Here is a 72089-nt window from a genome sequence, read left to right on the forward strand (position 1 = left end):
GTCTCGTTGTTGGATGTCGCGAACTCGAAGCGTAGCGCGTACTCCAGTTTCGTGCCACTTGGACCGTGGAGAACTACACCGGCTCCACTGCCCTGCTGATTTGAGGAGCCGTCTACGTGAAGGATCCAGGGCTCTTCATCCCTGTTCACGCTCAGCCTAACCAGGAGAGATACCGAACTGGGTGCGATCTCACGGGTCTCGGACTCAACCGGCATGGGAGCACCGAACTCACCCGAACTGGGGGTTTCGTGCTCAACCGGGCTGAGGACCTGAGCTGAACGTGCATTCTGCAACAAAATCTGCCAAGGCTTGAGCTTTGATAGCGGTTTGTGGCTTGTATTGGAGGTCGTACTCACTGAGTTCGATGGCCCACTTCGTTAATCGACCAAAGACCTCGGGCCTGAGTAATACTTGCCTCAAGGGTTTGTCGGTGAGGACGATGATGGTATGGGCTTGGAAATACAGACGGAGTTTGCGGGCCGCAATGACCAGCGCATAGGCTAGCTTTTCTATCTCCGGATATCTTGTTTCTGCTCCCTGCAATATTTTACTAACATAGTAGATGGGTCGTTGGACCCGATCTGCTTCCTTTATTAGTACCGAACTAACCATTTTGTCGCTTGCCGAGAGGTATAGTTCTAAAACATCGCCCCCTTCGGGCCGGATCAACACTGGGATACTGGCGAGGTATTTCTTGAGCTCATCAAATGCGAGCTAGCATTTCAGGTTCCACTCGAACCCTTTGCCTTTTATTGCCTTGAAGAAGGGCAGGCAAAGGTCTGCTGAGTTAGACATGAAACGACTCAGAGCGGCTATCCTGTCGTTTAGCCTCTGAATCTCTTTTACTTTTCGGGGTGGTCTCATATCTAGGATGGCTTTTATCTTGTCCGGGTTGGCCTCAATACCGCGTCGGTTGACGATATATCCTAGGAACTTACCCATGGTGACACCACACTTATTTGGGTTTAGTTTCATGCTAAATTGACGCAGAATTTGAAAGACAGAACGCAGATCTTGTATCAATTTATGCGAAAACTGTGTCTTGACGAGCATGTCGTCTACATAACATTCTATATTTGTGCCAATTAAGGGTTGAAACAACTTATTCACAAGCCTTTGAAAGGTTTCCCCAACATTTTTCAGTCCGAAGGGCATAACCTTGTAGCAGTACAGGCCGAACTCGGTTACGAAGGCAGTTTTTTCCTCGTCGGCTGGGTCCATCCTGATTTGGTTGTAACTCGAGTAGGCATCCAGGAAGCTTAGCAGCTCGTGTCCCGAGGTCGCGTCCACTAGGCAGTCAATCCTGGGGAGGGGGAAGCAGTCTTTTTGGCAAGCTCGGTTCAGGTCGGTGTAGTCGACGCACATGCGCCACTTGTCGTTTGCCTTTTTTACCAGAATGGGGTTGGCTACCCAGCTCAGGTAATGAACTTCCCTTATGAAGTCTGCTGCGAGGAGCTTCTCGACCTCCTCATCGACCGCCCTCCAGCGTTCTGGGGCTAAGTTGCGTTTCTTCTGTCTAATGGGTCTAACTACAGGGTCAGTATTGAGCTTGTGAGTTATGAGCTTAGGGTCTATGCTGGGCATTTCTGTCGCGAACCAAGCAAAAACATCTAAGTTACTGAGTAAGAAGCTTCCAGTTCTGATCGTAAGGGCTCCTCCAGGGAAGCACCGACCTGAAGCGATCTGGCTGGGTCCTCTGCCGAGACAAGGATAGGAACAGTTTCCTCTGTGGGTGCAGCTCACTCCTCATTCTGTTCCACCGATCACTCCAGTTCGAGGTCGCTGGTTACCTTGGCCTTTCCCTTGAGGGTGGCAACGTAGCACCTGTGGGACTCGAGCTGGTTGCCCCGCACTACCACAATGCCGAAGTTCGTGGGGAACTTCATAGCTAAATAGTAAGTGGACACCACAGCCTTTAAGGCGTGGGTGATCGGCCGACCTACTATGGCATTGTAGGGGAGGGGGTTACAACCACAAAGAAGTTGTGCCTGAGTCTTACCGTGGTAGGCCACGCGCTGACTTCCATAGGTACTGTGACCTTTCCCAGGGGTTTGACCTCCTCTCCGCTGAAGCCGACCAGCGGGGTGTTCGCAGGCTTCAAATCACTGTCTCGGAATTGGAGTTTGTCGAAGGCCGCTTTAAAAAGGATGTTTGCCGAACTGCCGGAGTCAACGAGTATGTGTCGGACTTCGAAGTCGTTGATCTTCACCTTTATGACAAGTGCGTCGTCGTGGGGGTAGTGGACCCCGTGCGCATTGTCTTTGGTGATGAATATGGGGTCTTCCATCCTAGGCCGCTTTGGGGGATTTTGTTCTTCTCTAGTGGCTTCCCGGGTTGATGCTCGAGCTGCTGCCGAGGTGCATCCTGCTACGATCAATCCTCCAACAATCACGTTGATTGTTCCCCGAACTGGTCTTTCCTCCAGGGGCTGCTTCTGCGGTTCGGCTGGCCGACTGCTGGACTCGGGAGCATCTTTGCTGTTCTCTCCTTGCCGACCTGTCTTATTACTATTGTTGTTATTATTATTATGCTATACAAAATTTCTTAGGTACCCGCAACGGATAAGTTCTTCTTTCTCATCGTGGAGATTATTATAATGTTCGGTGCAATGACCATGGTCTCTATGGAAACTGCAGTACAAGTTTTTATTCCTCTCGTTTGGGTTTCCCTTTAGACGAGGTGGCCATTTCACGTACAGGGCGTCTTTGATCGTCATTAAGATCTCGGCCCGCTTCGCGTTTAAGGGCGTGTAGTCTGTCCGACCTGCTAAGGGAGCTTGGAACGGCAGGCTTGGCTTCGTCCCCCGAGATGGGTCTTTCTTCCTCCTGTCATCTGGGTTGGAGGGTTCGCCTTCCCTCTTCCTTTTTTTGTTTCCGCTTTCAATCCTTTGGTTGATCTCCTCCTCTATTCTTATGAATTTGTCCGCGAGCTTGAGGAATTCAGCTACGGTCGCGGGCTGGTTGACTACCATGTGCCACCTGAACTCCTTGTGTGCACACCCCTCTTGGCTGCCGCGAGCTATACCGCGGGGTCTAGGCGCGGTATCAGCAAGCACGCGTCATTGAACCGTTTGATATAGCCCCGAATGGACTCTCCTTCCCTCTAGACTATTCCGATGAGGCTCTCCTCGGTTCGGGGGCACCGCTTGCTAGTAATGAAGTGCGCGGTGAAGGTTTGCACGAACTGGGTCCAGCTTCTTATCGACTCGAGGGCCAGGTTCCTGTACTAGGTGCGGGCCACTCCCCTGAAGGTGGTAGTGAAGGCCACACACATGCAGGACTCGCTGGCCCTCGACAGGTGCATTTGGGACTAGAAAGCATCGACGTGGTCATGGGGGTCAAAGGACCCATCATACTTGTCTAGGGAAGGGAGTTTGAAATCTTTGGGCATGGGAATCGCAAGGAGTTCTGATGACAGGGGGGAAGGAACTGAAAAAATAGGGGCAACTTTACCTTGTCCGAGCTTGTTTCTTCTTTACGTCGGAGCTCGGGCAGGATGCGGGTGGTAGTTCGGCGACTTCGCCGGCGTCTTCGTTGCTGCTTAGAACGCCTGGTATTGGCGCTACTTGCCTCGGTGTTGCCGAGCTCGATCAGCCCAGACTGTTGGTAGTCCGCGGCCAGGACGCCGAATTGGTTCTCTATGAGTGGGAGCTCGAACTTAGAGTGCCAAGGTGCTGACTTGATCGGCAAGGAGGTTCCTGATCCGCCGGCGAGCTGCGAGGCGGGGGCAGTTAGTCTTTCCCTCCTGCCCGGGGATGAGGCCTGGCTCCTGGAGGGGTTCTGAAGTTGGGAGGCTTCCCCTCTGTGAAGGCGCCTGCCCTGAGGGGAGGGCTTGACCGACTTCGGAGCAGGGTGCCAAGGTGGGAGCTATGGTTGGTTCAGAGGCAGTTGGGGGAACTGTTGTTGGTAGTGATGCTGGGAAATGTGGTCTAGTACTTGCTGCTGGTAGAGCTGATGTTGCTGGAACTGCTGCATTTGGGCTTGCATTGCCCGCATGCACTGCAGCAAGTCATCAAGCTAGTTCTGGCTGGTCGCCAGAGGGACAACAGTTGGTTCGGCGAAAGTTGTCTCGATAGGGGGGGAAGGGGAACATTCACAGGTGCCACCGCACTCGGTGCATTGAGGCTAGAGATTCCGTCCGTCGAGAGGGGGATGGTGAACTGTTCGATACATACAGTGGCAGGTTGAGGGTGTTCCCTTACAACATTCAAGTCGGCGTTGTGTCTGTTGCTGCTGGAGGAAGCCATGGAAGCTAAGGTTTCTTTGAGAGAGAGAGAGAGAGTTAAAGGTTAGGGGAGGCTTTTTGAAGTCTTCCCACAGACGACACCAAATGATGATGCGCAATCCGGTCGGTCTTAGCTGCCAATCACCTTGCCTTTGACAGAGCCGAAGATGCCTGAAACAAGGAAGAAATTGGAGACTTCCGGGGAGGAACCCAGTTGGAACACTCCGAAGCTCAAGTTAGTCCTCTTGAGAAGGCAAGGGAAATGAGGGACTTCAAGATCAGAAAGCACAAGAATCACATATCTCCTTCTTTGGGAGATGGGGGCCTTTTATAATCACCCTGTACACTCACTCCCATACCTCTGTCAAATTGGACATCATCACCTCCGCCAGATCGGGTGTCATCATCCCTGCCAGATGCCGGTTCGGGTGTCATAACCTCTGTCAGTTGCCTTGTCAGGGCTGTCTCTGCCACATCTGAGATGGCAGTGGCAGGTGGCCGTTGGAGGGCGACTGTCATGTGTAGGACCCCTAATCATTCAGGCGCGCCGCCTCCGTGTACGGGCTTCCTGAGCGTCAGGTACGGTTGTTCAGTTAGGTGACTTGGAGCCAAAGTGGTGTGCCAGGTGAAGTCTTGAGTTCGGATAGAAGTGTGGCCCGAACTGCCCCGTGGTGGGTCAGCTCAGGTTTTTGCCCTTTGCGCTCCTTGTAAGGCTCAGGACCTCTAAGGGAGAGCTCGGGTTCTTCCTTGGGGAGCTCGGGTCGTGGGTTCCTTTTTTGGGGAGCTCGGGACTCCTTTCCTCGGAGCTCGGGTTGTGGGCCCGCTGCCGTGCCGAACTGGCGCTTCTGCCATGTCACTCTCGGTTGCTTCCACGTGTCGCATGGCCAAGGGGTCGGGCCAAATCTCCCTCCATCAATAACTAAATCCTAAATCTTGCACAACTACTATCATGCTTTTTAAATATTTGTCACTAAAGAATAAAACATGGAAAAAAAGTTTCTTTATATTCTTTCTTCCTAATATTACCCTATTATGAATAAAATTTCACTTTTAAGAATCATGTTGTCCAAAATAAAATCTATAAATTTTTTTTATACCATGTCTTTCTAGCACCATCATAAACCCATTTGCCTTAAAAATGATAAATCATATTTTTGACATTTAAAAATACAAAAGTAAAAGAAAAATAAAGAAGAAAACCACTCCATTTTTTGGGTGAGGCTCTCATAAACAATAATAGCAACCAGTAGAAAAAACAATTAAGATGTCTAAAAGTCATTAATAGTTGTATAGCATAGGTTGAATATAAAGATAACCTGCCATAGCAAAGTTAGTCCTTTTATTGATACTAGTAAACACATACATGCATTTGCACGTGATAGTATCTCTAAGACAAAATTATTTATAATTCATGAGTAGTTTTGAACGATAATTTCTGAACAGCTATTAGTGGACAGTTTATGAAGTGAGAGTAAATGACATATATGCTCGCTGTGTGCTTAGACAAGAGGGATAGAAAATTGATGGCTCATATCATGAGCCATTTTCATGGCAAAACGCTGAAAGCAAAGAACAACATTCTGGCAAAGTGAACTGTAGAAAACTGAACTTATAATCTAAATGGTATCTCAGGAAAGATTGAGGTATCAAAATTGAAATAGCAAGAGAAATAACAAAAACCAATATTTTACAAACCCAATGTTGAGCAATTAGTCAAAAAGAAAATTCAAATCAGTAGTTTTCTAATAAAACCCAGTTATAAAAATGCAGTGAAAATTCAGTCATATTGTCGTGGTGATAGATGGTAGATACCCAAACCACTGTAATTTGTACCAGGAGTGAAGGAAATTTTCTCAAATGTCTGTTTCAAGGAATAATGCTATCAAACAGGAAGATAGAGGTAGGAAATCCAAAAATGGGAGGGGATTTACCAAAAAGTTTCATGATCAAAATCCCTAAAGTTGATAAAGAAAAGGGAAGAAAAAAAAAAGCTGATATAGATGAAACGGATTCTGAAAAAAAATAAAATAAAAGTACCCACATTCAGATTTGTACACAAAGAATAAATAAAACGATATGAACAAGGGAATGATGTTACACACCTGAATTGATGACAAGTGTCGAGCATAAAACTGTTCAACCGTGTTGGTGGCATCACTAAGGCTATTGCAGACGTAACTATTCATCAAACAACTCTTGGTCTTGTTCCAAGTTTTGTTGTTGTTAGCCCTCTTGTGCAACCAATTTGAATAGTCCCCTAATTTATACTCCTTATACCCTTTATACGACAGAACCTCTCCTGCACTCTTGTTAGTCACCACGAAAGCAAGGATCATGAAGCATAAAAGAAGAACAATGAGGAGGAACATCACATAGAGGTAAATCCAGAGAAGCCATGAGACCTGTATCACGCACCTATGAGTCTGGCGAGAGACATCAACAAGAGAAACACCCCAGAGCGATAATGGATTTCTCGAGGAACTTTTCACAGTCAGTGCTCGCTCTGTTTTCCGGCCATATTCCACCTCCCAAGATCAGAATCGAGAACAAAAAGACTGCGAACTTCATAATTCAGATTAAGTTGTTACTCACTCGGAACAACTTCCCTCATTCTCGAAATATCAATCAATCTACTACAATAGCAGCTAAGATTAAGAAAAATATATATAGAGAGAGAGACGATGGATTGAAAGGAATACATATAGTTACTGTTCGGGACTTGAGACTTTTGACGATTCAACGCTTATTCATACAGTGATTTCATTGAAGGATGTGGAATACCTTCGGTGTGTCTGCTACAACGGTCGTTGGCGTCGGACAGGTGATTTGAACCTCATAAGTGCGCGGTTAACACAGCTTCTGATTAAAGTGGGTCACTTTTTATAACGCGCATACCCACTATCATGTTCTTGAAACTGGGTTGACAGGTGTCCAAATGGTGGGAAGAAATGTTTTGAAATTGGAATGATAAATACTATTGAGCTTTTTCTTTCCTAAAATTGAGGAACCTGGCTAACCCATATATAACAAACTAGACATAACTAAATTTGAACTTTACATGCAATTGAAATTCTTTTTCATGCATGATTAGAATGCCACGTGTCTGATTGGAATGACAAATATAACCTCAATATTGTTCATCGAATGCTAGACAAATGGGGGTAGAATTAGTCCAATGAAAAGTCCAGAAAAAAAAATGGATTTATGCTTTTATTAATAGTATAGATATAGATTTTGACGATATATCCGAATCCCCTATAGGGGTGTTTTAAAGGTGACTGGATTTGCTCCTCACACATGGTGCCTCACACCGACTTCACATGCACATTCTGTCGTGCATAAGGAACATCTTCCGTACTTATGTATTATTATTTACGAGAAATGTTCCCAATGCACGGTGGGATGTGCCTGTAAGATTGTTGTGAGACACCCTATGTGAGGAGCAGATCCCAATTTGTTTTAAATACGCAACAACACACTAATAATCTCTCTCCCCAAAGCTAGTGGTTATGGCTTGTGGGAATCGAATCCCACTGAAACAAGTCAACTAACGTATCGATTGAGGCGGTGTTCGACATAGTGTTCATCTTGTGGATGGAACCGTTTTGGGACCATCCACGGGATGAATAGCCGTTCGATTGGTCCACACCCCAATTTCTCATCCACGGCGAAAACTCGTGGTTAGTGCCCGCCCACACTATTTTTGATCCCTTGCTTCACACTCTCCCTTAAAGGCTAAAACCCTATTGTCTATTTCACATTTTAATATTTGTATCAAAAAATATTAATTATTTTAATTTTTAATGTTTTTATCAATAAAATAATATTTTTAAATATTTAAAATATATTTTTTAAAATTTTAGTTATTTTACTATTGTTTTTATAAAAAATTAATATTTATTGGTTAATATAAATTCATTGATGCATTTTCAATATATTTATCATATAAAATAAAAAAATTAGATATTTATGATTAACTGTGTAAATCAAGGTTTTCGAACCGCCGTTGACTTGGACGGTCAGACTATTCGGCCAGGGAACCGTACGGGCAAGTGGTTTTGTTTTACCCCAAATCCAGTTTTTGGGCAAAAACTGTTGAAAAAGTCAACAACCGATTGACCCAAGCGCTCAAACCATCGACTCGTTCAACTATTTTTGACCATTTTTTTATTTGTAATTTGTTTGTTAGAATGGGCCGTCCGTTCGAACCGGAAGGTCAGGTCGTCAACCTGGAAACTGGTGGCTAGAATGATTCCGTTTATGAGTCATTTTTTAAAACATTGGTGTAGATAATTCATGAATGTATATAAGATACATGGAATCAAAAAGTGTGGTGTGGGTTCGTCCACACAACACTTACAGAACAACACTATGGGTGTGGACTAGTCCAGTCCACATAGTTTGTCCATAGTTTATAACAGTTATGGACTCTAATGTGGTGTTGATTGATCCTTATTACAGAGTGTAGTGTGAACCAGTCTATACCCATCAATTTCTCATCCACACCATAGAACATCCCTTAACTATGTGAGCCACCGTTACTTGGCATTGGAGAAAAGTATTTGCAAAGAAGTGAAGATTTACAAATACCCATGCAAAGAAGTGAGTATTTGAAAAACTTCTATGGGTTTGGGCTTAGGTTAGTATGCAAGCCCATTGAACAAATGCTTAAATGCTCAACCCAACCCAAGTTGAGAGAGAGAGAGGGATTAAACTTCAAAGAAAAAGCTTAGGTCTAAGGCTAAAACTTAAACGAACAAGATTGATAAAAGAAAATGATTCACAGATTCACCATTGCGCATCTTCATGTTTTTGCTTCCTATATTTGTATAATTGTATTCTCCACTAGCCATGTTTGGATTAGTGTAGAAGCAAAATTACTTAATTCTCCCGGTAAAAGAAATGCTCAACGGGGGTTTGAATTTTGAAAACCGAGAGAGGTCCATTTCTCAAGTTTCAACGTACCTTCACTTTTCAAGAATTAAACGATTTTAACCCTATAGGCTATTTCTACTCACGAGCGCGGGATCAAAATGGGCGGTAGGTCCTCCTTCACCGACTTTTGCCACGTGGCAAGTTAAAATTTCCAACAGCCTCAGGTTGCAACCATTCGTCACGAAAGAAGAAACCAAGGTGTGAATGGCCTGACCGTGCCACCGGACCCAACCACCTAGAGAAGTTGAGAGTTGAATTTGAGACTTGAGGGTCCACCCCTAATTAGGGACATGTCAGACAGTTCACACTAAACCAAGGACATCAGAGTCAATTCAGGAAGAAGAAAAAAATTTCCGATATTGTAAATTTATACATGAATTAATAGTTCCACCGGTCATTTTTAAGGCAGTATATCCAGTCATACCGTATTCTTTGGCACATCTACAGCCCATTTCTCTTCTAATTTTTTCATTATCTCTGGTCCTGGTAAGAGAGAAATTCCTTGGACTTTCAGAGTTCAGAGCCCTCCCCCCCCAGTTCCACACTTCCACCCGGTTTCCCCCTCTTTCTTTGTATCTTCTTGTTGTTGTTGATCTCTGGAATTAAGGGGGATTTGATTTCTCTGACTAGGAACTCAAGTGGGTTTCCATGATTCATTCAGCAGCCCTGCATCTCTGCTAGGGCTGCAGGATTGTCTAAAAAAGGGGAGGAGGCAAAAATGGTTTTCAAGGGGAGATTTTTCTCCTCTAAGAAATCAGATTCTTCAAGCCCCGATGGATCGAACAGTCCCAAAACCCTAAGTTCAGATTCGCCCAACAGATCCGAGAAGAAGAAGGTCAAATCCACGAAGGATGATCAGCAGATCGGTCCCAGTGGCGGGAACTTTGGTGTTGGGTGTCGTCAAACGCATGTCAAAGATGGCAGGAAGCAGCCGCAGCCGCAGCCGGAGCAGCAGCAGCAGAAGAAGAAGGAGATCAAGGGGAAGGAAGTTCAAGCTCCATTGAAGTCGACTTCGGCGGCAGTTTCTAGTAATGCTTCCAGTTCGGTTTCGAAATTGCGGAAAATGCCTGAGGTGAAAGAGGGGCCTTCGGCGGTCGCGCCACTTCTGGCATCGTCACTTGGGTTGAATAGGATAAAGACGAGATCAGGGCCGTTGCCACTGGAGAGCTTCTTTGGGTTCCGCGGGGACAAGGGGTTGAATGGTGCGAGCAATTTATCGAGGCCTGCTACCGATGGGTCTTCGCCTTCGACTTCCTCATCGGCAGCTTCCGGGAAGAACATTGGCAAGAAGAAAGATGTTCAGAAACTTAATAAGGACAATGCTTCACCTGGTAGTTGGATTGGCAATGGCAGCAATTGCGATAGCATGTCGACTGGGAGTACACTATCAAGGGATCAGAGTCCGAGTGTCCAGGTCAGGTCCTGTCTACAGAATGGTGACTCATCAGCCGAAATGGGTATGGATCTTTTACAACTATTTATTTCTCTACTGTCGTTCATTGTCATAGTAATTATCTTATCTCTTCCGCTGTATTTAAAATGTGTAATAGTTGCCTATACAACGAAAACAATAAGAACCAATGGAAATTTTATTCGATTGTCCATATCGTATTCAAATATGTCCAACGCGTAAGTAGTTAGATGGCTATTCAACTTTTTTTCTGGATCAGAAACACTAAGAAGTATTGCATTGAGTTAAGAGTTTAAAAAGCTGGTTTGATTATTTTTTGTTGCACCCTTTGGCCTAGCAAGAATTGAGTGGAAAAGCTTTTGGCTAAATATCGCTGACCCTCCCTTTACTCGAAGTCTTGAAAATATTTTGTTTGAAATCATTTTACCTTTTTCCTATTCTCTTCTACGTCCAGTTCATGAAGTTCCTTTTGGTGCAGGTGGCTATTATTTATTTATTTATTTTTTTTGATTTTTGTGGAGGTGGATATTTTCTCACCAGTCTACAACAGCAGCAGGAGAAAAAAGGAACAGAAACTTCCTCTGGTTAAATGTGACTCCCCTGCTTTTCAGACTTAAGCAATATATAACTCAAGCAGTGTTAAGCACAAAGAGGCGTGATCTTCTACATAGGGGTTTCTTGTGCTTTTTTGTTGTTTGCCCTTTTCTGAAAACTGCCATCTGGTGATTATTCAAGTTTATTGAGCTGCAGAGGCTTTGGCAGGTTATCTTTTGCTGTGAGATTAAGATCACTTGCAAATACACAAGAACTTGGGATTCTGTCACAGTTTCTGTTGAGATGTTTGAGTCGTTAAAAAGTTGCAGGGGGATGCATCTGACTTGGTTGTGGCTTTAGGGAAATTTGGTTGTGGGCCATTTCTTGGTTGTGAATAGATAGCTTAATGAGGACTTGGAATTCTGTGGGAGTTGTCCCATATCCTGTTCTAATGGATATCTTGATCAACTGAAAAAAATTACTGATGATTAATCTAATAGTGAGGCTTCTAGACCGTCTGTGATTGGATAGCTTGTTGGTGGGAGTGAAGTTCTGTGGCAGTTCCCCCCATCACTGGAAAGACTTCAGCTATTGTGTGGGGCCAATCAGATGACTAATGAGTAATGGTGAGCTAAATGAGTGACCTCTCATTAAGTTGCACAGAAGGAATGCATTCCTCAATGTAAATTTCCTCCTGTATCAGTGTTGGTGCTTGTCCCTTGTTCATACTGAAACTGTATTTCTTATCCCCTTTTCTTTTTTCTCATAGAGTTTTATCTTTGCATACAAGAAGAGAAAATCAAGAAAGGTCTATCAATAAAAAGAAAATCAAGGAAGTGCCATAGTAACAACAAAAAATTAATGAAGTGCGTAAACAGATCTTGAACAGTTGAACTGCAAAAAATAAGGAAATTATCAGGAGCAGCAAGATACTCAAGAAAAAAAATGAGAAGGGGAAAATAGAGATCTCACACCTCAACTTAGACAACATGGGTTTATACCTTAATACACTATGGGATAATGGAGCATGGGCTCATACATGAAAAAATTCTTCTACTACTCAGGAAACATATCTTTATTACATGTTTAGCTCACTTGTAGAGATCAGAGGTGGAACAAAAGGAACTAGTTCTTATATAAATTTACCTTTGTAAATTGGAAAGCTGTAAAACTATTGCATGCCTACCTTATTTAAAAGGGATAGTTCGATTGCCTTTTTTTTCAAAAGGTAAGGCTGTTAGGAACTGCCTAACTCAGGGACTCTTTCGAGGAAGCTGAGAGATACTTCTGTTACAATTCTGCTATACCATCCTCTCCACTTGTCCAGTTTGTTATTTAGTTATAGATAGATAGATAGATAGATAGATAGAGGGATAATCAATAATTCCCCTCCTAGCTTCCTTTCCTTATTTATATACTTCTGTTACAATTCTGTTATACCAGCCTCTCCACTTGTCCAGTTTGTTATTTAGTTTGTTCTAGTGGTTGGCTGTTAGTTACATTCCTTAAAGGCTGGCATGGCCTTTTCTTGTACACTTGTATTCCCTTTATTTGTGTCTCAACAAAGGCATTATACTAAAAACAAAAGGATTAAGTGATTACATCTGAACTTGTTAGACCTGATCAGACTATAGATGATTTACACCCATTTGTGTATAGACTATACAAAATGTTAGCAAGATACCAACACGAGAACAAAATATCCCTGTCAAAAGATCCATTGCAGCCAATCCTTTGAATTCCTTATGGGCTGATCATGAGCACAACATTCCTTTAATTCTGTCCAGCAAAGTTTGCTTGCTTGAGAGTTGAGAGGCAGATTTCAAAGATCTGATCATTCCTCTCCTTCCATATGCACCAAAACACAGCCCTCGGTGTCAAATCCCACACCAATCTGCCTCTTTTCCTTAGACCTTTGGTATTCTGACTGAGCAAAAAAGACTGAATGGACTGAGGGAGGCAGCCAGCCCATCTAAATGTGTCTAAGATAACACTCCACATCTTATAAGAAGATGGGCAGTGCAAGAAAAGGTGGTTGGCTGTTTCCAACTCATCAGAGCATAAAATACAGCACAACTGATCCAAAACTATTCCTCGGGCTAAAACTTGTCTTGGACTAAACACTTTCCATCACTGCTGGCCAGACAAAGAATATTTTTTTTTTGATCAATAAGACCAGACAAAGAATTTATCTTTGAAGTTTGGACAGGGCAAAACTCTTCTGTCAGCTGGAACTTATCAACATCTTCTATGCACAGATTTCTGTACAGGGATTTCATCGAAAACGTGCCACTGCTCTCCCAACACCAGTAGCATGAATCAGACACCCGCACATATGGATTATGATTCTGAATCAGTTGGAGCATCTCCATTAAATGATCTAGCTCCAAGTTGTTTATATTCCTTCTAAAACTTGGGGTCCAAGAGACTATACAGTAACAATCCATGATCAGGGCTTCTCTATCTTGAGTTATCAGAAACAAAGAAGGGAAAAGTTCTGTAAGAGCTTGTTCCCTTTTGGTTGGAAAATTCTCCTCCCAGCTTAACCCTTAAACTTTTGTTTGTTTCTTTCCATGCTCTCTCTCTCTCTGTGATAACAAAAATTAATGATCAATTATAAAACAATAAGCTTCCTAAAATTAAAAGTAAAATCTGGCTCACAAAATCATGTGTACATTAACAATTTTTTTTTGGTTTTCTTGTAAAAAAATCATGAGTTGTGCAATTTACTTGAAGAGTGGATTTTTCTCTAGTTGAGCACAGGGCCGAAAATTATGTGGTTTGTTTGTTGAGTTTATTCATTGGCCTGTCAATTTGTTGAGTTTATTCATTGGCCTGCCAATAGTTGATAATTTCTTGATGCATTTAAAGTCCCATATGATGTTGTTATAACTATGGAGAGGGCTGGCTAACAGATGCACACCTCATTGCCTACCTGAAGGAAGAGGAAGTTTCACTTGATATTCCAATATTCCATTTCTTATTTTACTAGATGAAGAAATGAGGATACCATGACAAAGGTTCTTGCTTCTCATTTGTCATGTTCTGGTTCCTTGGCTCAGTAATCTGAATTTGGGATTTATTAGGCTTGGAAACTCGTTTTTGCTAGGAAAATGGCTCTGGAGGTTCTCTTTGGACTCACACATATTGTGGCATAATAATCAACAGCATTCATGGGTTATTTGGTCAATGGTTGGGATAGTCTTGAATACTAGAGCTTCTGTGGATTCTCTTAGATGTTTTAAAAAAGTTCATTTTTTGTTGTTTTTCAACTTTGATGCCAGAATTTGGACAGCTAATTCTTCAGGTCTTTTCTCATGTGCCTCTTTCTTTTCTTGCCTATATATGGACCTCAATCTTAGAGGGTTTTTCTTTGCGAGCACCATCAGGGGTGAACCAATACCACCTAAGATTAGGTGTGTTTTTTTTTTGTTGAGAGGTAGTTCATTTGAAAATCAGTACTTGCAAAATTTTCAAAAGAGAAGGTTCAAGAGGTAGTTCACTTGCTTATTTCCTGTCCCCTTGCATCCAGAATTTGGGAATTTTCCTTTCCTTGTATGGTGGCAGGTGAATTCCCCCAGCCCTTGGTGATATGGGAATTCTTTTCATTCCTTCATTTTTCTCGCTAGTCAAGAAGGGAGAAAAGATTCTATATAGATGCACTAAAGCAGTAATTTTGTGGTGTATTTGGAAGGAATGGGATCCTAGAATCTTTAAAAAAGAACCATATTTGCTTGTGATTATAGCTGTCCAATGAGCATTGGATTCGATAGAGAACCTTCATAGGGAGGGGGAGGGAATGGCCATTCCCTCAAATGGTGGAACGACATTCCACCAGGAATGGGAATGGGATTCCGATTCCGTCCAACCAAACAGTTGGAATCGGAATGGCCCATTCCTATTCTGATTCTGATTCCAGACCCCTATTCCCATGAATCAAACGTGCCCGTACTTGTCAAAAAAACTGTCAAATACAATGGACTTACAAGATTCTGGCTCCATTGGATAGGTAACTGAATAAACCATCTAATGACACTAAAATCATGTAAAATGGACAAGTTTTGACTCTGAAAAATAGCTGAAAGAAAACTGAAAAGTTTGCAAATTTAACTCCTCAAAAATCTAATAACTCTTTAAGAAATACTTAAAATTTGCCACTGCTGGAGGAATTTGAAGAAACTTGATTAATTTTTTCATGCTTTCTTTGCCTTTTTCCATGCTTGCATCACTTGGTTGCCAGTTTATCAATGCATTGAGGTAAATAGACTCAATAGGAATATTGTGCTATTATCTTCCATAGACAATCTCTACTGTCAGGCTTGATCAGAAAATGAATACCCTTTGCAATAATTGATGGAGGGAGGGTCTTCTGGTGGATTTCAGATTCTGTAAGACCCTTAAGAGACCACTCTATCTATGTTCCATTGGGTTTCCAGATTGGCCACTCTATCTATGTTGTTATCTTAACTCGTGTCAAAACTGTTTGTCAAGGCATAGATTTACAAATATAGTTAAATTCTGTATTGTTCATTTTTTGGACAACAACGTAGAAAAAAATTATCAAGGTAGAAGAGAACTTCTGTGTTTTGTTCTTGTCAACTTTGATGACAAGGGAATCTGTAGTGTGGACCCCTCCGCCTGAAGGATGGGTAAAGCTGAACTTTGATGGCAGCAGCCAAGGAAACCCAGGTCCATCGGGGATAGGAGGGGTGCTGAGGGACATGGAGAGCAACATATTAGCCTTGTTTTCAGGCCCTGTGGGAATTGGAGACTCTAATAGAGCTAAGATTTTAGCTGCGGTACAAGGTATTCAGATTGCAGAACAATTAGGAGTTCAACGCTTGGTAGTTGAAGGAGACTCTCAAATTGTTGTGGGATGGTTGAAAGACCCAGCTTTAGCCATGTGGCAACACAGAGATTTATTAAGGAGAGTAAATTTTTTTTTTGATCAATAACACTTTCATTAATTCATCAGTAGAAAATTTACAAGTGGAAGACAAACACACTTATCTTCCAAGAGTTACAAAGAACTTCAAGAAAGGAAAGAAGAAAATACAAAGATACAAGGACACTAACATTACAACTTAGCCCAAAACAAGGAATCCCTTTCTGCCCCTTGTTTTTCTAAACCGTCAGCTAGGGAATTAGCTGATCTCTTAATCCAACATGTCTTAACTTCCATTTCCCGCACTAGCCATTTGAATTTCCTCTTCTCATTGTTATACTTCCAAAGATCATTTTGTTCTTTGGACAGCCACCCTATCACCACCTCTGAATCCCCTTCAATTATAAGTTTCTTGATGTTCAATTCCTTAGCTTTTCGGGCTCCTTCCATAACTGCACATATCTCAGCTCTAAGGGAGTCACCCACTCCAATTGGGCCTGAGAACATAGCAGAGATGACCCCATTTTCATCTCTAAAAACACCCCCTATCCTTGATTGTCCCGGGTTTCCTCTACTACATCCATCAAAGTTTAATTTCAAGAATCCACTAGGTGGGGGGGTCCAAGCCACGCTCATTACTGACTTGGTCTGCGTGCAACTTGCAATTTCACCCCACTTCCTCAACATATCATCCACAGTGTAATCTGTGAATATTTCCAGAGATTTCAGCCATTGTACCGCCCTAAACTGTATGATAACCCTCAAATCTGCTGCCCCTCTCTGAGTTTCTGAGAATATCCTGGAGTTCCTTTCTTCCCATAGTGTCCAACATACTGCAGCCCTTAGTCCTCTCCACATTGTCCTTCCCCTTTTTTAACCGCCATCTGAAGAAGGAAGGGGCGAAAAGGCCCTGCATGTCTGATGGGGGATTCCAGCTGCATCCAAATAAGGAGAAAGCCCAATCCCACAATGACCTCGCGAAGTGGCACGACACCATTAGGTGAAGACCAGTCTCCCCATTTGCTTTACACATAACACACCACTGAGGTGACAAGCAAGTATTGGGTCTCTTCTTTTGGAGTAGATCACCAGTGTTGATTCTTTCTAGATAGGCTTCCCAACAAAAACTACCAACCCTAGGAGGTATAGCTCTGCACCAAACCTCACCAACAGGAAAAGGGGACTGGGTAGGACTGGTGGACTGACTTAAGACTTTGAAGAACGAAGCACAAGAGAAAATGCCATTGGGGTTAGGTGTCCAAATTCTAGAATCCGCCCTAGTGGGGTCTAAGACAACATTATCAAGAAGTGCAAGAAGGCTCGAAATACAGTCGAAGTTTGAATCCCTTAAATCCCTTCTTAGACTCAAGTTCCACCCAATCCCAGAAGTGGAAGAGGACGGGGTGGTGAAAGACGAGATCAGCTCATTTTTCAAATCAGAAAGAGCGTACAAAGACGAAAACTGATCCTTTAGAGGAGCGCTCCCCACCTAGGTTTGTTCCCAAAATTTTATGGAGTTACCGGAATTCAAGTCATACCTGATATTAGGAATGAAAACTGGTAGCAGGTCATGAATGGCTTTCCAAGGAGAATTGCTTGTGATCCTAGCTCTAATTCCAGCATCCCATCCGTTGTGCTCCAGCCCATGAATACTTGCCACTATTCTAGCCCATAGCTTCTCCTTTTCCATAGGAAACCTCCACAATCACTTCCCCAGCAGAGTCATATTCCTTCTCCTAATACTCCCCATCCCCAAACCACCACACGACTTACTCCTGCACACTATTTCCCAGCTAACTCTATGATCCCTCTTCTCTTCTCCCGGCTCCCACAGGAAATCTCTCATTAACTTCTCTAATCTGTTAGCAATCTTCACTGGGATTTTAAACACTGACATGAAGAAGATGGGTAAGTTAGCAAGCGTGGCCTTAATTAATGTAATTCTCCCGCCAAGAGAGAGGTAATTCTTTTTCCAGGATACCAATCTTTTTTCAAACCTTTCCATCATCAGATTCCAGAAGCTCTCTCTCTTGGGATTATCACCTAATGGTAATCCTAGATAGTTCAAAGGCACTTCAGCACTCTCTCTGATCTCTCCCTCCTCCAAATTCACCCCCACTACACAGCTTTTCCCAAGGTTAACTTTCAAATTGGACAGTTGCTCAAACAGTTGTATCACCGACTTTAAATTCCTGATAAACCTCACATTACCACCTTCACAAAATAGAATCGTGTCATCAACAAACTGTAAATGTGTGAGGGGGGTTTCCATCCTCTCAACCCTCCAGCCTCTAATGAGCCCCCTAGAATCTGCTTTGTGAATCAATTTCCCTAAAACCTCCGCAATTAAAATGAACAAGAAAGGAGAAAGGGGGTCTCCTTGTCTTATACCCCCACTGGCTGGAAAGAAATCTACCACTGTCCCATTCACTAGCACTGAATAATGACAATTCCGGACACAACCCATGATCCACTTGCACCATCTAGCCCCAAACCCGAATTTGGTTAAAACTTTCCTCAAGAACTCCCAGTCGACCAGGTCATAAGCCTTTTCCAAGTCCAGTTTACAGACCACTCCCTTCTTCTTATCCCTCTTAAAGTTCTCCACACTCATTAGCAGTTAAAATCTGGTCTATAATTTGTCTTCCACTCACAAAAGCTCCTTGATAGTGTTCAGTGATATTCGGAATTATCTTCTTCAGCCTCAAAGACAACACTTTTGCAATGATCTTGTACAAGCTATTCACCAAGCTTATTGGCCTAAAATCCTTCGGGTGGGATGCATCTTTCTTTTTGGGAATTAAGGCTATAAATGTAGAGTTCACACCCGGATTGACAATTCCTCTCCTGAAAAACTCCTCAAACACCCGCAAGAGATCATCTTTCAAAATATCCCAACAATCTTGATAAAAAGCCATTGTAAACCCATCCGGCCCTGGAGCTTTTGTTCTATCCATAGAAAACACAGCCTCCTTAATCTCTTCTATATTAAAGCTTCTTTCCATCCTTCTCCTGTTCTCCACCCCTACATCTGGCTAATCCAAACCTTCTACCCACACCCTTCTACTCACAGGCCTTCTAAGAATAGATTTGAAATGCTCCCCACAGGCCCTGGCAATCTCCTCTTGCTATACTAACTCAACTCCATCTACTACCAATTTGGAGATAAAGTTCTTCCTTCTCCTGCCATCTGCTAGATAGTGGAAATACCTAGTGTTTCTATCTCCCTCTTGCAGCCATTTACACCGAGATTTTTGCCTCCAACTAATTTCCTCCTTGTGCAGGCAATCCTCTAACTGTCTTCTCAATTCTCTTCTGAGGTCATTGTCTTCCTCTCCAAATTCTCCCCTTTCCTCTTTAAAGTCAAGGCTTTCAATCTTCTTCATCAAGTCTCCCTTTCTTTCTTCTGTCCTCCCGAACTCCATCAAGTTCCACTCCTTAATTCTTGCTTTCAAGAATTGTAATTTCTTATGAAATTTTATCCCCTTCCACTCCATTGACGGGTTACACTCATGCCACCACTCCCTCACTTTGTTAGTAAACCCTAGATGCAGTAACCACATATTTTCAAATCTAAAGGGGGTAGGACCTCCACACCTTCTTTCCTCCTTGCATTATACTATGGGTCAGTGATCCGAGGTCACCCTTGGGAGAGCTCTAGCATCCAAGGTTCCCCAGTGTTCTTCCCAATCCAAAGAGAACAGGAATCTATCCAGCTTAGAGCAAATGGGTCTAGATTGGAGATTTGACCATGTAAATGCCTTATGCGCTAGGGGAATCTCTTTAAGCTCAAAGGCATCCACAAAACTATTAAACTTCCCCATGCTTTTTGTCACCCTCTAGTTAATCTTATTGGACTCTTCCGAGAACCTTATCACATTGAAGTCCCCACCCATGCACCAAGGCCCATCCCACAACCCTCTAACATCAGCCAGTTCCTCCCACAACTCCTTTTTCTCTTTGTAATCATTCGGTCCGTAAACATTTGTGAGCACCCACATATAATCATCCTCTTGCTGCTTAAACTTCATGGAAACCGAGTACTTTCCGATCAACTCCTCCATCCCTTCAACCACATCCCTCTTCCACATTGTTACAATCCCCCCGGAAGCACCTCACGATGGAGCCGCCACCCAGCTAATCCCCCTGGCTTTCCATACACTCCTTGCCCATTTGTCACTAAACTCCATTCTCTTAGACTCTTGCAACAGCACAATGTCTGGGTCATACCGTCTTATTACCTCTTTTATTGTTGCTCTCTTCTTCGCACTCCCAATTCCCCTCACATTCCAACTAAGAATCTTCATTCCGCTTCTTTTTACAAACCCCTTGCCACCTACCTGCTACTTTCCCCCTTTCCTTCTATCTCCTTTTACCTCGAGCTTCTTGTCTCCTTCTACATCTCTCTTTAGTCTCTCTACTTCACTCAACCTCCTCTTCTTTGTTATGATCTGCATCTTCCTCTTCTGTAAACTTTCTTTCAACTCGTTCAAATCCTCCAGCCTACAGCCCAACTTCCCTACAAATTCTGCTATCGTGTCTTCTCTCACCGATTCCACCACCCCTACCCTTCCTACAGAATCCCCTTCATCTCTGTCCACCTGCCTTTCCTTCCTCTCCTCTATTCCCACCTCAGTTCTTTCCTCTCCAACCTTCCTCCCCTTACTGTTACCTCCCTCCTTCCTTGCTTCCTCCCCGTAAACCTCTCCATCTCTAAGGATTGTAAATTGGCTTACAAGAAATATGACTGTTACCTCTCTATGGGTGGGAAGATCAGCAAACACCTTAGCGGATGGGTTAGCTAAGCAGGGCTACAAGGGAGCAGTTATTTTGGGCTGCTTTGTAATTTTATTTATGGTTAACTCTGTTTTACTTTGATGTAATACTTCTCTGAAGAGGTAACAGCTCATGCCTCTTCAGTGGTGTTATTTTCTGATTTAATAAGTTTCTTCATTCATCAAACAAAATTCCTATTTCTAATATTTCCACTTCTTGAATGGAAAAGGATGTTTCCATTTAACTGTTTTCTTTTTAATCAGAAAAAGGAGAATTTTATTTAATTACAATATTCTGTTACATAATTACAGCAAATACAAAGCAGACATTGCACAACAGAGGGTTACATTAAAGCCCAGAACAGCTGCTGCCTATGAACTCCCTGTTTGGCTAATGAATCAGCCATCCCATTTGCAGTTCTCCTGATCCATGTGAATGAGGCATTGAGTTCCCTTGCTAGGCTTTCAATTTCTGTAAGGGGATGTCTATAAATCCAAGGTGTATTACCCCTTGAATTGGTCCATAATATCACTACTTTTGAGTCCCCTTCTACCTCCAAATTCTTAAGATCTGCTTGCTTGGAAAGTTTTAAACCCTGTAGTATAGCTAAATCAGCCTTTAGAGAATCACCTTCCCCTAGAGTCCTGAAAACATAGCTAATACTTTTCTCGAGTAGTCTCTGATCACACCGCCAATTCCTACCAGTCTCTGCCCCAAGCTTCCTATAGAGCTAGCTCCCTCCAAAATTAAGCTTGACTTTGTTGAGACCTGGGGTCTTCCACTCCACCTTTCTTTAATTCTTTCTTTCTTTCTTCTTAGAAGAGTGTGCCACTTCATTCCACACTCTTACTGTCTGTAATCAAGAAATCTTGAAAGAGCTCAAGTGTTCTCACCCATTATGCAACTTTTATCTTTATGGTCTCCACTAATTCTTCATTTGACCTGAACGTCTCATTGAAAATTCTTGCATTCCATTCCTCCCATACAGTCTACACCATTGCTGCCCTAATTGATTTCCACATGACCATTCTTCTTTTTGTTGGTTGCCTTGGGAAATCTTTGTTGAAGAGGCTTACTACATCCTAGGGAGTACTCCACCTGCAACCAAAGAGAGAACAGAGAGATTCCTAAACAGAGAGCACAAATGGGCAATGGATCAGTAAATGGGGTAGGGGTTCACCATCTGTAAAACAAAGAATACACATGAGGGGAGAGGCATTTATTTGGCCTTCTTTTTTGAAGCATGTCACAGGTGTTCAGCCTCCTAATAAAAACCTCCCAACACAGAGCTTGAATTTTTGGTGGAATGGGCTTGCTCCAAATCTCTTATTCTATTTCACCGGGAAATTCTCACTCCCAACAGGATTTTGCACAAGAGTATTAAAAAAGGAAGCACAGGTAAAGGTGCCATCCGATGAAGTAGACCAAACTCTAGTGTCCTCCAAAGATTGAACCAAAAAGACTGATTTAAGTTTGTCAAGCAAACAAATAAGGGACTTACACTCGTTATCCCTCAAACCCCTTTTGAAACCAAAATCCCAACTCAGACCAGAGTGAGAAAAAGTGACAAAATTTGATATAGATTGTAACTTGTAGTGTAAAATTGAATTAAGTTCAGGGAAATAAGAATAAAAAGGAATATCATCCAACCATAGGTCTTTCCAAAAGAGCACCCTAGAACCACAACCCACATCAAATCTAGTGAGATTAAAAAAGATTGGATATACCTCTTGTTTTGCTTTCTACGTAGAGCTCGAGGATGATGTGGGAGCAACTTATACATCCCAACTATTGTTCATCAGCCCATGAATGCTTTCTATAATCTTGTGCCACAGCCTGTCTCTTTCCAATGGAAACCTCCAAAGCCACTTGACTAACAGAGAAGTATTTCTGTGAACTAAGTTCCCCAAACCTAGGCCTCCCTTCTCCTTTGTTTTGCTAACTGGTTCCTACTTTACTAGGTGGTCCCTCTTTTCTTCCCTAGGTTCCTAGAGAAAATTCTTCATAAGTTTTTCTAATTCTCCTGCTATTGTAGTTGGAATTCTAAAGGTGGACAGGAAGTAGACTTGTAGGTTTGCTAGAGTTGGTCTAATCAGGGTTATTCTCCTACCTTTGGATAAGTAATTTCTCTTCCACAGTGCCAACTTCCTTGTAAACCTCTTTACCACTGCCTTCCAATAGATTTCTGATCTTGGATTCCCTTGCAAAGGTAACCCTAAGTACTCCAATGGCCATTGTTTAACCTCACACCCCAGAATCTCAGCTAGCACTCAAACTTTCATCTTCCAAGTTAATCCCTGCTATACAACTCTTTCCCCAATTTATCTTCAACTTAGAAATTGATTCAAAGGAACTAGTTAGCTATTGCAGATTTCTTATACTCTATTCATCAAAAAGAAAAAAAAAATAGTCTTCCTGTCCTCCATCATCTAAATGTGTTATCTCTGATCAGCCTCCACGATCATCCTACCTACTTAGAACATCAGCAATAAGTGAAAAGGAAGGGAGAAAGGGGATCCCCTTGTTTCAACCCTCTTTTTGCTGGAAAGTAATCCCTAGCGATACCATTAATCATGATCGAGTATTGCACTGAGCTTAGGCATTCCTTCATCCACATCCTCCATTACTCCCCTAACCCAATTCTCCTCATAATTTCTAGAAGAAAAGATCAGTCCACGAAGTCATAGACCTTCTCTAAATCCAACTTGCACACCAAACCCCTCCCTCTCCTCCTTTTCTCCACTACACATTCATTTGCCACTAATACCTTGTCTATAATTTGTCTCCCTTCAACAAAAGCACCTTGATGCTGTGAAATGACCAAAGCTAGTACCTGTTTTAGTCTCCCAGCTAAGACTTTTGCTATGATCTTGTAAAGTCTTCCCACTAGGCTTATTATTGGTCTAAAATCCTTTGGAATTTTTGCCTTTTTTTTTGGAAATTAGGGCAATGAAAGTTGAGTTTATTTCCATTTAACTTGTTATTCTTCTAAATGTTTCTGTGCGTGATTTTTGGTGATGGTGGTTAGGGGTGGTATATATGGTTTTGTTTTTTTTGTTATGTTTGGGTTTAGTGTGCGCTATTTGATTTTTTTTTCTTTTTTTTTTGTTTATAGGGGATATGACTGCCATAATTGTAAAGGTGTCTAGGCAATTGTGGTTTGTGAGTGCCTTCTTATCTAAGCTACATAATTTTACAAACTAAGTTCTAGGCCAGTTCCCTAATAATCCAATCAGCATGCATATAAATTGAAAAAAATATCAATACTCTTTACCAATAACATTAATTTTCTCTCAAAATGTAGCAAATTATCATATTAAAGGACAATGGCATTTTAAATCAATTAATTTCAAGAGTAAGAGTAAAGGACAAGGGGCAGCGCCATTTTTCTATTTAATGTAAGAGAGCTTATAAAAAAAAGAAGAAAGCTCTTTATCCTTCTATTTTTTTTCTTATTCTCTTATCAAACCCTTGCATCTTGCATCTTTTATATTTTAATGATAAAGTGCTTACAGAAAGCATAAATAATATAAATAATATATGATACGATGTAATCATACAGTAATAATATGTAGTCATAGTACTAACATTACAATAAGGCTGATTTTTGTCACCTAGACGCGGGTTGGTGCCTAGTTGCCCAGACAGGGGCCTTTTTTATATGAGCTATGGTGTTTTAGGCGATACCATGACAACTATGGTGGCCACAATGTTGTGTTTTTGTGTTGACTCGGCCTCCTGCTTCTGTTTATTTTACTCCTTTCTCCTTTTCTGTATCTTCTTCCCTCTTTTTTTTTTGATCAGTATATCTTCTTCCCTCTTTAATCTCTCTCTCTCTCTCTCAGTCTCTCTCAAGTATCTTTTTTTCCCTTCAATCTTTCTCCTTTCTTTCCCTGTCAATCTTGAATGTGAGTTTTCTGTTGACAAAAAAGAAAATGTTATTTTGACCTTTTATGTGATGCTTATTTGATCAATTTGGAATCTCTGAAGCGGTGATCAGTAGAGAACCCACCACCCCTTTTATGTGATGTTTTTGCTTGCCCTGTTTCCTTTTCCTTGATCTCAGACTTCTTTTTTGCATTGAGGATGCCTGTTTTTGCTCATTGTAGCTTGTTATACATTGTCTATGCAATCATATGAAGTAGCTGACATACTTTAAGTAAATTAACAAAGGCTCCACTTAATTCCTTGACACTCTCTTCCAGGGCGATATAATTCATCTTGGGGACAAACTAGTGGCTTAAGAAGTTCAGATGCTCATACTCCAGAGGTACAGGTAATTGAAGGTTCTCTATTGTTGTTTTTATGATCACTACAAAATTTTGACTGGATTGTTTTATTTTGTTTAAATTTTCCTTAAATAATGTGATGAGAGATTGGATTTTTTGCTTTTGTAGACTTCATATGATTGTGATATGCCAAAGGAGTCCGAATCTCCTCGTTTTCAAGCATTACTTCGAGTTACAAGTGCTCCTAGGAAAAGGTTTCCTGCTGATATTAAGAGCTTCTCCCATGAATTGAACTCCAAAGGTGTTCGACCTTTTCCATTTTGGAAGCCTCGGGGCTTAAATAATTTGGAGGTAGTTTTATGACCACCTAGTTTCTAAATACTGATTAGAGAATATATTGCCTTTTCTTCTACCATCTCATCTCAGATTTGCTTTTATGATGTATCTGTCTTAATTTATATTGGTTGATGGTTCTTCTAATGTTCTCTTTTGTTTCTGGCATTGTATATTATTACAGGAGGTTTTGGTTGTCATACGGGCAAAATTTGACAAAGCAAAGGAAGAAGTGGACTCTGATCTGGCAATTTTTGCAGGAGATCTGGTTGGTGTTTTAGAAAAAAATGCAGAAACCCATCCTGAATGGCAAGAGACCATTGAGGATTTGTTGGTTTTGGCTCGACGTTGTGCTGTAATGTCACCTGGTGAGTTTTGGCTTCAGTGTGAGGGCATAGTTCAGGATTTGGATGATCGGCGTCAGGAACTTCCCATGGGTATGCAGAAGCAGCTGCACACTCGCATGCTTTTCATCCTCACCAGATGTACCCGGTTGGTGCAATTTCACAAGGAAAGTGGGTTTGCTGAGGATGAACCTGTTCTTAGTCTTCATCAATCTAAAATTATCCATTCTGCTGATAAACGAGTTATATCAGGCCCAGTAAGGGAAGGGAAAAATTTTAATGCTGCAAAGGGCTCAAAGGCAGCATCAGCAAGGAAATCTTATAGCCAGGAGCAACATGGCTTGGATTGGAGGAGAGGGCATACAATACAGCCCATGAATTTAGTCTTGCCTCCTGATGCAGAAGCTCAAAAGAACATTGAATCACCTGCAAGCAGGGACCGAATAGCTTCTTGGAAGAAACTCCCATCTCCTGCAGCAAAAAATCAGAAGGATCCTGTGCCAGTGAAGGATGATTCCTTACAGGTATTAAGCAACAGGAAAGAAAGTTATGATGCAGATATGGCTGCTATTAAGTCTCCTGAACTTCCTCCTACCAAAGATCTACATTCTTCTGCTCCTTCCAAGCATCAGCATAAAGTTTCTTGGGGTTACTGGGGGGATCAGCAGAATATTACTGATGAAAATTCGATAATTTGTCGCATTTGTGAGGAGGAGGTACCAACTTCTCATGTGGAAGACCATTCAAGAATCTGTGCTATTGCTGATAGATGTGATCAGAAAGGCTTAAGTGTCAATGAGCGTCTTATCAGGATTGCTGAAACTCTTGAGAAGATGATGGAGTCCTTTGCACAAAAGGACATGCAGAATGCAATGGGCAGTCCAGATATTGCAAAAGTCTCAAACTCAAGTATCACTGAAGATTCTGATATTCAATCTCCAAAACTCAGTGATTGGTCCCGCAGGGGCTCTGAGGACATGCTTGATTGCCTCCCAGAGTCTGATGATTCTGTTTTTATGGATGACCTAAAGGGTGGTCTACCCTCTATGTCATGTAAAACTCGTTTTGGTCCAAAATCTGACCAAGGAATGACAACATCATCGGCAGGTAGCATGACTCCTCGATCTCCATTATTGACTCCAAGAATCTGCCAAATAGACATGCTATTGGCCGGAAAGGGTGCATACTCTGAACATGAAGATCTTCCACAGGTATCCTCTTGTCTATTCATTTAATTACTTACTCTACTTCTTTTGCATGGAACTTGCTAGAGTATGAGTTTTTTCTTTGGGGGGTGGGGGGGGGGTACTGTATAGAACATTACCCTAGTGCATGGCATGTGCCAGGTATTCGAGTGTCTAAAGATGTTTGGCACATCAAGAAATAATGGCATGGGGATGCATCCATAAATAATTTTTTTTTTCTGAAGATAAATAAAAAAGAAATTTATTATGAAAGAAGAGAAGAGGACTACAAAATAGTGAAAAGACATCACTCATCCGGAACAACAAAAAACAAACACCAAAATTATCTCACCACACCCCAAAAACCACACTCAAATCCCAATTGAAAAAAAAGCCTCAAAACAACTCACAACCAGACTTGTAGGGATCAATTAGAGTAAGGTTCTGTTCGTTTTCTCTGAAATCTGACATCTGAAAGTGGTCCACTTTCTGCACTCCTCCCCATACACTCCTCACACCCCTAGAGTCCCCTCAACAAGAAGGGCAAGAACTTGGACTCTAAATTTTGATGCAAGTGCCCTGGGTAACCCTGGAGTTGCCGGTATAGGGGGAATCCTAAGAGGTGAAAATGGACTCGTTTGCTGGGTTTACAGTGGACCAATTGGATTAGCTGACTCCACAAAGGCTGAAGTATTAGCAGCTCTAACAGGGGTTTGCCTAGTCAGCAAACTGGGTATTCAGAACTTCTCCATCGAAGGCGACTCAGCAAACACCATAAAATGGTTAGGACAACAGGAAGCTGGACCGTGGAGACTTAGTCACTTCTTATCAGAGGCAAGAGATCTATTGTCTCTTATGAATGCTTCTTTGTACTGGATTCCAAGGGAGTTAAATGCTACTGCAGATGGTTTAGCAAAACTAGGTGCTAATCTGGAGTCCTTGTATTGTGACAAATTTCCTCCTGTATAACTCTCAGGGGTCTGTCCCCTGTTATGTATCTGTATACCTCCTTGTGTACCTCTTTCTCTTTTTAATGAAATCAGTTCATTTTTCTCAAAAAAAAAAATTACATTAAGAGTATATTGGTATTGGTGAACTTTTCTTTCCTCTGAACTCTGAATGTAGAGAATGCTGTTTTGAACTTTGAATTCTGAAAATTATCAAATATCCATTTTGACCCCATATATGAGAGTTTTTGTTTGTCTTTTTTGGGGTATCATTGGAAAACAAAAAACTTGTATGATTGCACTTTAAGAGATAAGAAGTAAGAGGAAACAAACAACCATTTTTCTCTTAAAAGTTAAAATATTCCTCTTAAGAGATAAGAGTTAAGAGGAAACGAACAGGCCCTAAGAGTTACTTTGATTAAGTCTACTTTAGCAAACCTTCCAGTTTTCTTCCTCTCATTCTTTAAGATGCCACAAAGGGAGATGCTGAAAGTAGAGAAGATCTGGAAGGAGTTCTTATGGGAGCCTGGTGAAGGAAGAAAGGATCACCTGGTGAGATGGAATTTAGTATGCAAAAGTAAGGAGAAATTGGTTTTGGGGATAGGCAGTATAGGGAAAAAGAATGTTGCTTTGTTGGGTAAATGGCTACGAAGATGGCCTTTAGAGAGAGAGAGAGGCTTTGGCATAAGGTTGTAGGAAGTATTCATGGATGTGCAGGTAATGGTTGGGATGCTGGAGTGTCTCAGCGGGCCACTTTGAGCTCTCTTTGGAAGGCTATTCATGGTATCCTTCCCCAATTCCTCAGCCTTGTCAGGTATGATGTGTGTATTGGAGATAGGGTTCTCTTTCGGGAAGACACCTGGATTGGTACTCCATCCTTGAGGACCTTTATCCATCTTTGTATTCCCTTTCCCTCTTTAAAAATGAACCCACTCAAATCTTTGTATTCCCTTTCCCTCTTTAAAAATGAACCCACTCAAAGGTTTGTTTTTTTCTCCCAGTCCTCTGGTTACAATTGGAATTTGGGGTTCAGAAAAGACTTAGAGACTGTGAGCTTGATCAAGCTGCTCTGATACTCAAAACCCTTGACACAGTTTGTTTGGATTACTTTAAACTTGATACTAGAATTTGAACTCCCAATTCACTGGGTCTTTTTTCTTGTGCCTCTTTTTTCTCTCAGTTGTGTTCTATCCCTAACTCTCAACCTTTATTTTGTAAGGAAATCTGGTCTAAGCCCATCCTCCCTAAGGTGGGAGCCCTTTGTTGGGAAGTCTCTCCTTGGGAAATTAAACACCTTGGATAACTTGCCAAAGAAAAGACCCAACATTTGTAAATCCCCAAGCTAGTGTGTCCTTTGCAAAGCTAATGGAGAAAGCTGTTACTGTCTACTAAATCTCCTGCCCCTTTGTTGTGGAACTTTGAGAAAGGAAATTTGGTCTTTTTGGGTGTAGGTGGATGATACCTTTGCAAATTGGCAGCTTTTCGAAATCCCTAAGCTAGTGTATCCTTTGCAAAGCTAATGGAGAAAGCTGTTACTGTCTACTAAATCTCCTGCCCCTTTGTTGTGGAACTTTGAGAAAGGAAATTTGGTCTTTTTGGGTGTAGGTGGATGATGCCTTTGCAAATTGGCAGCTTTTTGACCATACAAATGTGTGTGTGTACACACACAAATATGTATGTATGTATGTAAATATGTATGCAGAATTTACAAATATACTCATATGTGTGTATAAATGTGCATGGTTAGGCTGAGCTCGGGCTACCTAAGGGCTAAACCCGAGCCTAGCCCGAAAAATAAAAAAGCCTGACTTCTTGGTTCCTAGCCCAACCGAAGTTGCACCCCTATCTGGTATTGGAGGTGTATTCGGGAATGTAGAGGGTTAGATTGTTGCTTATTCTCTTGTCCAATTGGAGTGGGGGATGCAATTAGTGCAGAGGTCCAAGTAGTTTTATAGGGAGCACAAATTGCCCCAGAGTCAAGAGTTGAACTTCGGGAGTTTGGTTAATGAAGGAGGCTCTAAATTGGTAAATTGGGTGGCTGAAAGAACCTGAGACAGTAACTTGGTCTTTCAGGGGGTGATGAGAAGATTCAAGTGGCTAACTTCCAATTTAATGATTAGAGTTTAGTAGGAGAGGAGATCGGTTAATGGGCTGGTAGACCTACTATCTAAGAGTGAGAAACTTGAAGGTGTTGATTGACAATTTTGTGGGCTTGATTGGGTTGGAGATTAATTGGAGTAAGAGTGAAATTGTAGGGATCAATTTGGAAGAAGGGGAACTACTGCGGTTTGTTAAGTTACTGGGTTTGTGAGGGTAGAAATTGGCTTGTAATAGAAGTATAAATCTGCTGAATTAAAAAATATGAAAGAAAGTAGTTTCTTGAAGAGAGAAGGAAGAGAGAAGGAGAAGAGAAGAAGAGAAGTTGAAAGAAAAGAGAGCAATAATCTGGTCGCCCCCTTCACTTATTATTTATACTAAAATAATAGAATAGTACGAAGACAACTATGCCCTTACAGGGCGGCAAAACATAAAACAGCATAAATAACACTCAAGAAACATAATAAAATTTGGACTCACATAACTACTGTGGTCCCCACCTCCTATCTAACGACTAACATAAAACATCTACTCAGAAAAACATCATAAAACTAATTAATTTTCAACACTCCCCTCAATTTGGGAGTAAATGTCACACATTCCCAACTTGCGTAGATCATGTTCAAGCTTGTTCCTTTCCACCCCTTTAGTGAGAACATCAGCCAGCTGCAATTTTGAAGAGACATAAGGCAAACAAACTTCTTCGGTTGTTACCCTTTCTCTTATAAAGTGTTTATCAAGTTCAATGTGTTTTTCCTATCATGCTGAATTGGATTGTGGGCAATATTGATTGCAGCCTGATTGTCACAGTATAACATCATGGGTTCCTCTACTTTCACCCCAATCTCACTCAAAAGAGATCTAACCCAAAGAAGTTCTGAGACACCATGAGCCATGGATCTATACTCAGCCTCTACACTTGACCTTGCCACAACCGCTTGCTTCTTACTCTTCCAGGAGATCAAGTTTCCACCTACAAAGGTACACACTCCTGATGTAGACCTCCTGTCATCTAAGCATCCTGCCCAGTTTGCATCTGTATAGGATTCTAGCTTCAGATTCTCGTGATTTGAGAAAAGAATGCCTCTGCCAGGGTGCTTTTTCAGATATGCAAGTATTCTCTCAATAGCTTCCCAGTGTTGAACCCGATGTGCATGCATGTACCAACTCACAACTTTGACAGCATAAGAAATATCTGGTCGTGTTATACACAGATACAACAGTCGACACACCATTAATTTTGTGATTTGGATCAATAGGAGTGTCTATTGGTTTGGTCCCCAACTTCCCAGTCTCTCGCAGTAGGTCAAGTACATACTTTCTCTGTGAAATGAAGATCCCATGTTTGGATCTTGCAACTTCAATCCCTAAGAAGTATTTGAGCTCACCAAGATCTTTGATTTCAAATTCTTGCTGCATTGATTTTTTGAGATCATTAATCTTCTCCAGATCATTTTCTGTTACCACTATATCATCCACATACACAATCAGAATCGACACCAAAGCATCTCTCCTTTTCACAAAGAGGGTGTGATCATACTGTGTCTGTGTGTATCCAAAACGGATGAATGCCCCTTTGAACTTGTCAAACCAAGCCCTAGGTGACTGTTTCAGTCCATACAGAGATTTTCTGAGTCTGCACACCTTTCATTTACCAACATTTTCATAAAAGCCTGCTGGAATGTCCATATATACCTCCTCCTGTAAGTCACCATTGAGGAAAGCATTTTTGACATCAAGTTGGAACAAGGGCCATGAATAGGTGGCTGCTAGAGATAAAAGAATACGAACTGAACTCATCTTAGCTACTGGTACAAAGGTTTCCAGATAATCAACACCATAGGTCTGAGTATACCCTTTTGTTACCAATCTTGCCTTGTACCTCTCTATCTTGCCATCGGCCTTATACTTCACTGTGAATACCCATTGACATCTGATTGTCTCCTTGTCTGGGGGGAGATCAACTATTTCCCAAGTTTGGTTTTTGACCAAAGCATCCATCTCACCTTGCATGGCTGTTTTCCACTCGGGTTTGGAGAGAGCCTCAGTAACATTCTTGGGTATAGACACAGAATCCAGGGAAGAAAGAAGAGCACGGTAGGAGGGTGATAAGGCACTGTAGGAAAGATGGTGTGAAATGCAGTGGGCTGTACACTTTCTCTTCCCCTTACGAAGTGCAATGGGAAGATCAAGGTCAATGTGATCAGCTGCAACAATGGTGTTAGGGACAGAAACATTATCATCAGAAAACATAACAGGCTCAAGAGGAATACCTAGAACTGTATCTGCCGAATTTGGAGTTTCAGAAGGACTGGCAAAGAGTGGTGTGGGTCGAGGATGTGTGGAGTCAACCATCATTTGCCGGCGCTGATATTGCTGTGAGGATGCCCGTAGTGGCTCAGGTAATGAAATTGGAGGTGCAGGTGCTGGCTGAATTGATGGTGCAAGTGGTGGCTGAACTATGGAGGCACCACAGAAACAGGAAGAGGAACAGATTGTGAGCTCTCCCCAAAACTCTCTTCCTGAGGAGAACCACTCGAGAAGAAGAATGTGGATTCAAAAAGGTAACATCCATAGTGACAAATCTGCTCATTGACATTGGGTCATAATAGCAATACCCCTTTTGGTTCTGAGCATACCCAAGAAAAACACATTTCTTGGCCTTAGGATCAAATTTCTTGTGATGAGGGCCAAGAATGTGAACAAAAGAAACATAACCAAAAACCCTCAGAGGTATATGAAATATCTCTCCATCTGGAAAAAGGAGGCTAAATGGCACCTTAAACCCCAAAGTTCGTGAAGGAATACAGTTAATCACATGTACGACTGTAAGAACTGCATCTCCCCAGAACTGCACAGGAACTGAAGCACACACCATAAGACTCCTTGCCACCTCCACAATGTGTCTGTTTTTCCTCCCAACAACTCCATTTTGTTGCGGTGTATATGCATAACTGTTCTGATGAACTACACCATGTTCTAAGAGATACGTGGTTAGGTCCTTCTCAAAGTACTCTCTGACATTATCTGATCTAAAAACCTTAGTTCTCACTCCAAATTGTGTGAGAATCATTTGGTGGAATTGTCGTACTAAGTTAGGAACCTCATCACTTGATCTCATCAAATATATCCAAGAATATCGTGTATAATCATCCACAATCAAGAGAAAGTAACGGAATCCTCCCATGGAAGGGATTTGATATGGCCCCCATACATCAGTGTGAACAATATTAAAAGCAGAAGTACTTCTTTTATTACTTGGTTTAAAAGACTGTCTACAATGCTTTCGTAACTAACAACTCTCACACTCCAAAGTAGATAATTGAACAGACTCAAACAACTTTGGGAAAAGACATTTCAAAGAATTAAAAGAAATATGTCCCAAGCGATTGTGCCAAAGCATAATCTGGTTTACTAACTCTGACCCACTACTATTGCTGCTGCTAACGTGATGGCCCTGATGTCTCGGAATCTCATTCAGAAGGTAGACTCCATTCACCTCACGACCACTCCCAATCATCTTCTTTGACTCCAGATCCTGCAAAACACAATTACCAGGAAGAAAGGTCATAGAACAATTCAAATTTTTTGTCAAAGAACTAACAGACAGTAGGTTGGTATGAAGTGTAGGGACATTTAAAACAGATGACAGAGTTATTATCATTGGTCACTCTAACTGTCCCCTTCCCAGCAATGGGCATATGTGAACCATCTGCTGTAGAGACTCTGTCTCTACCAGAGCACAATTGATAGGAACTGAAAATGGTAGGGGCATTAGTCATATGCTCAGATGCTTCTGAGTATATAATCCAGGGAGGTCCCTCCTTACTTGAAGTGGATGCAAGATTCACAGTTGCATATGAACTACCTGTATCTGCAAAGGAATTGTATAGTTTTCTCTTGCATTCTGTTGTCCATCTGGAAGGCTAGTGCTGGGTGAATCTTTCTTACTCATAAGCTGTCCAAACCTCTCCAATTCTGTTCTCATTGCTGCTACTGCAATGGATTCCCAAACAGTTTGGGAGAGAGGGGCTAAAGAGTCTCCTGTAGTGGCTACTTTTGCATTTCCCTTCTTGTTTCTTATTCGAGCAGGCATAAGATTTGGATGAAGCTTCCAACAAGTGTCCTTGGTATGCTTAGGCTTATTGCAATAATCACACACCAAGTCCTTATCTTCCCTTCTAGTCTCACTACTCCCCCTGTCTCCATTTGGCCATAGCCGACTGATCAATCCCAGGCCGTCTCAGCATTACATTCATCCTACTCTCCTTTCCATAGACAAAAAGCATAGGCCTGAGAGAGTGTCGCACCCTCCCTAAAAAGAATATGCTGCCTAGCAATGTCAAATTCAGGGTTCAACCCTAACAAGAACTCAAAAACCCTATTCCTCTCTACTAATTTGTGATAAGTTGCTGCATCATTTACACTTTCCCATACCACAGTTTCTAAGTGATCTATTTCTTGCCATAGGGTTTTCAGCATGGAGAAATACACAGCAAGAGGTTTTTATCCCTGTTTCATACTTATCACCTGATTTCTTAACTGATAGGCTCTGTCTTCATTTTTCTTCTAAGAGTAGGTTTCAGTCACTCAATCCCAAATCTCCTTAGCGTATTAGCCTATAGGAATTTTTTTGCAATATGAGGTAACATAGAATTACACACCCAAGACATTACCATGTAATTCTCTTGCATCCATCGAGAAGAGTTTGTATCAGGTTTCTTCTCCCTAGTGAGATACCCTAATTTTCCACGGGCACCAATAGCCATCTTAGTTGATTGTGCCCACTCCAAATAATTTGTACCATCAAGTTTTACTGTAGTAATGATCGCAGACCAAAAAATATCACTACTACCTCCAACACCCAGTCCCACAGTACCGGTAGAGTTCATCTCGATATTCCAACTCTCCATTTTACTTCAAACAGTTCAACAGTAAGAAAAAATAGATTGGAGACCTTCCAAAAATAATTTAATACCACACACACAGAAACCAATCCTTCCGGAAGAAGAAAACCCTAGCTAGAGGGAAATCTCTCTCCTCCCCACGCCTCCCAACAGAGAGAAAAGTGAATCGATCACTTCGGGAGGCCTAGAAAATTTCAGAGACCAAACCGCCATCTTCAGAAAATCAAAAGAAAACTAACAATACCTGGGCGCCCAAGATCAGATAAAAAACAAAGAGTCCAACTTTTCTGGGACTCTTCCCCATACTCCAGTTGTTCCTGATTTTGATGCCGAACAGTAGATCACCTTTCTGATGTCTAGATCCCACTAAAAACTCCAAGAACTGGGCAATCTATAGCAGATCGATCAGCCCTTTACTACTTCATGTAGTCGGTTGATCTAGGGCTGCATGAGAATGCTTCAAGAAACCCTAGCCAATGCTCTGATACCAAGTAGAAATCTGCTGAATTAAAAAATATGAAAGAAAGTAGTTTTTTGAAGAGAGAAGGAAGAGAGAAGGAGAAGAAGAGAAGAAGAGAAGTTGAAAGAAAAGAGAGCAATAATCTGGCCGCCCCCTTCACTTATTACTTATACTAAAATAATAGAACGGTACAAAGACAACTATGCCCTTATAGGGCGGCAAAACATAAAGCAGCATATATAACACTCAAAAAACATAATAAAATTTGGACTCACATAACTACTGTGGTCCCCACCTCCTATCTAACGACTAACATAAAACATCTACTCAGAAAAACATCATAAAACTAATTAATCTTCAACTAGACTTAGGCTTGCCTTTGGGAGGGGACCCTAAGTCTGACGGGTTTTGAAAGCCAATAGTGGAGAGGTTTGCTAGGAAATTAGCCCTTTGGAAATGGAATTACGTCTCTTTAGATGGAAGAATAACATTGATTAGAGCTAGATTGAAAAAAATCTTTCCAATTTTTTTTGATAAATAATCTTTCTTTCCATTTATTTATTTTTGATAAATAATCGTTCCATTTATTTCCTCTCCACTTTTTACATCCCGATCAGGATAGCAAGACAACTAGAGAAATACACGAGGGGATTTCTTTGGGCATTAGGAGAGGATAAAAAGGATCACTTGGTAAATTGGGAACATGTTAGTAAACCCAAGGAAAAGGGGGGTTTAGGGTTAGGAAACATTGCCATTAGAAACACTGCATTACTAGGTAAGTGGTTTATGGAGGTCCCTTTGAGATTGACAGGCTGTGGCACAAAGTAATTGCAATCATTCTTGGGTTGGAAGGTAAATGGCTGGGGTTCCTCCCGTACACACACACACACACACACTCTTCTTTACCTTCTCCTTGGAAAGCAATTTACAAATTACAAAGTTTACTCAATCCTTTTTAATTGGTTTGGGAAGATCTGTGGCTAGGAGGAACTCCACTCAAAGACCAATTTTTTGAACTCTATGCTCTCTCTATAATTAAGGGTGGGACTGTGTCCAGAACATAGTTTTCAAGGCGTGGCTGGGCATCACGGGGGCACCTTGTAGTATTTAAAAACAAATAAGAAAATAATAATATAATAAAAACAAATAAGAAAATAATAAAAACAAATTAGTATATAAACACACAAAATGAATATTTTAGTTTAATAGTGCCTATTTTATAATTATAATGTCAAAAAATAAAGAATAAAAAAGTATTTTACAATACATAGTACAAAACTACTTGGCGATTAGGCGAGGCGAGCCTCAAAGGGTGCCTTGTCGCCTAGGCGTCACCTTGACAACTATGGTCCAGAATTGGGACACCTCCAACTGGTTTAAATAAGAACTTGGGCTTTAGAAGAGGTTTAAGGGAAAATGAATGTTCTGCCTTGGTCCACCTACTCAACATTTTGAGGCAAGTCTCTTTAGACCCTTCACTTGATGACTCTTGAATTTGGTTAGTTTCACTAACCCTGCCCCCATTCTCGTGGGGAACAGGGATTCCCGAATTTGCCCTGCCTTGCCTTGGTCTTTCCTACTTGTATAAATTTATTTATTTTTTATTTTTTTGAAACCTACCTGGAACTATTGTATATTATGTAATATAATATATAATATTATAATATAGTTAACATATATTAGCACATATTAACAATTATATATATTATCTTATATAATATAGTCGGGGCGGGTTCAGAGTTTTGGACTTTTGGGTTTCTCTGAACCCACCCTAAATCCTGATCAATGGTAAAAACATCCACCCCGACTGGGACAGGGCGGGGCCCAACGGGGACAGGTCAAATTGCCATCTCTAGGTATCTCTCTTTTTAGTTATCAAGTCATTTCTTGTTACTCATCCAAAAAAATCATAGCAGATTGGAGGTTGATTTTGGATTGAAAGTAAATCTTCTCCACTCAATGTACTATACAATAAACAAGAAATATATTTGAAGTTGGTCTTTATCATGCAAAATGGTAAATATTGGTAAAAGTTGGTTCTTGGTTGTTACGAGGAATGGTTACTATGGTTATAATTGATCACTTTTTTTTTTTTAAATAGAAAAATGTAATAAAAAACCATATCTAGAAGTTATGCAATCAATAATCCTTGAGTGTTAAATTGATCTGTAAATTGATTTTTGCTATTGATGATCTTAGAGTTATCAAAAATCTTACGATGCAGATGAATGAACTTGCCGATATTGCTCGATGTGCGACAAATACACCCATGGATGATGATCGATCCATGCAATATCTGGTCTCCTGCCTTGAAGACTTAAAGGTTGTAGTTAACCATAGAAAGCTAGATGCACTTACAGTGGAGACATTTGGAGCATGCATAGAGAAATTGATAAGGTCAGATTTTAGCTACATAAATTGCTTATATGTAGGTGGATAAAATGTGGCAGGATATAATATTTCAGAATGCCTTAATTAAATTGTAGTTTGATGGTAGGGTAGTAGAAACCTTACCGCTGCAATGCTGCTGCTATTCTCTTTTTTCTCAGATTTGTTTCATAAGATTTTTTATTAGCAGCCTTGCATTTTTCGGACATTTTCTTGCTTTTGTTGACTGTAACTTGTGCTTTTCTTCAAATGGCAATTGCAATGCTCCAGGGAGAAATACTTACAGCTTTGCGAACTAGTTGATGATGATAAAGTGGATATAACAAGTACCACAATAGATGAAGATTCCCCTTTAGAAGATGATGTTGTCCGAAGCTTGAGGACGAGTCCTATTCACTCTATGAAGGACCGAACTTCTATAGATGACTTTGAAATAATAAAACCAATCAGCCGTGGGGCATTTGGGCGGGTTTTCTTGGCAAAGAAAAGAACAACTGGTGATCTTTTTGCTATAAAGGTGCTTATATTTAATGCTTGTGTTTGAATGTTCTTTTTATGACTTTGATGCTTAGAGAAAAATTACTTTTTCTTGTTTTTTTTGTAAGTTTTACTTATTTAGCATATCTTATGCGACTGTTTTATTGCATCCTCTTCTCCTTTTGCACTTAAATCATCTTGTTTCATGTGGTACCTGTGCTATCTTTTAGCCTTTTAGGAACAATATGGAGATTTTAAATGTTGATCATTACATACATTTATAATATACACAGGTTCTTAAAAAGGCGGACATGATTCGTAAAAATGCTGTTGAGAGCATCTTGGCTGAGCGTGACATTTTAATTTCAGTTCGCAATCCTTTTGTGGTGAGCAGGTCTAGTGAGCATAGTTTTTTATTCTCAAGTAAAATCTAATTCGTTCACAGTCTAACTGGAATTTGATTTCTTTTAGGTTCGTTTTTTCTATTCTTTTACATGTCGCGAGAATTTATATCTTGTGATGGAGTACTTGAATGGAGGAGATCTATATTCTTTGTTGAGAAATTTAGGATGCTTGGATGAAGATGTTGCTCGTATATACATAGCAGAAGTTGTAAGTCTAAGTCTATTCTTTCTGGATTTTTTTGGTCTTCTTCTGGTTTATTTTTTTTCCATCCATTACAGCTTTATAACTTCTGAAAATAATTGTTGTCCAGGTGCTTGCTTTGGAATACTTGCATTCATTACGTGTGGTTCATCGTGATTTGAAGCCTGATAATCTATTGATTGCACATGATGGTCATATCAAGGTTAATCTGTTTATTTTGTTTCCCCTGCTGCTCCCCTAATGAGGGGTTGGTAGGGCATTATTGGAAGTTTCCAAAATTACATTATGATTTTTGCACCTTGTTTTATTGTTAGTAAGATATTCTGCATTATTAGAAAGTGTTTTAAATTAGAAGGATGTAAACCTCTATGGATAACCTTTTTCTGAGGGTTCTAGATGCAACCGTGCTTGGGGTTGATGAGGAGGGGTCTATTGGGAAGAATGACAATTCTTCATAGGTAATTGTTTCAGTAGAAGGGGTTTCTAAAAGAGAAGTGTTTTCTTGGTGCTGAGATGGTATGATTCCAGAACTGAGAGAAGAGAAGAAGGAGAAGAGAGAAGAAAGAAAAGAGAGGAGAGAGACAGAATTGGGAGAGACAAAAGTCAACTGGCGGCGCTAGTTTAATTGGTATTTATACTAGGGCGACCATACAGAAAAAAGAAAGGATAAAATTACAAAGGTGCCCTTGCGGCACTAAACTTAAATAAACTAAGTTATTTCAATACTCCCCCTCAAGTTGGGACATAGATGTCAATCATGCCCAACTTGTCACATAAATCCTCGTGCCGCGAGTGATGTGAGCCTTTTGTAAATATATATGCCAATTGCTCTTTGGAACTCACATATGGGGTGCACATTTCTCTATTAACAATTTTCTCTCTAATGAAGTGTTTGTCAACCTCCATATGCTTAGTTCTATTATGAAGAACTGGGTTGGCTGCAATATTGATGGCAGCCTTGTTATCACAATACAAGGACATAGGGCCATCAACAGGAAAACCCAGTTTGTTCAACAGATTCTTTATCCACATGCCTTCAGCCACCTCATGGGACATTGCTCTATATTCAACTTCAGCACTAGACCTAGCCACCACATTTTGTTTCTTGCTTCTCCATGTGACTAGGTTTCCTCCCACAAAGGAACAATACCCACTAGTAGACTTTCTGTCATCAATTGGTCCAGCCCAATCAACATCTGTGTAGACTTAAATCTTCAAATGACCATTCTTTTGGTATAACAAACCAGCTCTAGGAAACCTCTCTTTAGGTATCTAAGTATTCTTTCTTCTGCCTCTAAGTGTGGTCTTAGGAGCGTGCATGAATTGACTAAGAACACTAACTGCATAAGCAATGTCTGGCCTGGTCATGGAAGGAGTACAAAAAGCTGTACTCCTTAGAGCTGAGATCTTTGCAGTTATGGAAGGAGTACAAAAAGCTAAGGAGTTGAACATCAGGAAACTCTTAATTGAAGGGGATTCAGAGGTGGTGATAGGGTGGCTGATTAAAGATCACAATGGCTTGTGGAAGTACAATAATGAGAGGAGGAAATTCAAGTGGCTGGTGCGGGAGATGGAAGTTAAGATACTTTGGGTTAAAAGATCGGCTAATTTCCTAGCTGACGGTTTAGCTAAACAAGGGGCAGAAAGGGATTCACTTTTTTGGGCTAAACTGTAACTATAGTGTGTTTTCTTTTCTTGAGGTTCTTTGTTGCTCTTGGAAGATAAGCGTGTTTGTCTTCCTATTGTAAATCTTCTATTGATGAGTTAATGAAAGTGTTATTGATAAAAAAAAAATGTCTAGCCTAGTCATGGATAAATACAGGAGCCTTCCTACAAGTCTCTGGAATTGTTTTCCACAATAGTCACTCAGTCTGTGATTTGGATCAATGGGAGAGTCGACTGGCTTAACCCCTAGTTTTCCTGTATCCTGTAACAAATCTAGGATGTATTTCCTCTAAGAAATGAAGATCCCCTTTTGAGAACGGGCCACTTCAATTCCAAGGAAATATCGAAGGGGACCTAGATCCTTCACTTCAAATTTAGTGGCTAAGAAATCTTTCAGTGTCTGAATTTCAACCTTCCAGTCACCTGTGATCACTATGTCATCAAAATACACTATCAAGGCTGCAATCTTTCCTTCCCCTCTTTTCACAAATAGAGTATGGTCAGTCTGACATTGTTTGTAGCCAACTTGTTGTATAGCCAGATGAAACTTGCTATACCAGGCTCTCGGAGATTGCTTCAGACCATACAAAGACTTCTTTAGTCTGCACACTTTCTGCTCTTTGCCTTGGGCACTAAAGCCAGGAGGTTGGACCATGTACACCTCTTCCTCAAGGTCTCCATTTAGGAAGGCGTTTTTAATGTCTAGCTGATAAAGATCCCAATCAAGATTTGTCGCAAGGGAGAAAATGACTCTAATGGAGTTCATCTTGGCTATTGGGGCAAAAGTCTTTGCATAATCTACACCATATACCTGTGTAAACCCTTTTGCCACCAACCTAGCGTTGTACCTTTCTATTGTGCCATTAGCCTTGTGCTTTATTGTGAACACCCACTTGCACCCTACCGGTTCCTTACCTTCAAGAAGATCCACTAATTCCCACGTACCATTTTTATGTAGGGCATTTATCTCTTCTTTCATTGCATCTGTCCATTTAGGTACCAAGAGAGCTTTTGCCACATTTTTTGGGATAGGGACGCCGCCAATGGAAGAAATGAATGCATGAAAGGAGGGTGAGATGTTCTCATAGGTAACAAAATGGGTAATAGGATACTTGGTGGTACAAGACCTAACTCCCTTCCTTTTTGCAATGAGAATGTCAAGGTCATCACCAAAAGGAATATCTATGGCAAGAGGATAAAAAACATCAATAGGAATGATAGTACCTGGTTGGATATGATCTGTCCCCGGTGAATTTGATGGTGTTGGCGGTACAGTTTCAAGTTGCTCCACAACTCTTGAATTTAGCTGGCTCTTGCGACGATGAAAAACACGGAATGGAGGAAGGTTAGGTAAAGAAGGGAGAACCTGAACCTGAACTGGTTTCTCCTCCACTTTACTCTCCCCTGAGGAGAAACCGAGAAAAAAAGGGTCACTTTCAAAGAAAGACACATCCATAGAGACATAGTACTTCTTGGAAACAGGATCCAAACATCAATAGCCCTTTTGGGAAGAAGGATAACCCAAGAAGACACAAGGAATGGTACGGGGATCAAGTTTTCCACGAGTAGGAAAAAGGTCCTGGACGAAACAACGACAACCAAATACACGGATAGGAATAGAGAAGAGGGGAGCTTTGGGAAAAAGGAGTCGATGTGGGGCCTTGTACCCTAACAAGCGGGATGGCATATGGTTGATGAGATAGGTAGCACACAACGCAACATCCAACTAGAAACGTATAGGGACATTCATGTGTATAAGTAACCCGCGAGCAAGATGGTGATTCTTTCTTTCGGCCACACTATTTTGTTGGGGGGTTCTAGTGCAAGAGCTACGGTGTATGGATCCACACGAAGCAAAAAACTCCGTGAGATCACTATGGAAATATTCTTTGGCATTGTCTGATTGGAAAATCTGGATTTCCGTTTGAAGCTGAGTGAATATCAAACGTTGGAAATCTTTAATGATTTTTGGTACTTCATCTTTGGACTGCATAGGGTACACCCATGTATATCGGGAGTAGTCATCAATAAGTGTAATGAAATATTTATAGCTAGACTTGGATGTTAAAGTGATAGGGCCCAAACATCAGAATACACAATATGGAAAGGAAAATCAAATTTATTATTTTTTGAAGTAAAGTGATTTCTACTATGTTTGCTCAACTGACAAGTTTGACATGTGAAATCCGACATTGACATTGATTTAAATAAATGTGGTAACAAAATTTTCAATGACTCAAATGATAAATAACCCAAATGGCTGTGCCATAAAAGGACTTAACTCTTATTAGACAGATTCTTAGACTCAATAGCCACAAGACAAGCTTTATTCTCTAGCATGTAAAGACCATCTACCATACGACCTCTACCAATCGTCTTCCTCGAGGCCAAATCCTGTATCATGCAAGAGGAAGGAAAAAAGGTTACTGAGTAGTTCATCGAATTTGTTATACTACTAACAAAGAACAAATTTATGGGCAGTTTAGGAACATGTAGAACATCAGAGAGGGTGAGTCCAAGTGGAAGGAAGATGGTTCCTTGACCAGCTATAGTGGAAAGAGAACCATCGGCAAGTCTCACCTTGTCCCGTCCAGATAGTAGATGATAAGATTGAAAACAATTGGACTTACCCGTCATATGGTTCGAGGCTCCAAAATCTATTATCCAAGGGGAGTCTGTGGGATGAGAGGACACATGGAAAGCTATGGTAGAGTTACCATTACCTGATGTAAATGCAAAGGAAGTCGAGGGTGGAGAGGTAGAGTCCATCTGGCAGATTGCCCTCCCATACACTTCTAGATGGTCACGGAAAGAATTAATGATATCTTCCCTTGGATCAGTCCCGAAAGGACTCATAGTAGTGGTAGATGATTGAGGCTCTTGAGAGGCTAAATTTGCTGCATTAAACTTTCTCTGACCTTGCTGTCCTGGCTTCTTATTCTGATATGGCTTTTTACTCATTTTCTGAGCCCACTTTGGCTTCCCGTGAAGCTCCCAACATGTCTCCCGAGTATGCCTAGTCTTTTGACAGTGTGTACGCCATAGCTTTTTTTTTTTTTTTTTGATCAATAACACTTTCATTAACTCATCAATAGAAGATTTACAATAGGAAGACAAACACGCTTATCTTCCAAGAGCAACAAAGAACCTCAAGAAAAGGCAGAAAAGAAAGAAAACACACTATAGTTACAACTTAGCCCAAAAAAGTGAATCCCTTTTTGCCCCTTGTTTAGCTAAACCGTCAGCTAGGGAATTAGCAGATCTTTTAACCCAACGTATCTTAACTTCCATCTCCCGCACCAGTCACTTGAATTTCCTCCTCTCATTATTGTACTTCCATAAGCCATTGTGATCTTTAATCAGCCACCCTATCACCACCTCTGAATCCCCTTCAATTAAGAGTTTCCTGATGTTCAACTCCTGCTTTCTGGACTCCTTCCATAACTGCAAAGATCTCAGCTCTAAGGGAGTCACCCACTCCAATTGGGCCTGAGAACATGGCAGAAATGACCCAATTTTCATCCCTAAAAGCACCCCCAATCCCCGATTGTCTCGGATTTCCCCCGCTACACCCATCAAAGTTTAGTTTCACGAATCCACTAGGTGGAGGGGTCCAAGCCACACTCATTACTGACTTAGTCTGTGTGCAACTTGCAATTTCACCCCACTTCCTCAACATGTCATCCACAGTGTAATCTGTGAAAAGCTCCAAAGATTTCAGCCACTGTACCGTCCTAATATGAATGATAGCCCTCAGATCTGCTGCTCCTCTTTGGACTTCTGAGAATATCCTGGAGTTTCTTTCTTCCCAAAGTGTCCAACATACTACAACCCTTAGTCCTCTCCACATTGTCCTTCCCCTTTTTATCCGCCACCTGAAAAGAGAAGGGGAAAAAAGGCCTTGCAAGTCTGATGGGGTATTCCAACTACATCCAAATAGGGACAAAGCCCATTCCCAAATTGACCTCGCAAAATGGCAAGACACTAGTAGGTGAAAACCAGTCTCCCCATCCGCTTTACAAAGAATACACCACTGAGGTGACAATCAAGTATTGGGTCTCTTCTTTTGGAGTAGATCACCCGTGTTGATTCTTTCCAGATAGGCTTCCCAACAAAAACTACCAACCCTAGGAGGTATTGCTCTGCACCAATTCTTGATAACGTTGTCTTAGACCCCACTAGGGCGGATTCTAGAATTTGGACACCTTCTCCCAACGACATTTTTTCTTGTGCTTCTTTCTTCAAAGTCTTAAGTCAGTCCACCAATCCTACCTTCCCTCAAATCCCTTCTTAGACCCAAGTTCCACCCAATCCCAGAAGTGGAAGAGGACGGGGTGGTAAAAGACGATATTGACTCATTTTTCAGATCAGAAAGAGCATACAAAGAAGGAAACTGATCCTTTAGAGGGGCACTCCCCACCCAGGTTTGTTCCCAGAATTTTATGGAGTTACCGGAATTCAAATCATACATGATATTAGGGGAGAAAACTGGTAGCATGTCATGAATGGCTTTCCAAGGAGAATTGCTTGTGGTCCTAGCTCTGATTCCAGTGTCCCATCCATTATGCTCCAGCCCATGAATACTTGCCACTATTCTAGCCCATAGCTTCTCCTTCTCCAAGGGGAATCTCCACAACCACTTTCCCAACAGAGTCATATTCCTTCTCCTAATATTCCCAAGCCCCAAACCATCACAAGTCTTACTCCTACAAACTATCTCCCAACTAACTCTATGATCCCTCTTTTCCTCTCCCGTTTCCCACAGGAAATCTCTCATTAACTTCTCCAATCTATTAGCAACCTTCACTGGGATTTTAAATACCGACAGGAAAAAGATAGGTAAATTAGCAAGCGTGGCCTTAATAAGAGTAATTCTCCCACCAAGAGAGAGGTAGTTCTTTTACCACGACACGTGTACACCATAGCTTATCGTTGTCATCAACTTTCTTCTGGGAGTCACTCTTCTTGAAGGAATTTCCACCACCTGTAGCAACACCCCCTTTAGCTGCTAAAGCAACATGCTCCCCCTCAGGATTATTCATCACATTCTGTTTGTTCTCTTCTAACTGTACTAGAGCATATACTTCTTGTACGGATGGGAGGTCTTTACCCCCCAATATCTGAACCCTGATAGATTCATATATAGGATTCAGCCCTAGGAGAAAGGCAAACACTCTTTGTTGTGAAACCAGAGACTTGTATGCTTTGGCATCTGCATCACACTTCCAGTCTATATTTTGATTGTGATCGAGTTCCTTCCAAACAGAAGTCAGGTCTGAATAGTAGGCGGAGGGACTCCTCTTCCCCTATTTACAAGTTGAGGAGGCAGCCTGCAACTGATATATTTTAGCATAATGCCGTTGTTCGGAGTATGTAGACTGTGCCTGCTCCTATATCTCATGAGCTGTTTCAGCACACATGAAGGTCTTTCTCATTTGTGGCAGCATAGACAATAACAGCCATGACATCACCATGCTGTTTTCCTGGTCCCACCTCTCATGTTCCACACCACTCGACTGGGGTTCTCTAATTCTGCCATTGATATACCCCGCTTTTCCCCTTGCAGTTATGTAGAGCTTGATTCCCCTCGATCATTCTAGGTAATTGAGGCCATCAAAGGGAATCACAGCCGCGGGAAAACTCATGTCAAAACCTCCGCTCATCCCACTCTGACTAGAAGTAACACCAGACATACCAGAATCTTCAGAAGACATAGATGCTGAATCTGATCAGTCACAATCCAGCTAGAGAACAAGCTTTTTTTAATTCAGTTCAGACTCACAGTACAGTCAAAAAACAGGTTGCTGTCTCAGTTCAGTCACACTTCTGGACACAAGAAACTTGTTCTCACACAAAGAGATCAAAGCTGGTCACACACCATTACTATTCTCAGAATTTTTTTTCCTTTACTGAACCATTTTAGACTGATCACACATCACACTTCTGGACACAAGAAACTTGTTCTCACACAAAGAGATCAAAGCTGGTCAAACTCCATTACTATTCTCAGAATTTTTTTTTTTCTTTACTGAACCATTTTAGACTGATCACACACCATTTCAGATGTGTAAGGTATATCAAAGAAACAGATCTGATCATTCCCTCTGGCAATAAATCAACTTTCACACAGTAACTTAAGTTCAATGTAAATAGAAGGAAAAAAACTGCTGTCACAGCAGTTACAGATCTGCAGTCTTGAAGAAAACACACCTTTCAGGGCATAGGAAGGATCACTGATCCACATACATTGAGAGAAGAGACTCTCACACCAGCCGCAGGTCATTAGACCCACATAACCCACTGATCTGGGTACAAAAGGATCAGTTCGATCCACAGAACTGATGAAGAAAAATTAAAAAAAACTCACAGTATTCGAAACTGATTCACAGCATTTGATTTTTCTTTCCCCTGATAATTTCTGGGTTCTCGACCAAGAGGAAAGAGCTGTCTTACAGTGAGCTTCCTCACACGTCCACCAGAGATCTTGTTCTTTGGTTCAATCAGCAATAGACAAAAAAGGAAAGAGGAGATTGGATCTGCCGCTCTGATACCATGTTTTCTTGGTGCTGAGATGGTCTGATTCCAGAACAGAGAGAAGAGAAGAAGGAGAAGAGAGAAGAGAGAGGAGAGAGACAGAATTGGGAGAGACAAAAGTCAACTGGCGGCTCCAGTTTAATTGGTATTTATACTAAGGCGACTATACAGAAAAAAGAAAGGATAAAATTACAAAGGTGCCCTTGCAGCACTAAAGTTGAATATACTAAGTTATTTCAACAAGAAGGATTGTTTCTGTCAGTGTCTTGTTGGATGCTTCTTTTATGCATATCCAGAATTAAATTTGTGGAGGTGGGTTTGGACTGGGTAGATTTTTTTTTTATCAAAAACCACTACTGTTGGTCTGTCTTCTCTTTTTGGAATAAGGTACTCTGTGCTTTAAGCAAGACATACATCTTTTAATTGTTTGGATCGGATTGATTGTCCCTTTCCTACACTTTATTTTGCAGTTGAAGGGGAGGACTCTCCCTTTAAAGGTGAAGATTTACATGGTGGTGGTTATGGTAAAGTAGAGAGGTCTCAACATGATCATTCTTGAGATATGATTAAATCAAGGGAGATTTTGGTCTTCATGGATTTTGTTTTGAGCCAAATTACCTAACTTCAGTTTCTGGTCAATTGAAGTTCAGCAGGAAGAAGGCCAGATGTACTATGAGAGAATTTTATAGAGGTAGCGAATATTAAGTAACCAAAAAGTAATCCCAGAATCACCAAATTGCCCCAAAATATGGCCTATTAGACAGTGTAGCACATTTAAGTGGTGTATGGAAGTCTTAAGCCTGATTAAACTATCATGTTGGAGTTGTTGAGGGGTATTTTTGTGATTATTTAAGTTTTAACATGTTAAAAGAATAAATGAAATATTTATCTGCATCACTAATAAGTGATAAGTGTTGACCTAATCACTTATTAATTAGGGCAAAACTTCAGGCATAAGTGGGCCTTTTGGAGCTAACCAAATGCACTGAAAGGGTGATGATGACTAGTTAGATCTGAAAACATATCTCTAATCATCTTGTTTCTTGTTAAAACCAGTAATGAGGTAATCTAAAATCTACTGGAATCAGCTTTCAATAGTTAAATATCAACAAGATGCATGGTTTGACCCTATTTGGTCCACTGAAAATTCCAAGACGAACAAAATCACTCTTGAAATCTTGTCCAAAATTCCTAGAAAAACTCTTAGACCTTTGAAATAAATTCATTAAATGATACAAGAGTTTTTAGAGTTTACAGGTCTCCAAGTACTTTGTTATTTTTAACATGATAAGAGCTATTTTCAATCTTTGAAATCCTTGAAACTTCTGTTAGCAAAACTTAAGCAAGCCTTATTTGGATAATTTTTAGACATTTATTGGAGTTCTATAGCTGGTTTATTGGTGGTCTTTCTAGTAATGATAAATTCATATGGAGTATGTCAGACCTCAAAAACGAACCTATCTCTTCTTTCTTAGTTCCTTTAGATTCAACTTCTGGTTTTGGGTGGAACTTGGGCCTAAGAAGGGCCATCAGGGATACAGATTTGGGTTGCATTTTGACTTTGTTAAACATCATTGAAAATGTTTTCCTGGACCCCACTAAGGAAAATACCAGAATTTGAACCCTTTCCTCCTTGGGTACCTTCTCTTGTGCCTCGTTCTTTGAAACCTTAATTCAACCTCCTGCTCCTCTTGGGTTGCCCTTCCCTGTTAAAGAGGTCTGGAGCAAGCCTATTCCTCCTCGGGTTGGTAGTTTTTGCTGGGAAACGTTCCTAGAAAGAATCAACGCAAGTGACGTGCTTCAAAGAAAGAGACCTAATTCTTGTTTATCCCCAAATAGGTGTTCTCTCTGTCTCTGTAGGGTTGATGGGGAAACTGGCTACCACCTTGTGGTTACTTTGCTTGTTTGCTAAAACTATTTGGGAGTGGGCTTTCTCCCTTTTTGGTCATAATTGGAATCCCCCTTTGAATGTGCAAAGTTTGTTCTCTCTTTCCTATTTCAGCTGGCCTAAGAAAAGAGGGAGGATTATGTGGAGATGCATCAGGGCAGCAGTTTGTTGATCCTTACAGGAAGAAAGAAACTCATGTATATTTTCAGACAAGGAAAGAACCTCTGAGAGCTTAATAGAACTGATACACTTAAGGGTGGTTCACTGGCTGAGATCATTGGACCTTTTTACAGATTTTTCCATGACTGACTTGCTGAGAAATTGGAAAGAGATAGTTAGCTCTGCTCAAATTAAGAGGATTTCTAGCCCATCTTGGACTTTACCACCCTTTAGATTCATAAAACTAAATTTTGATGCAAGTAGTTTAAGGAATCCAGGGCCTTTTGGGATTGGGGGTGTGTTCAGGAACGAGGAAGGGATTATTCTAGCCTTGTTTTCAGGCCCAATTGGAGAAGGTGATTCTCTCAGGGCTGAGATCTTTGCAGCTGTGGAAAGTGGTTAGATGGCTAAAGAAAGAAAACAGTAGCATGTGGAGCTATAGAAATGAAAGGAAAAAATTCAAATGGCTTGCTAGGGACATTGAGGTGAAGTACAGTTGGGTGAAAAAAATGCCAACTCACTTGCTGATGGGTTAGCCAAGTAAGGGGTGAATAGGGTGTCTTTGCTTTGGAGTAATTTCTAATTCCTCTTTCTTTGTAATTTGATGGTGGGGAGTTAAGATATTTTACCTCCCCCCTCTCTTGTAATTAATTATTCCTATCTTTAATAAAACTTATTGTTATTGATAAAAAAAAAGAAAAAACTCATATGGAGTATGCTGCCTGCAGCTGTCTTTGGTCTATTTGGTTTGACAGGAATGACAGAATTTTTGAATGCAAAATCCTCTCAATTAGATGAAATGATTTATAACTAAACAGCAAAGATTCATTCTTGGGCTAAGGTTTCTAAGCTATCAACTGAAGCCCTCATTTTTGTAATTTTCTCTATACTTGTATATGTTAGGGGTTTTTCCCTCCCCATGTACAGAATACACTCTTGTACATCAATATGATATACTTTACTTTTTCTCAAAAAAATCTGTAGGAGTTCTCTCTTCAAGTCTGATACCTTGCTAACAGAAGTGCAAACAGGAGGTTGTACAAGGAAGTTCAGAGCACTAAAACATGAAAAAATAGTCAACATAAAAAACAAAGAGTCAAGATTTGCAAGTGCGATGGAATCTGGAAAAACATACTCATATCCTTCTTAGAGTCAACCCATATCGCTCCAATCTCCTCTATAATCACAGACAACTGATGGCTTAGATAAGCCTTAACATACAGTTACCTGAAATTACATAGAGAGTAGATATCTCATATAGACACAGAATTACAATATAAAATTCCAGACACTAAACTTTCAGAAATGCCCCTCCAACTCCCTCCCTATATGAAAACCCAGAACAACGTAATCTCTGAACACTTAACTATTTAAGCTTTCCAATCCAGAAAGCACCTGGCATTCTGGTTTGACAGTCAGTTGATTTTAAAAACACTGGTTATTGGTTTCTTTCTCCTGTCTTTGTTCCTTTGTATACACTTGCTGTATATGTTGTGCTATCATCAAAAGAAAGATTTTGTATTTGATGTTCCTTCATATTATTTTGATTTGAATCTCTTATAGCATTTATTTTCCATTTGTTCTACTGCCATTCATATATCATATTATTCTTGTAGATTTTGATCATCACTTTTATCTTATTGTGAAAAGGAATGTCTTATAACATGTGTTTTGTGTTAAGAAGAGTCAAGTTCTTTGCACTTCTGTTTTGCCATTGCAGTGGTCTCCCTTCATAAAACCCATCTCCAATTGGTGGTGGTTCTTATTCCAAATCTATGCTCACTGAATTACTAGTTTTATTGAAATATTATGTCTTTTCATAAACCTTACACAATTCTGGCCTTGTTTCTGAACAGTTGACAGACTTTGGGCTTTCGAAGGTTGGTCTCATCAACAGTACCGATGATTTGTCTGGTCCAGCTGTTAGTGGGACATCTCTACTTGGAGAGGATGAACCTCAGTTATCTGTTTCTGAGCAATTGCATCAGCGGGAAAGGCGGCAGAAACGTTCTGCTGTTGGCACACCTGATTATTTGGCACCAGAGATACTCTTGGGAACAGGACATGGTTTGTGTAGCTTTTTCCTGTTTGTAACACAACTAGTTGGTGGCCTAATAGAGTCATCATGTCTTAGGATCTATTACTTTCTTTGTTTTAAAACTCACTATTATGTGATGCATTTGTATCTCAGGCGCAACAGCAGATTGGTGGTCTGTGGGTGTTATTCTTTTTGAATTGATTGTTGGCATTCCACCCTTTAATGCCGAACATCCACAGGTTATTATCTTTCCCCTGTCTTTGCACTTCAGAAAATAATGTCTTCCCATCAATTTTTGGGTAGGCTAGGTGGGGCGTTCACTCTTTCCTATTGTGAAAATTGCTGGAAGATTAGCATGTCTTAGGCTAGGCCTTCAATCTGATTTTATCAGTTGTATGCCCCCCAAAGCCTACTCCAATTATTGTAACAAAAACCCACAAAATCCTTATTCAAAATGTATTTGGTTTGTTTTGTTTGTTTTTTTTTTTTTTTTTTTTTTTTTTTAAACTGTTGCTATTTTTATATATCAAGTTTGATTCTTATTTACTTCCTTGGTTTGCTTCTAGACAATTTTTGACAATATACTCAATCGGAAAATACCTTGGCCCCAACTGCCTGAAGAAATGAGCCCTGAAGCACAAGATCTAATTGATCGGTAAGATACTTTAAGATGCCTTTACTTGTACTGAGATCAAAATGAGTAAAGGTGGTTAACATGAGTTATGCTGTCATTTGTTTTCTTAGTTTCTTGTGGTTCTTATAAAGAAACCTACTTCATGTTCTTTGATTTGATTTATTGTCATGTTAGACACATCTGATGCTGATGCTGTTATTTGTACAATATCTTACCTAATCAAATATCTTCAAATATTTCTGTACCTTATTTACACATTTCATGTATGTGAATTTACATGATAAATTCACTGTTTTGTCACTTTTAGCTGCTGTGATTTAAAGGGTCCCTAGATGCACAGATGAGGCACATCTTAAGGTATGGACCTTTTCTAGGTCCTAAGCACAACACTTTCAAAAGGTGTGTGCCTTGCGCTTCAGCCTAGGCATGCACCTTTTCGAAATTTGCACATTTTGCTCTTTTTTAAGTCTAGTGGTTGGGCTGGGGGCTTTGGCCCCCAACCCCTGACCAGGTCTCTTGAGGCAAGCCCAAACAAGTCAATGTTTTTTTTTGATCATAAGAAAATAAATTTATTTTGTTAGATTCAATTAAAGAGGTAGTTAATGCATCTTGATGACCAGAAAGTCATGAGTCATCCCCATTTTTCAAACCCTGATTACAGAGAAGCCCAAAGCAATTGCTGCCTCATAAGCCCTTGTTTTGCAAGGGAATCAGCTAATCGATTTGATAGAGTTCATATGGTGTTCATTGATCTAGAAAAGGCATATGATAGAGTTCCTATATGGGGATGGCAATTTTCCACATTTCCCTGATCGGCTGATCCCCGTGGGGACCTGCCCCGAATTGCAATTTTCCCCATTCTTCATTCTTCTTAATATAAAAGCTTTTCATTAAAAATAAAGAAAAATGAGATCCTCTTTCCTCTTCTTTCTCCTTCTCATCCCCTCCTCTTAAGGAGGCTCTGTGTTCAGGAGGCTTACGCCTCTTACGTTCTAAACTACGTTTCATGCCTCTAGGTAGTGGAATGCCTTGCATCATGCCTCCATGTTTTAAAACATTGTTTCTGAATGTGTTTCAAGAGCTACAGAATGATGGTCTCTGAGATGTGCTTGAGTAAACATTTGAAGGCTTACCTCTTATGGTGTCATTCTTTCATTTAATAGATTAAAAAGCTTATTTGAAGCTTATGGTGTCAATTCTTCTGGATGCATCTTATTTGATCCTATGGTTTTGTGGCTTTTTTGTCCATAAGTAATTGTACCTTTGGATTACTTGTTCATCATCCTAGGGTTCCCAATCAACTTACATGCCCAAGTGTTTTTTTTTTTTTTTTTCATAGTAACTATTCAGCTTTATTAATTGGAGTCATGGAGTGGAAGGAATGTAGTATCTGCATAGTAGTAGCCCTCTGAAATGGGTTAGCATTTGCTGCCCCACCCCCAAAGCCTTCACATTTATATATTTCTCAACCCATCACTTGGGTTTGTAACACCTTGATGCAGCTGATTTTTTTCCACTTCTTGCCTGGCCATAGTAGCTGTGAAGCTGTATGCCAATATCTCAGCCCACTTGAATGATGCTCTCGACTCCCTCATTAGATTTCTATCCTTTACCGAATCCCCTTCCTCTCTAATGTCTTTCTTGTTTTGAGTTTTCCCTAACTTCAGTCCTTGGAGAACTGAAAAAATTCTGCTCTAGTTGAATCATTGTGTGTGATAGGCCCTGAATAGATTGCCATGATGTTTCTAAGATGGTCCTTGAACATATGTTATCTATCCCTGAATCTCCTGGTTTGCCTCTACTGCAGCCATCAAAATTCTGCTTTATAGTGTTCATAATCTGGAGGGGTCCATTGTTACTGAGTCGATTTCTATTTTTACTAACCTGAAGTTGTTGGTTCCATTTTCCAGACTTTTGACAGAGGATCCTAGTCAGAGACTTGGAGCTAAAGGAGCATCAGAGGTAATGCCATCTATTAGATGTCTAAGGTGACACTAAACAGCCTATCTTATTTTAAAATAGCATTGAAATTCATCTGTGAAAAATTATGATCCAGGTGAAGCAACATGTGTTCTTCAAGGACATCAACTGGGACACACTTGCCAGGCAGAAGGTGACACTTTGAACAGCCTGTTTTATTTTAAAACTGTATTTATGTACTTGCCACGTCAAAAGCACCCATGAGTGTGAGATTAACCAAGTTATCCTGGATCGCCATGGTTATCATAGGCTGCATTTGTTCCTGCTTCAGAGAGTGCCCTTGATACAAGTTACTTCACAAGTCGTTACTCCTGGAATCCCTCAGATGGTCATGTTTATGCAGCAAGTGAATTTGAGGATTCTAGTGACAGTGGCAGTGTAAGTGGCAGCAGCAGTTGCTTAAGCAACCGTCAGGATGAACAGGTATTTTAACCAGTGCAAAACACAGTTATTTTTCTTTAATGTTTCATGAGATTAACTTGTTTTGGCACCTAATTGGTAATGACAAACAGGGTGATGAATGTGGAGGTCTTGCTGAGTTTGAATCTAGCTCATCTGTGAAGTACTCATTTAGTAACTTTTCATTCAAGGTACGTGCATTTGTCAAGATAATATTTTGTGTTTTTACTATTCTGGAATGTTTAACTTGCAGCAACTCCCTCTTGGGGATTTTTCTATTCATAAGTTAATCTAATTAGACAGCTTCCTTACCTAGGTGACTGGATCCTTTTCTACTTATCAGAAAACAAGGGCACTATTACCTAGGAAGAAAGGTTGCATTTGTCTGATGTAGGCAATTGGATAAGCTAATCATTTTGCTAGGTAGATTTGTTATATGAGATCTACTCTACCTACTTTCGCAGTTAGCATCATCAAAGCAATCCTCTACGAATCATCTCACATATAACTAGGTTCAAATGTTGAAAGTGAGGGGGCATGATGCGAGGTGCCAGGAAATTTAGATATGTTAGGTGTGAGACCCAAGGATTACATTATCAGAGCAACTCATGAGGTTTACCATTTTTTTAAAGAAAAACTTGAAACTAAAATGAGAAGTGTGCAGAAGCATGAACAAGAGGTTTATGATGTTATGTTGGAAGAGTAAATAAATGAAAAACTGTCCACACACAAGAAATATAAAATACTAGGATTTCAGAGAAAGTAGTCACATTTTTACAAACCATTTAATAACAATTGAAAAGTTTGAAATGTAAAAATAATACCTCTTTAATATGTTCAAGCTCATAACATATGTGAAGAAATGTTTATAGGTATTCACACGTCTCTTTATACATGCACAAGGCATCTCAAAGTGACTGGAAGGCATGAGCTTCAAGGTGTAGGCATCATGTAGTTATGGTGTATAGGATTGTAATTTCTAATTTTACATAGAAATTCCTTTATTAGTATATGAGGGGCCATTGTTTGGTGTGAATGGGGGTTTGAGTGAGAGCGGCCACTTTGTGCAAAAAACTGCTGAAGTTTAGGACCGTATCTAGTCTACTGCTCCCAAGATTCCAGATAGCTGGGATCAGCACTGGTTAATGGCCTTTTTTATCATGATTTGTTGATATTCGATATTTATTAGTAGATATTAGAGATTATTAGTTGTAAACCATGGAATCAAACTTAATTCCTTCTAAATTGGGAGTTGTGAAGGGAGGGCTATATCATTTAACTTCTCTCTCATTAGGTCACTGTCACTGTAATGGAAAAGAAATTCAGCGGCTCAACAATCCTCCTATGCAGCTGTGATTGTCATTACTGACTTGTCCATTGAGATACCTTCTAATTTATGTAATAGATTATTTTACCCTCCAATTTATCCTTCATTGCTGATAACCCAATGAGCAAGAGACATCCCCATTTTATTTCTCCCGTTCTAGTCAAAGCAATGCAATCATATTTACTTTCAGGAATCAGATTGCTGGAGGCATCATTTAAGAGACATTTGGCATTGTCACTTTCAACTTAGCTCAACTCAACACGATTTGGACCAGTATGGTTGGTCAAACTCTCTCTACTCCTTTGTTTTTCTTGCCATATCCGTGATGGACGGTTGATTAATCTAGAGGGGCAATGGTTGGTGAGACTGCATTTGGAATTCTGGCAGCTAAAGCATGCACTAAATAATCATACTAGAGCAATCTCCAGGTTATAGAGGACCAATAAAATAATCTCTAGGTTATAGAGGCTTGGGATGATTACAATGATGATGGCTTAGAGTGCAGTGGTTGTAGTGCGTTAAAGGTGAGACTTGGAAGGAGAAACCAGTGGGGAGAGAAACAAACCTGTGTGTGTATATAGTATATATTTAAAGAATTTGAATAGTATATTTAGAAAACTGGCAGCAGGTTGTTAATTTGCCCACCTTAAGAACCTTGGCAGCCAGCACGTTGTCTCCCCTCCACCAATTTATATACAATGAATTGATGGTTGCAGCTTGGGCAATCCAGGTTTGGCAGGAGTAGGGGTCATTTTCACACACCATAGAGTGGAAGTTTTATTAATTCATTCAAGACCTGTAAGTCAAGTCTTGATCAAGGCAGAGTTGATGACAATACTAAATGGAAGACACTAAGAGAGAGGGAGGGAGGGAGAGGGAGAGGGGCTTTAATTAGAATGGATTGGCAAATCGAGATTCATGTAGCCGACCCCATTATAGTTGGGATATGGCATGGATGATGATGACTGAACTACAACAATCTATTGGTGTTAAGGAGACTCTTGCACAATCATAGGGTGGATGGTTAGTAACAGAAAATGACCTTTGGTGCTATAGGCAACAAGTTTACCAAGGCAAATAAGAGCCATATTTAGCTGGGCAAAGAAGATCAGCAAATGGGATGGAAGTTGCATTAGCTAGACAAGGGGTCCACAGGGACCAAATGTCTCGGGGATGTATTAATGGGGGGCATGCGAACTCGGTATCCTAACTAAAAAAAAGGTCTTGGGGTTGGGAGTTTAGCTTCCCTATGCAAAGCAAGTGTGTGATACATTGGAATATCTAGTTCTGTAAATAGCTTATTCTTTATACTCGGTTAATACTTAAAGTTCCAAGTTACACATTAATAAATAGTATATTTAGAAAATAGAATGGGAAAAAGAAAGCTGGAAGTTTTTAGAGATTACTTACTCCCCTTTGTAGGGTACCTCTTCTTAGTTCTTCTTCACGAATGGAAATTATTCAACTTAATCTATTTTAGTGTAGAAAATTAAGTATTTGGCAATAGGAATGTTTGCTTGTTGGTGCTGATTACTTGATGCAGATTTCCCCGAGGGTAGGGCTGGTAGGCTATTGGTATTAAGTTCTATTGCTCCATTTTACTTTGGACCAGTGGGTTCCAAATTTCCAATTTCCATCACATGACCTAGGTCATTGTTGCTTTATGTTTAATTCCATGTGCATAGGGATAAGAGATAGCCTAGCAATGCATTATTACACCTTAGACCATGGTTTTCGAACCACCGTTGACCTGGACAGTTGGACCATTCAGCCTGGGAACCATCCAGGCAACTGGTTCTGTTTTACCCCAAACCCGGTCCCTGGCCAAAAATCGACGAATCGGTCAGCGACCCATTGACCCAGGCGGTCAAACTGTCGACCCGTTGACCCGTTCAACAGTTTTGGCTGTTTTTTATTTTTAATTATTTTTAATTTTTTAATTTTTAATTTTTAATTTTTGTTGTCAAAATAGGCTGTCTGTTCAAACCGGATGGTCGAACCGTTGACCCGGAAACCGGTGGCCAGAACGGTTCCGGGTTGTTTTTTAAAACCATGCCTTAATTGGGCGTTTACATAAATGAGTTCTGATCCAGCCTGGCCTTATTATTTTGAGGAGTTTTCCTCGTGGTTCCTAAGGATTATCAGAATGCTTTAATTCACCCTTTCTTTTTTCTTTTATTTATCTTCTATATTAGTTTAACTTTTCTCATTTAATTTTTTACACTTGGTTATCAGAATCTCTCCCAGCTTGCATCAATCAATTATGATTTGCTTACCAAGGGTCTGAAGGATGAACCATCAATGAATCATGATGCATAATTTTGCCAACTTCTCCATTGAGAAAGGGGAGCAGTGTTTTGATGTTTGATTGATAAGGCAGCAGTGAGGACCCCACCAACCTCGGTGGTGGTTTGTACAGTCTGTAAATGTAAGATCCTACGCACGGATTTATACATCAATTTTTGTTGATGCCATTCTATGCTTGTTAATTTTGCTTGCTTTTTGGTTCTGCAGAGATAGAAGCTCAAGATTACTACTGCCGGGATGCGCTCTTTCCTTATATAGGCTAAGGCTCCACATTGTGGGGCTCCAATTTTAGTCCTGAGTCATTTGTTTGGTTTTAAGGATCACTCTGTACATTAATTACCTTCCCTGGAAATGGGCCCTTTTGATGGAAACGTGTGGTTGACATCCCCCATGGCAATGAGATCGCATCCCATGTTGTTTACATTTACGAGTGTAATTAGCTTCTCAGTTTTCACAAGTTTCTTGTTATCCTTAACCCCCAGATAACCTCATTTTCAAGGCATTTGTGGGGGAATCTCGAGTAAAAAAATTTGGTTGGCAGTGGCAATTCGCAGTTTTCACAAGTTTCTTGTTATCCTTAAGCCCCAGATAACCTCATTTTCGAGGCATTTGTGGGGGAATCTCGAGTAAAAAAATTTGGTTGGCAGTGGCAATTTTTTTAATTAATATTCTGGGTGTTGCTTGTTGCCTTGTTGTAGCCCAGAGGAGGGAGGTCCTGTTGGGTTGGGTATTCGGGTGAGAGCAGTGAGTGATATGCAGCTGATTTGACCGTTGGACCTGAAAAGGATTTGTGTATTTGGTCCGTCTACGGTTAAAAAGGGTTGGTGATGATTGAATGGCTCCAAAACCCCTCGTATGGTTGTCTGGGAGCTATATGATGAATTTAGGTTAAATATTGAATGGGTATATGTAGGCCCACATCTCTAGGGAAAGGTTGAGGGCCTTGAGGCTCGAGAGGTAGAGATAAGTATGATATAATGATACTGAAGAGGTCTAGATTCTAGACGTATTAAAATGCCTTATGAATTGCGCCTTGACCACATGGATTAAGGGTTGCTTTAACGAGCGTTCCGATGCATAATGGGTGGGATTCAGATATGAGACATGTACAAGTATGGGTGTAATAAAGACGAGTCAAGTTTTGGGTGGCTTGGGCTTGAGCTTGACTAAAACTTGGAATTCAAAATTCAATTTGAGCTCAATCGAGTTTTGAGTTTCATATTCAATAGTTGACTCCGGTTGATATTTGTGGAGTTCAGGGTTCAAAGTATCGGAAATTTGGAAAGGCAATTTTAAGAATTGTATCGAGATACGTTTTGGAAATGCATAGATACAGATGAAAAATTAAGACACACATGGGTACATTATAAAATATAAAAAAAACCTTAAAAATATGAACAATAATAAAAATGAGTTTTATGTGATTACAACTAATTTATTTAAACATAAAAACCATTCTTTAATGATTTATATAAAGTATCGGGATATAATTAGTAATCGTTGGAAAATAATAGAACTAAAATGTATGTGTGTGTGTATATACTAATATTTATTAGTTAAAATTTTTTGAAGTCATTTATTAGTTAATATTTATTTTATATATATATAGATTTAGATAATATTTATTATGTATACGAGTTAATATATACCTTAATTTTTAATAAGTAAATATAATTGTAATCATTGTATTATTATATTAATATCGATAATCAAATTTTAGCATTTGTTGGGAAACATCCACCAAGGCAAGAAAGATTACATTAAGTATAAAAAACATGTTATTTTAATAAGCAATTAAGATTGGCATAATGATTAATTAATTATTGTTGTTAGCAAATGACTTGGGTTTAAAACTTGTTACCTTTGGTTTGTGATTTTTTAACAAATTATGACTTAAATAACTTTTAATGACATATTCAATGGGGGAGCACAACTTTTAATGACATATTCAATGTGCAATTCATGGTCAGTTCCATTCACAATTTTTTGGTTGTAATGTTTGGGGCTTTGTCCTCTTCTGCAGATCTACCCCAACCATGCTATTACTGGCTCTTTGCAATCTCTTTTGGGAACCTCTCTTGTCTTTTCTCTTGCCGTTTGTGGTGGATTGGAGTTGTGCTTTTCTACTTTTGTTGGTGATTTTTCACCTTTATTGGATTGCAGAAGTTCATTTGTTCTCCTACATCCATTTATATTTTTTGTTCTTCTTGAGAAATTGTATTTAGTTTCTAATTGGCCTTGTTGGCAATTTTATGTACTTGTATCAATTTCTTGAATGAATGAAATATGATTTTAGCCTTCAAAAGATTAAATAATATTAACATTTTGTGACATCTCAAACTTTAAGGCTTAATTAAAATTGATATTAATGAGAGAGAGAGAGAGAGAAGAGAAATTAAATTTAAATTTAGAAAGGAGAGGGAAATTAAATTCAGCTGATACATAATGTGAAACGAATGTATCGGCCGATACGGGTTGATACGTTGCGAAATTTAAAACCTTGGTGGAGCTTGAAACTTGACTTGAACTCAACTCAGTTTGAGTCAATTATAAATAAATTGCTTTTAATAATTATAAATAAATTAATGTTTAAAATATTATAAACAAAAATGTATTAAAAATTACAAATAAATCAATATTATGAAATATTATAAATAAAATATATATTAAAAATATTTTATTAGAAGCTTAATTAGGTTTGCAAGCTACTCAAATTAGGTATTATAAAGTTTGAACTCGACTTGATTAACTACTTGATTTGAATTAAGCTCAATTTGACTCGATAGTCTTCAAGCTGATTTTGAATATTTGGTAAGCCGAGGCTGAGTAGGAACAACTGAACAACTAGCGCATTGGCTAGGCTCCCTTTTTTATTTTGCAAAAAATGACAACCGGCTTCATTTGATCATTGAAAATATTACATGAGAGGAGCTGTTAGAGTCATAGTGCGTACGCCCCATAGAAGATGTATAAGCAAAAAGATGGGCAGTTTGGTTATAGTCTATTAATATGTATAGAACATATAGACGTAAAAGCTCATATGAGATTTTTTATGCTGCTGCAATGTAGCTGTTCGATCCATTGCATAGCTTGCCGATCTATATTTACAAGATCTACCAAGGTAGAGTTATCGGAAAAGACCAAAAGTTGTCTACTGCCATGTGATAGTGCTGCTTTAAGACCCATTAAGAGTGCTCATATTTCGGCATCATACCTGTTGAGGGCCCATCATGGACTACCTTCTGCAATGAATAAGTTGGCATTGAGATGTTTGATGGCGAACCCTCGTCCTACATTCCCTGTAACCGGATCAAACGGTCCATCAATGTGCAAGGTGGGAGTGAGTGGGTGTGGTGAGATGGGGGAACTATTTTTGGTGTGCAAGCTTGAAAAGCTGTATGAACAATGGATACTGGATCTGGGGTGGTGTTTTCAAAAAGCGGTTTGTTACGTTCTTTTCAAATGAAGTAACTGAGCAAGCTGAAGTTGCTTAGACTTAGCTGGGCATGGGATTTACCAAAGTGGGTGCGCAATGACTCGTACCAGTTTGATAGAATGGCATGCACTGGTTGGGATGTTAAGGATGCTGGGTTTAACCCAATTTGTGATTTACACCAAACAGCTCTTGCGAATAGGCATTGAAAAAATATGTGAAAAGCTATTTCCTACTGTTGCTTGTAGGAGTTACAGAGTTGATCTAGGAGGCTTAGCCACTTGTGACATTTGTCTTTAGTGGGTAACTCATCCCATAATAGCTTCCAAAGGAATATTTGAAACCGATAGGGCTAAGTTTTCAAAGCAACCTTCAGTTGAAGTGTGGACTTGAACTCGAACATGACTAAAAAAATGGTAAGCTGACTTGACTGAGTATATACCCGAAGCTGGATTTAAAACTCAACCCACCCAGAGACTTAGGACAACAAAGTTTCATCTAGGAGATGGTATGGTTGATTGGACAACTTGGGTTACTCCACCAGAATGACCGAGCTATTTTATCCAGTTGAGTTAATTAAGTTTGGGAATATAGTAGTTGACATTGCATATGAGGGGATTGACTTCATAACTGATTTGATGAGTGCTGTTGTGCTTGCTTGTGATAAAAGCTTAAAGCTCCATGCATATTCACCTTAGAGGACACACGATCAATGATTTCTTTGTGGGAGGCCTGAAAGCGGGTGGGTGTTCACTCTTATTGGAGTTCCCAAGTATTTTGTACCAGTAAGAGACTTATTAACTCTAAGGATGTGAGAAAAATTTCCTATGATGACGTGGAACATTTCTAGTAAAAAATATACTTGATTTCGCATGGTTGACTTGCTGACCTGACAAGGATTCAAATGACTTAATAATATTTACAAGTGTTCTCACTTGGGTTATATTAGCTTTACAAAAAAAGATGCAATTGTCAGCAAATAGAAGATGGGTGATGGGAGAGCCTCTATTACAGAGTTTGACACCTTCAATTCGACCTTAGGCAGAAGCTTGAAGTAGGAGTTGTGAGTATTTCCGTACCAATAATAAATGGATACGAGGAGTTCGGGTCCCCCTATCTTAACCATTGTTTCAAATGAAAGTGTTCATGGGTCCCCTGCAATTTTGATTGAAAATATGAATGTGGATATACATTGGTGGATCATGTTGTGCCATTTTAGGGGAAAATCCATTTTACCTAGCACATGATATAGGAAGGACCATCCCATTCTATCAAATGCCTTGGCATATCAAGTTTGAGGGCAATGTAGCCTTTTCCTCTTTTTTAAGTCCTCAATTTGTGAAGGGCTTCTTTGACTAGAAGAACATTGTTCATAATTTGTCTGTTCTTGAGAAAACCCGATTGGAAAGGGGATATCAACTATTGTAAAATGGGTTGAAGGCGGTGCACCATTCATTTTGATATAATCTTATAGAACACATTGCACAAGCTGATAGGATGATAGCTGGAAGTGTCCATAGATTTGTTATTTTTGGGGATAAAAACTAGGTTTGTGTTGTTGATTTCTTTAGGAAGTGTCCATAGATTTGTAAGCATGGAGAGAATATTATGACTGAATACGTTCCAAAAATGTTGATAAAAGAATACAATGAAACCATCAGGACCCAGTCTTTATTGGGGTTCGTCTGTTATATTACAATAGATTGTTCATTTAAGGTTGGGGGGAGGAGCAATGCATCTTTGTGTGAGGTGGACAAAGTAGGTAATATAACATCAGTTAGCTCAAAACTTTCTGGCTGGCCTCCCGTGTTTACTATTACAACTTGAAGGTGTGAGCTATGATTTATCATTTGGATGTCCATGAGCCATTAGTGATTTGGATCCATTCAATACTAATCCTTGTGTTCTTGAAATTTTTCATGCAGTGAAAAAATTTAGTATTTTTATCACTTCATGGAACCATAGTTCACAAGATTTGAGCCTCCATAATTGCTTTTCTTTAATAGCCAGTAGTGGTATTGTTTTGTGAGAGACCTGAGTAGGTGATGTTCCTCATTCAAATGGGGCATTTGCATATTGGGAATTTTGGTGAAGAGTTTATGAAGGTGGTCTTAAATTTGACCAAAGTGTGTCTTGTTCCAAGCTTGAAGTGATGCATTGCATTGTTTTAGTTTTCTGGTTATTTGGTAGGCAGGTGAACCTATAATGTCACGGTCCCAAACTTGAGTGATGATTTCTTTATATTGTGGGAAATTGACCCAAAAAGCTAAAAAGTGAAAATGAGGTCTTCGAGGTGGAGAGGATGGATTAGTATTTAAAGATTTAGTACCATGATCCGAGGTAGTGATAGGAAGGTGGTATAGTAGGGTGTGCGGGAAAATTTGACACTGAAAAGGGATTGCTAGAGCCCTATCAAGTCTTTCAAGAACTTTTGCATTACCACGTTGGCCATTAATCCATGTAAATGGTGGGTCAATAAAATCCAAACCAATCAAATTAAAGGTATAAATAAAGCTTTGTAAGGGCTTGGAAAGTGTGGGATTGCTGTTCCTAAAAGCTTTATGGTCATACTGACGATATATGTCATTGAGATCACCAATAAGCAGCCATGACAAATTGGTGTTGGCTTGTAGTTGAGTTAAATAGGTCCACAGAGATTTACGCAAATGCCAATAATTTTGAGAGCTCTTTTATTTTCTTATTGTCATTTGCTCCCCGTATATTTCGGGATAAAATTTTCATGGTGAGAAATACGGAATGTAACAAAGTAGTTTGGAGGAGAAAGGAAAATTTTGCTAAAGCAATAAAAAAATAGATGAAGAGATTAGTGGCAATGTTTTTGAACTGTCGTTGACCTGAACGGTCGGACCATTTGGCCAGGAAATCGTCCAACCAACCGGTTCTGTTTCACCCCTGATCCGTTCTTGGGTAAAAAACCATTGACTTTGTCAGAAAATCGCTGACCCGGGCGGTCAAACCATCGATTTGTTTGACCCAGACGGTTCGCAGTTTAAAAATTGCAAAGAGGGGAGAAACTGAAAGTCTAAGTCTGAGACATGAACTCAGATCTGATATCTAGAGAGAGAGAAGAAGAAGAAAATGAATTGCAGAGAAATTGATCTGAGATCTGAGATCCGATTACTCATATCTCAAATCTGTCATCTGCTCTGTTATTGCCATCACCATCTCATCGAGCGTCAAATCATTCTCCTCCTCTTCTTTCTTCCCTCCTTCCCTCTTTCTTTCCTTCCTTTCCTTTCTCTCCTTTTCCATTTTTTTTCCTTCTTTTCTTCTTCCTCAGCCAACAAAGTTTCTTGACTCTCTTCTCCACTTCTCCTTTGAGTCCTTTCTCATATACAAGTATATAACTGTTTGCCCTAATGCAAACCGTTCGATCCAGACGATTAGACTGCTGACCCAGAAATCGGTAACTAAAACGGTTCCATTTTCGAATCGATTTTTAAAACCTTAATTAGTAGTATATACCTATAAGTGTGGCAGGGCTGAAGGGGGAAGGACCAAATTATCGAAATCTGCTGGTTGGTAGCAATCCTCGAAACAGTGACCAATTGGGAAAGTAGCTGCCTCATATTCGATGTTGACTGAAGGTTCATGGATGAGGGGGTGATTTATTGTGGTGGTGGCTGGATTAAGTGTGGTTACTGGGTCAAGTAATATGGATGGAAGGATCTTTGTAGTTTTTGTTAAGAGGCATTCAGGGGGGGCCACTTGTCCAATGAAGTCTACCAGGAGGGTATTAGAGGGGAAGGTCCAGGTAGTAGCTCTTAGGTTGGCCACGTCTTCTTTTTCCACTGAGAAGGTTAATTGTACCCAAACTCCCAGTTTCTCTTTGGATTGATTTATCAAAGGATGAGTGCAGATTTGAACTATTCAGCGTACCGTGAAACCAACGATGAGGTTCTAGTCAGTAATAAATTCATAGGCCCTACTATAAAAATGTGGTCCCATGTATTTAAATACTGGTATGTAACCTTATCATTTGTTTTATGATCCGTCGAACAGTTAAAGCAAAGTTTAAAATATCGATATAGGTCGATATGTTGGTAGGGCATATCGGTGCTTTTTTTTATATTTTATTTATTTTTATTTTCAAAACCGGTTCAGAGGGGTCAATTTAAGTCCTTGTTACCTTCTGAACCATGGCCTGACCCGATACACTTCCTGTAGGGGCATACCGAGAAATACTCCGATACGTATCAACTGATATATAACGATATTTTGAACCTTAAGTTAAAAGCGTTCAACTAAGCCTTGCTCGCTTAATATACATGTGGCAAGTTATGAGGGACCCATCACCTAGGTTCAAGCTAATAGTACAATCTCAGTGAAACGTTGATGTCTTATCTATTGGTGATTGGTGAACCACCTAACCTAATTTCAAGATGACGCAGCTCCACAACCCACGGGACTCATTTAAGCCCATTTAAGAGAATCGGCATTATCATTTGGCTTGAAGTTTGAGCTTTGAATTGCTCTTTTTTACAGTCTTTTATCCGGAAAAAAAAAGCTACTTTTGAACCATCTGATGGACTGATGTCGACGATTAAATCCTATTTGTTTCCCCCGATCAGCCCGATATGCGAATACCCACAATGAGATATTTCCATATTTCGCGTCGGACTCGGGGGAGCTTCATTCAATTGGATCAGACTTTGAGGGGTCTCTGCTTTTCCGGAAGATTAACTGAAGCGGTTGACATTTTATGTCGTACAGAGTCGCTCCTGGATACTGAGATATACGCCCTTCTACTGCAAGAATGCATATTCAGGAAAGAGTTCAAGAAAGGGAGAAGGATCCATGCACAAATGGTAATAGTTGGATTTGCTCCTGATGAATACTTACAGACCAAATTAGCCATATTGTATGCGAAAAATGGAGATTTGGAAACTGCTCATATCATGTTTGATAAAATTTCAAACCGAAGTCTGGTTTCCTGGAATGCGATGATCTCAGGATATGTGCAAAAGGGTCTTGATGAAACGGGGTTGAATCTTTATCACAAGATGAGACAGAGTGGTTTGATACCCGACCAGTACACGTTTGCATCAGTCTTCCGAGCCTGTGCTTCGCTGGCAACTCTGGAACAGGGGAAGCGGGTCCATGCGGTTATGATCAAGAGCCAACTGACAGAGAATGTTGTGGTTAACAGTGCTCTCACGGACATGTACTTCAAGTGCAGTAGTCCCCATGACGGTCATCGTGTATTCGACAAGACCTCAGAGCGAAACGTTGTTACATGGACTGCTCTGATCTCTGGGTATGGCCAACATGGGCGAGTTAATGAAGTTTTAGACCTCTTTAATAGAATGTTACATGAAGGCTTCAGACCAAACTATGTTACGTTTCTTGCAGTTCTTACTGCTTGTAGTCATGGAGGCCTGATTAACGAGGGTTGGAAGTATTTTACATCAATGTCCAGAGACTACGGTATTAGGCCAAGAGGGAAACACTATGCAGCCATGGTCGATCTCTTGGGGCGTGCGGGGAGGTTGAACGAGGCTTATGAGTTTGTTCTGAACTCACCTTGTGAGGATCACTCTGTTATTTGGGGTGCTCTACTTGGTGCTTGCAGAATTCACGGGAACCTAGAACTGGTTAAGCTTGCAGCGAAGAAGTTCTTTGAGCTGGAACCAGAAAATGCAGGGAAGTATGTCGTTTTATCCAATGCTTATGCTGCTTATGGGTTGTGGAAACATGTCGCAGAGGTTAGGAAGGTGATGAAGGTATCTGGGGTGAGAAAGGAACCCGGTTATAGCTGGATTGAGGTCCAAGGGGAGGCCCACACCTTTGCTGTTGGAGACAAATCTCACAGACAGAGTGAGCAGATATACGAGGTGATCAAAGAGCTGACTTGCGCTTTAAAAGATGCAGGTTACCTTCCAGATTTAAGAGTCTGACAAAAAATATATATATATAAAGCTAAAAAAGACTAGTTGAAAAATGAAGTCATCCTATTTTTTGGGGTAGAATTGATTCTTTCTCAGCCTGGCTATTTCTTGGGTAGGTCTCATCCAACTGTGGGTTCTGATCCTGGAAGCTAACGTTTAAGACAATATTTCCATAAATAGAGAAGTAATATTGCCACTGCCCATTGGATCCATGGAAACCAAGTCTCCTATATGCTTTTCATGGGAAAAACAGTTCGTAAGCATGAGAATTAGTCATGAACCAGATGGAGGGAAGAAGGCTGCTTATAATTTATAATTTATAAATGGGGAAAATGATACTGTAATTGGTGAAATCGTTATCCCAAGTCATAGTCTGAGATAGAAGTTTTCCAATTTTTTTTCCTGAAACAAGAGAGGCTGCTATGGTAGATACTACACCGCCGAATACTCAATTTAGAAGTCTGATGCCTATTTTTGCAAGAACTGTGCATGACAGTGATGGCACCACGCCATGACCAAATAATAATCAAAGGCATGGATAGAGAAATCACTTGCATTTAATCCCTCTATGTTGGGTAAAGGCCTTCATATGCATGTATGATGAATTGATGATATTTTGCATGACTTACACTGGCTGCGTAGGATATGCTATTATCAAAAACTAGTACAAGATAGAACCAATTCAGCACTCAAATTCAAATAACATTTGAACTTTGTATATATCCTAGCCTCCTAGGTAGGAAATACATTTTGACATTTATTCAATAATATGAGATAATGAACCCAAACAGATGGCTCTTTGTTGGGAAGTTTCTATGATTATAGATATCAAAGAGAGACTAACATCCATTCATTGCCATGGGTGACATTATTTCAAAATACATTATTTGCATAGTTCCAGAATGCCAGTACATCCAACAGACAGACTTAAACAGATTGATGTTTGTTGATTTGCTGAAAGACCACTTCCTTATTGTCATTTGGTGGATCCATAAGAATTCCAAGATGTTCATAGTCTAGCCCATCTATTGCAAGAAAATACACCATTAGAGTCGTAGTGTTTGCATTGGGTCTAAATCCATTCATTAAGAAATTAGGTTGCCTCAACTGGTTGTCCCTTCGCTGGAAAGAGTATCTTCTTGTATTTCATTATGAATCTCTTGAATCACTATTTGTGACAGACAACCTTCTACCAGAACCGATTCTAATGACCCCAGTTCAAAATTGTCAAAGAATTAAAACAGTTTGGAAATGAGATTTGGGCTTTTCATCTATTGGGTTTATTACTTCTGATCAAACATTTGCCTCTACAACATCTATTATATATTATTTCAATATTTATCTACTTTGTGATGCTAGTTCTAAGACTACTGAATGCTTCCTTCAAACCATATGTAAGGAATAAGTTGCAGGCAGATAAACACATTAGCGCAATGAAAACCATTGCCACATTGGTTGGGAAATCCTTGTCGGAACTCAGGAAAGATCAATCTCTTTATTATCATTAGTTTCCATGGAAAAATGTCCAAATACACTCAGAGGGGAAGCGTCCCCTAAGTTGCATACTTGCATCTTAGGCTGTGTTTGGCTTGATAGTATTCAATAAGAGAGAAACAGAAGTTGAAGGAAAGTTCTTAAGGATTTTTGCTAATTTCTTTAGGAACTTTCCCTCAACTCTCTGTTTCTCTCTTATTTAATACTATCAAACCAAAGACAGCATTAATGTCTTACCCATAAAAGATTGGCCATCCGAAAATTCATATGGGACCATCTTGGTTAGAATATTTTATGGACTTTGGGTTTGTTCCAAAGTTCTAGTTTGGGGAAAATAACACTTTAACTTTCTTCATCTCAATGGATAATGTACTGTATAAGGACTGATGCAATGAATTTCCACACTCCACGGATTTCTGAGGGAAGCTTCTACATAGCATTTACTTTTCTAGCATATTTGTTATTTGACATAAATGAAAAACCAATGTACAAAATGAATGCCATTTTTATCAATAAAGCATTAGTCAGTTAAAAAGGCAAAACTTTAGACCCCTTGTGTATGTATATAATGTTAGAATTCAAAAAATATTAACTATTTCAATAGTATAGAGATTGGATTAATGGAACCAATTATAATGCCTCACACCAGTTGTAAAATATATATTACCCACAACCATTCAGTTTCTCTCTCAACATTTATGGAATTCCAAATTCAATAGTATGTACTTTTCTACCAATATGTGCAGAGTCCATATTTTCTCACCACGCCGAGTCAGTTGCTGTGGTGTTAGGCTTTGTTTAGAGTGCAAACCTGAATCAGATACAAAGTTTGAACCTGGTTCAGATTTGCATTTGTTTCTCTGTAATTATGCTCTGCACTCCTATTTGACACAAAATTTGTACTTTGCACTACGCTCCTCTTACCTGATTCTCTTTGATATAAAGTGGTGACCGCATCACTCCCAAACAAATAAGCTTCCTCCTATCTCCATTCTCTTTCGTATAAAGCAGGGACTACCCCCATCTTACTTCCTATTTACTTCTTATAAATGAACAAGACAAAATTAAATCCGAAGCGAAAGTAAACCAGAATTTGCACAACCTATTTTCACCTATGTGCATTTACACCAGTGTAAATGAAATTCACATTGCAAATAAACTGAGCCTTGATTATCTTGTTGGTGTTGCTTTGCCTGCTTTACACTACATAGGTGCCGTGTGGAAGATCATCCATTTGCTTGTATTTTTACTAGTTAAGGGAGACAACCTGCAACTGGCCAAACCAAAGGATTTAATCAGGCAAAGAAGATGAAACTGAACCCGGAAAATTTGGAGAGAGAGAATGAATTTAAGAAACACAAACAAATGTTAATGTTGAAAACAACACTAACCTATTATCTTTTTGATTCCTAGACAAACACAGCTGCACAGATGCTGAATAAGAACAAAAAGTGAATAAAACATCTGGTGAGTGTGATCTCCAAATCTATGGTAATAACTATAAATACATGTTGGAAATCATTGTAGGACCTGCTGTGATCTATATTCAAGTTCATAAAATTATGTGGGTGTTCAGAAATTGATCCCATCACATGCATGTTTGTTCAATTGGACTGATTTTCTGTATATAAAATCTTGAGGATTACAAGGACAACAAGAATCTGGGTTCACTATGGGTTCTAGTTGCTTTAGACTACATTAAAATGACTCGAACCCAGTTTTAATTTGGATTGATGACTTTCAACCCAACCCAGATTGTCCTGAAACTGGATTGCGCCAGTCGAATATGATTTGAGTCTGACATGATAATACGAGCTTCTCCCAGTTTTGTGATGACAAGGCCAGTGGCTGCCTATTAGCAGACTAACCAGTTGGCCTCCTACTGAACTGATAACATCTGGCATGCATTCAGTCCGTTTGTCTTTGTATTTTCTGCAGGAACCAATTGTGATTGGACTCAAACCGAGCCCTTGTTTTGCATTTGGCTGTGAAATCATGATCATGGTACCAGAAAAAAAAAAGATGCTTTTGGAGAACTCTCTGTACAAAGCTAGATTTTGTGTAACACAAACAGACACAAATTGAGAGATGGAGTTGGTTGCATCCAGACCACCTCTCTCTCTCTCTCTCTCTAATTGCAAAGAAACAAAAGAGAACAGAACAAGGATTGCCCGAAGCAGGGTGGAACCAACCATCATAAGACTGAACAGTAACTCCAAAATATTGGTGGAAAGGAAGATGTCAGTATTAGCTACAGTCCATAGAAGAAACTCCACAAACTATGAACTTTCCCTATATAAAGAACATATATCTGAGAATAAAAGCTCACTTAAAAATATTTCAAGTTCAAAAGAAAATTTGGGTATCAACAGAAACAAGGAACAGAGGATCAAATAATTGTACTAAATACAATATATCTGATTGTCCAATATGATATAGATGTTTGGACCACCAGAACATGTCAAGCCCATTCATCATCTAGAAATCCACCATCTACCATCCACACCGAACTTTTCTTCTTGCCCTCTGCAATTTTCACTACTTTGCTCACGTGGTAGTGGGTACTGAATATAAGAGGTACTTCACTCTGTGCAGATTTCTCCTCCAAATGCAGTGGCTCTTCTAAGCTGTAACTTGTTACTTAAGAAGGTTTGTCGAAATTTTCTTTTGTTTAATCTTTTGAATTGTAAAAGCATGTATATTTATGTCAACCGTACCAAGGGGGCTAAATATCAATAAAGTTATACAATTTCTCTTTGTATAGGACGTATGTTCTGTTAAATCATAGCTTGTTTGAAACTTCGCACCATGTCCTTTGTTGCTCTGCGATTGTTATTTTAGAGCCCCAGATTAAATCAAATCGGACAATCCCATTACTGTACTGTACCAAGTGATCTCTCACGCGTAAGATCAAACCATCTCTAGATCATTTTCACCTTGTTTGATCCATCTAGAATCATTTCATTCGGGTTTTTATCTTGTTTGTTGCTTCCCCCAACCAGGAAACTTTAAAAGACCCCTGGCTTTTTACATCAAGGAGTTCACATCTTGGCCCCACAATGTCCCGCCCCACAGCACATCCCCGCCGTGTATTGAGAGCATCTCCCGATGATATCATCAAGATGCTCCCAATACACGCGGGGATGTGGTCTCTTGCAAGGGACATGCTGAATACAAACACGATGGCCATCAAACTTGTGAGTTTCACAAGTCACAATCCAATCACCTCCCATCCAAAAGATAGAATGAGTGGGGAGTTGGTGCACCTGAGAAACAATGGAGAACTAAAAATCCTTACTTCTAGCAACTGAAATTTCTCAATATAAACAAATCAAAAGTTGCCTTGAAAAGCAAAAGCAAAAGTAATTACAACAACCACCGTGCCCCCACCAACAAGAACCAATACACAGTTATTCTCCGAAGAAAAGATGTAAAACAACATTGAAACCCCCCCAAGGCCCCAACCATATATAAAGGTGAATTTAATGAAGAAAGAGCTACCTGCTAATGGGAAGAAAGGGGAAAAAAATACACAGTTTGATTCTTAATAAAGAAGATGAGCGCCCATCCAATACCCTGATCCAA

At 40.1% G+C, this 72089-nt stretch overlaps 3 protein-coding genes and 1 pseudogene across 4 annotated transcripts in view; 2 read left to right on the forward strand and 2 right to left on the reverse strand.

The window, feature by feature from the left end:
* Positions 1 to 5615: 5615 nt before the first annotated feature.
* LOC148792157 (tetraspanin-8 pseudogene) lies at positions 5616 to 9631 on the reverse strand (annotated as a pseudogene).
* On the forward strand, positions 9592 to 58231 carry LOC104607378 (Protein kinase superfamily protein). Of its 2 annotated transcripts, none has more exons than XM_010273015.3 (18): positions 9592 to 10616; positions 24971 to 25041; positions 25163 to 25345; positions 25512 to 26882; positions 37491 to 37663; positions 37925 to 38171; positions 38425 to 38517; positions 38603 to 38743; positions 38847 to 38939; positions 50840 to 51050; positions 51175 to 51260; positions 51588 to 51676; positions 53566 to 53617; positions 53712 to 53768; positions 53885 to 54058; positions 54148 to 54225; positions 57597 to 57789; positions 57876 to 58231. In XM_010273015.3, the coding sequence occupies exons 1-17, from the start codon at positions 9878 to 9880 to the stop codon at positions 57678 to 57680; spliced, it is 3942 nt and encodes a 1313-aa protein (XP_010271317.1). In that variant the 5' UTR covers positions 9592 to 9877; the 3' UTR covers positions 57681 to 57789; positions 57876 to 58231. The 2 variants fall into 2 exon arrangements, with proteins under 2 accessions (XP_010271317.1, XP_010271318.1); XM_010273016.3 differs by having other exon boundaries at positions 24971 to 25035.
* A 7217-nt stretch (positions 58232 to 65448) lies between these two features.
* LOC104607379 (Tetratricopeptide repeat (TPR)-like superfamily protein) lies at positions 65449 to 67727 on the forward strand. Its single transcript, XM_010273017.3, has one exon. It carries the CDS (start codon positions 65700 to 65702, stop codon positions 67017 to 67019), a length of 1320 nt encoding a protein of 439 aa, XP_010271319.1. The 5' UTR covers positions 65449 to 65699; the 3' UTR covers positions 67020 to 67727.
* Positions 67728 to 71827: 4100 nt separating this feature from the next.
* The window catches only part of LOC104607380 (putative inactive receptor kinase At1g48480), a 3732-nt gene continuing 3470 nt past the window's right edge, over positions 71828 to 72089 (reverse strand). The window contains exon 2 of the mRNA XM_010273018.3: positions 71828 to 72089. This exon is cut by the window's right edge and continues 739 nt beyond it. The gene's annotated coding sequence lies outside the window, so the exon portion shown is untranslated.

Source organism: Nelumbo nucifera, chromosome 4 (assembly GCF_055504915.1).
Source record: "Nelumbo nucifera cultivar China Antique chromosome 4, China Antique-T2T, whole genome shotgun sequence".
NCBI lineage: Eukaryota > Viridiplantae > Streptophyta > Magnoliopsida > Proteales > Nelumbonaceae > Nelumbo > Nelumbo nucifera.

What these genes read in the sequence shown, in the direction of transcription:
- LOC104607379 (XM_010273017.3), top strand. Translation starts at nt 65,700, where the DNA reads ATGCGAATACCCACAATGAGATATTTCCATATTTCGCGTCGGACTCGG.
- LOC104607378 (XM_010273015.3), top strand. Translation starts at nt 9,878, where the DNA reads ATGGTTTTCAAGGGGAGATTTTTCTCCTCTAAGAAATCAGATTCTTCA. An exon ending in ACACACTTGCCAGGCAGAAG is followed by an intron (nt 53,769 to 53,884) that starts GTGACACTTTGA and finishes TGGTTATCATAG; the next exon opens with GCTGCATTTGTTCCTGCTTC. An exon ending in GCAACCGTCAGGATGAACAG is followed by an intron (nt 54,059 to 54,147) that starts GTATTTTAACCA and finishes AATGACAAACAG; the next exon opens with GGTGATGAATGTGGAGGTCT.